Source organism: Schistocerca americana, chromosome 2 (genome assembly GCF_021461395.2).
Source record: "Schistocerca americana isolate TAMUIC-IGC-003095 chromosome 2, iqSchAmer2.1, whole genome shotgun sequence".
NCBI lineage: Eukaryota > Metazoa > Arthropoda > Insecta > Orthoptera > Acrididae > Schistocerca > Schistocerca americana.
In genome coordinates this window covers 750,710,989-750,783,077 of record NC_060120.1, presented here as the reverse complement: position 1 = coordinate 750,783,077, position 72,089 = coordinate 750,710,989, and the positions used below count along the sequence as shown (strand labels likewise).

The following is a 72,089-nucleotide window of genomic DNA, read 5'->3' as shown; positions in this document are numbered from 1 at the left end:
TCTGTGCTACAAAACGTCGGCATCATCATCATAATGTGAAGGGGTGCCAAACGGTACCAGGTAAGTGTCCAGTAAGCCAGTTCAGCTGATTATGGTTGGATAATTATTCGATATGTTAGTGAGTTCACTGGACAAAATATAACTCAACCCCCTTAAAATGGCATACAGGTACCAACAATCAAGTGATCCTTCAGCGCTTCGCAGTCAATCATTGTGTCTGCGCCATTCGGTTGCATGAAATCCGTGCAGTATAATGACAGAATGGTAGAAAGTAGCTATCGTATCGGGATGTGCCCATGACCACACCGTGAATGAAGATGCCGGATGTGTTGGTATTTCAACGCGAACTGTCCATCGTATCTACAAGTAATGTTGTACCACTCGCAGGCTTTTATCAAGGAGTAAAAATAGCGGTCGTAAAAAGATTCAACTAGAGTTGCACTGTACCAAAATTACAGTTCTGTAGTTTTCGTACCACTCGCAAGTGACGTAATAAATAGTAGGATTACCGGCAGTATTGCTAGCATTGTAGGGAAAGAAACATAAATTAAAGGATGAGGGAGAATCTTGGAGCTGACGACTACTCTTTGTTTTTTGTTTGTTTTGCAAATAATTAGAACGGCACATCGTTTAGTGTTAGTCCATTATGTATTTCGTATCCTTGCAAAATATAAGTTGCATTTTATAAGTAATAAAATTGGCTGATCGTCTAACGTCTGCACTTTTATGCAACCAAAGCAGTTACTTTTGATGCAAGTAAAGTTTATATGCACAAACATAAAAAATCTGTATAATTGCTGTTGTTATTTTGTACTCAGGAGAACGTTCTTCGTCGTGATCAAAGGCAAGTGTTATCTGCTATCATTGAAAAGTGCGACAGTTATTCAGGAATAACAGAAACGTGTTTCGTATAAGCTCGACGAAGTACTGAAGCGAAGTCTGACTCTTTCTTTCTTTCTTTTTTTTTTTTTTTTTTTTTGAGAAAATTGCGTTTTCTACCGCTGTATTATAAGTCGGCACTTTATTAATTTTTACTACAACGTGCCTCTGTTTCAGGTTACAAACCATCAGTTTTAGAGTAAAACCTGAATTAAGCACTGACAATTTCAAATTTGCTATTAATACTATTATTTTTAGGTAAAAGCATGAGGATAACTATGTAGAACAAAAATTTACAGTAGATTACATGACCCTTTATGTAAAGGGATACTGAAGAGCCAAAGAAAATGGTACACCTGCCTAATATCGTGTAGGGCCCCCGCGAGCACGCAGAAGTGCCGCAACACGACGTGGCAAGGACTCGACTCATGTCTGAAAAGGTGTTGGAGGGAACTGACACCATAAATCCTGTAGGACTGACCATAGTAGGGGTGGAGATCTCTTCCAGACAACACGTTACAGGGCACCCCAGATATGCTCAATAATGTTCATGTCTGTGGAGTTTGGTGGCCAGCGGAAGTATTTAAACTCAGAAGAGTGTTCCTGCAGCCACTCTGTAGCAATTTGGACGTGTGGGGTACCGCACTGTTGTGCTGGAATTGCCCAAGTCCGTTGGAGTGCACAATGGACATGAATGGATGCAGGTGATCAGACAGGATGCTTACGTACGTGTCACCTGTCAGAGTCGTATCTAGACATATTAGGGGTTCCACGTCACTCCAACTGCACACGCCCCACACCATTACAGGGCCTCCACCAGCTTGAACAGTCGCCTGCTGACATGCAGGATCCATGGATTCATCAGGTTGTCTCCGTAGCCGTACACGTCCATCCACTCGATACAATTTGAAACGAGATTCGTCCGACCAGGCAACATTTTTCCAGTCATCAACAGTCCAATGTCGGTGCTGACGGGCCGAGGCGAGGTGTAAGGCTTTGTGTCGTGCTGTCATCAAGGGTACACGAGTGAGGCTTCAGCTCCAAATGCCCATATCGATGATGTTTCGTTGAATGGTTCGCACGCTGACACTTGTTGATGGCCCAGCATTGAAATCTGCAGCAATTTGCGGGAGGGTTGCACTTCTGTCAAGCTGAACGATTCTCTTCATTCGTCATTGGTCCCGTTCTTGCAGGATCTCTTTCCGGCCACAGTGACGTCGGAGATTTTATGTTTTACCAGATTCCTGATATTCACAGTACACTAATGAATTGATCGGACATGGATATCCCAACTTCTCTGCTACCTCGGGGATGCTGTGTCCAATTGCTCGTGCGCCGACTGTAATACAACGTTCAAACTCACTTAAATCTTGATAACCTGCATTGTAGCAGCAGTAACCAATCTAAGAACTGCGCCACACACTTGTCTTATGTAGGCGGAGCCGACTGGAGCGGCGTCTTCTACCCGTTTACATATTTCTGTATTTGAATACGCATGCCTATAAGACTGATTTTCTTTGCAAGATGTGGCAACCCTGCAGGCTTGCGTAGGGCCAATATCTTTGACCTTGCTCCATAAACTGCTTCTAGTCCAAGCAGCACCTCGATGCAACTGTTCAGTCGTGAATTGTGCTGCAATAAGTTAACACGTGTTTGTGTCTCTCGTCACCGAAATGAAACCGCATAATATTGCGCAACAGCATGCCATCAATCCAGAATTGTTGAGCCGTGTTATCACTGGTGATGAGAGTTGGTTTTTTCAGTACTATCCAGAGACAAAACGCCAAAGTTCGCAATGGTGCTCAAAAGGATCACCCGGACCAAAAAAAGCTCGCATGTCAAAGTCAAAAGTGAAATGCATGCTTGTGTGCTTCTTTGATTCCAAGGGAATTGTTCATAAAGAGTGAGTGCCTCCTGGACAAACAGTTAACTAATAGTCTATTACTACAAAAAAATTTTAGAAAGACTTCGTAAAAGAGTTCTTTGTGTCCGTGCCAGCAATTTCCAAGATACAAAACGGTGATCAAGAGACACCATTTTCAAACAGCACAAGATGTCAAAATCTGTAACGGGGGTATTGGAGGATATTACAGAAGAAGAGTTCCAGAAATGTTACCATCAATGGCAGAAGCGCTGGAAAAGTGTGTGCAATCAGAAGGGAACTATTTTGAAGCAGACAATACTAAACTTGACTAAAACGCTAAGCAACATTTTTTTCACATCAGTCTCATTACTTTATTGTCGCACCTTGTATGTAGTCGCTGAGGTCGGCAACGTGTATATAAGACACAAGTGTCTGGTGCAGCTGTTAGATCGGTTACTGCTGTTACAATGGCAGATTATCAAGATTTAATATATATATAATTCCGGTTACTAGGGGCTAGGGGAATCTAGTGCTACACTGATGGCATACGCAAACAAAGTGATAGAAATGAGTTAACGCCCGATAGGTATGCAACACATCTCGTGCACTGGTAATGTTGTTAGGATCTTAAGTGACCAAGACTACTAGGAAGTATACGCTGACTTACGGTAGCCTACTCTAATCCTAACCGGCAGGGAATGCAGACGATCGTCACGCCGTAACAGCGACAATCGATTGTAAACTGGACGGGAATTGCTGCAGCTAGTGAAAGCACCATCTCACACAGTGCTACTTTAACACACATATCCTTTCAGTCCCGTTTTGTAAGGAAATACACCGTTACTCAACACGCCGTTAAGTCTGTGACTTAATATAAAAATAAATCAACTGTGTCCTTTAAAACGTATGTTTCTTTTACTCAGCCAGACGTTCTAAGTGGTTTTTTTTTTTTTTGAAGTTGCATTCCCTTTGGTTAGCTGCAGCTGTTGGTGGGTAGTCCTCACTGATTGTAGAACGTTAAACCCTGCCGAGATAGTGGCTTCTCAGCTGTGCCATCAATGTTTACACCTAATGTCAGGGGCCACTTACGGAAAGATATGTTATGAAGATACAGCACGTTCTTTACAAGACCTACGTGATAAAATGTCTGACAGTTATCGTGGAGTTACACGAACAATAGCGAACGAAGCCCAAACTGCGGTTAAGAACTCATGATGGAATATTACTACTCCTCGAACTGTCGCATACCTTTCCTGCTTCTAATAGCTACGGTAGCTACAACAGGAACGCTGTCCATGTTCCTTATTACATTGGTAAGAACGAAGCGTTAAGATCTGCCCAGCTAGCATGAATAATTCTCACTGCTTTTTGCTGCGCTTCTGACCGTAATGCCAAAAAAATGGGCCAACGTAAAAATTTTTTTGTACACAATATTCGTTTCTTCTTTTCACATTTATGCTTTCCGAACTTAGCTACAACAAACATTAGTTAGGTAGCACTTATAATAACATTTGTGTTCCCGGTTGGCGCAAAGTAAAATACGATAATAACACTGGGCAACAATGAAAATGTTTCGGGCTTAAATATAGTAAATTTACATGTATTCCCATCTGCTGAATTCAAAAATCACCATAAAAATTACAGATTAGCGCTTGTTTTGGAGATAAAGTGACATTTCATTTTTTACAGTGAAGATTTTAAATTTGGGGATTTTTTTTTGGGGGGGGGGGGGGGGGGAGTTGGCGCACCTGTCAAATAACAAAACACAGATGCTCTTCAGCTGTTTGTAAGTCATAAACATAGATACTCTTGCCGTGACTGTGAATTACATGTAGTTTCTACTCAAATTAATGCAAAATTTCTGGTTTGCGAGTGCTTTTTTAGTGTAAAATTTGTAAAAATGCCACGAAAATGTGTAAATATGATGAATAACTTTTGTTATATTTGTGGTGAAATAACATTTTCCTCACAGAAACGCAATCTGACGCCTCTTGTAAAGACTGTCTATCAGTATTATTTCGGTATGAAAGTAGGGGACCAGGATAAGTCTTGGGATCCACATATATGTTGGAACGTATGTTCAGTTACACTGCGAGAATGGCTGAAAAAGAAGAAACGATCTATGGCTTTCACTGTGCCTATGATTTGGCGGGAGCCTACAAAGCATAAAGATGACTGCTATTTCTGCCTGACTCCACCTATAATGGCAGGATTGTCTATGAAGAAAAGAAGAACAGTTCAGTACCCGAATCTACCATCTGCTATTCGACCCATTCCACATTCAGATAGTTTACCAGTTCCTACTCCACCGCCGGCCGAAGTGGCCGTGCGGTTAAAGGCGCTGCAGTCTGGAACCGCAAGACCGCTACGGTCGCAGGTTCGAATCCTGCCTCGGGCATGGATGTTTGTGATGTCCTTAGGTTAGTTAGGTTTAACTAGTTCTAAGTTCTAGGGGACTAATGACCTCAGCAGTTGAGTCCCATAGTGCTCAGAGCCATTTGAACCATTTTGAACCTACTCCACCCGAAAATTGTGTGTTTGAAGTAGAAAATGAAGACAGTGTGGAACAAGAAGAACCAAACAAGCTTTCCACATCCCATGACCCTAATTTTGAGGGAAAGATGTTAAACCGTACAGACTGAGTCAAGCGGAATTGACTGATCTCATTAGAGACCTTGGCCTGTCAAAGGAGAATGCAGAAATTCTTGGGTCTCGACTACAGCAATGGAATCTTCTCCAAAGTGATGTGAGAATATCACAGTACAGAAAAAGGCACATGGAACTGCTCCCCTTTACTGAGAAGAAAAATAATAATGTTGTTTGCTGCGACATTAATGGCTTGATGAAATCTTTGAATTTGAACCATGATCCAACTGAATGGAGGCTATTCATAGACTCCTCCAAGCTTAGTTTGAAAGCTGTGTTACTTCACAACGGGAACCTTCTAACATCTATTCCTGTTGGTCATGCTGTTCACATGAAGGAGACATACGCAAATATGACAGCTCTCTTGGACTCAAGTATCATGAACACAAATGGAAAATCTGTGGTTCAAGAATCATAAAAAAAGGTTGTATACATGGAAGAATCCTGGAGATACTAGAAGGTATCAGATAGATTATATAATGGTTAGATAGAGATTTAGTAAACAGGTTTTAAATTGTAAGACATTTCCAGGGGCAGATGTGGACTCTGACCATAATTATTGGTTATGAACTGTAGATTAGAAATGAAGAAACTGCAGAAAGGTGGGAATTTAAGGAGATGGGACCTGGATAAACTGACTAAACCAGTCTCGGGGACTGCCCGGCGATTTGCCTTTACACAAACAACCTGTTTCTCAGAACTGTTCATGCCGTCGTCTAATGCTCTGTGATGTAGGAGGATCCACACCATATCTAGTGCGAAAGTCACACTGAACAGTTATTACTGAACCGCACTGCGTGAAACGTAGAACACAAAATGCTTTCTGTTGTCCCGATACCATTTTTACTAGAGGTGAAGTGGGCGGACACTGCTGCCACCTAGCGGGAACCATGTAAAACTCGTGAGTTTGCTCTTTCCAACAGTATGTTGTTCACGTATATACACTCCTGGAAATTGAAATAAGAACACCGTGAATTCATTGTCCCAGGAAGGGGAAACTTTATTGACACATTCCTGGGGTCAGATACATCACATGATCACACTGACAGAACCACAGGCACATAGACACAGGCAACAGAGCATGCACAATGTCGGCACTAGTACAGTGTATATCCACCTTTCGCAGCAATGCAGGCTGCTATTCTCCCATGGAGACGATCGTAGAGATGCTGGATGTAGTCCTGTGGAACGGCTTGCCATGCCATTTCCACCTGGCGCCTCAGTTGGACCAGCGTTCGTGCTGGACGTGCAGACCGCGTGAGACGACGCTTCATCCAGTCCCAAATATGCTCAATGGGGAACAGATCCGGAGATCTTGCTGGCCAGGGTAGTTGACTCACACCTTCTAGAGCACGTTGGGTGGCACGGGATACATGCGGACGTGCATTGTCCTGTTGGAACAGCAAGTTCCCTTGCCGGTCTAGGAATGGTAGAACGATGGGTTCGATGACGGTTTGGATGTACCGTGCACTATTCAGTGTCCCCTCGACGATCACCAGTGGTGTACGGCCAGTGTAGGAGATCGCTCCCCACACCATGATGCCGGGTGTTGGCCCTGTGTGCCTCGGTCGTATGCCGTCCTGATTGTGGCGCTCACCTGCACGGCGCCAAACACGCATACGACCATCATTGGCACCAAGGCAGAAGCGACTCTCATCTCTGAAGACGACACGTCTCCATTCGTCCCTCCATTCACGCCTGTCGCGACACCACTGGAGGCGGGCTGCACGATGTTGGGGCGTGAGCGGAAGACGGCCTAACGGTGTGCGGGACCGTAGCCCAGCTTCATGGAGACGGTTGCGAATGGTCCTCGCCGATACCCCAGGAGCAACAGTGTCCCTAATTTGCTGGGAAGTGGCGGTGCGGTCCCCTACGGCACTGCGTAGGATCCTACGGTCTTGGCGTGCATCCGTGCGTCGCTGCGGTCCGGTCCCAGGTCGACGGGCACGTGCACCTTCCGCCGACCACTGGCGACAACATCGATGTACTGTGGAGACCTCACGCCCCACGTGTTGAGCAATTCGGCGGTACGTCCACCCGGCCTCCCGCATGCCCACTATACGCCCTCGCTCGAAGTCCGTCAACTGCACATACGGTTCACGTCCACGCTGTCGCGGCATGCTACCAGTGTTAAAGACTGCGATGGAGCTCCGTTTGCCACGGCAAACTGGCTGACACTGACGGCGGCGGTGCACAAATGCTGCGCAGCTAGCGCTATTCGACGGCCAACACCGCGGTTCCTGGTGTGTCCGCTGTGCCGTGCGTGTGATCATTGCTTGTACTGCCCTCTCGCAGTGTCCGGAGCAAGTATGGTGGGTCTGACACACCGGTGTCAATGTGTTCTTTTTTCCATTTCCAGGAGTGTATCTCCAATAACATAATAGTTTTGATTTTTAAAATCGGATGATTGTTTTGATACACTCTGCACATCACGGACATCTTGCATCCTCAAGTGTTGGCCTCTCATGCGACAGTATCGTTGTGCCTTTTTGCAACAGGTCAGTGCTCGTCCACACATGGCACATGTCTCTATGAACAGTCTCCGTGATGATGATATTCTCCACTGACCGTCAAGATCATCAGATCTGCCCTTGAAGGAACGTGTGTGAGACTAGCTCGGACGTCAACTCCATCCCAGGGCCAGTTTCCAGGATGTCAAGGACCAGTAAAAACAGCTGTGGGCCAGACTGCCTCAGGAGAGGATACAACTGCTTTACGACACCCTGCCAAACCGAAGCAGTGTGTGCATGCAGACCAAACGGGGTGCAACATAATACTGATTACTGGGCTCATGCTGCCAAGTTCTTTGTAAATTTAACTTGATTTTTTAATCACAGACATAACATCACAGAGCCTATCAGCCGGTGAAGTTCCATTTTTTTCCTGCTTCTTTTCGAATTGATTCATTTATTTTGTCAGGCAGTACATTTCCCATCTCCTAGTACGCCACATACAGATTTCAGCCACTCTAGATGTCGTTTTCATTACTGCTTTCTTTCCAGGTACATCCTGAGCCACAAAACTCACCTACAAGTTTCATTGCTGACGACTGCAAATAGCCGATCCTTTTATTATTTGTATTTGAAGGATCCGTTTTGACCCTCTGGGTACTCAAAGAAACGACGCGTCTCTGGGAAGAACATCACTTGTCTGGATAAGAATAACAAAAATGAAGTTTGCCGATATCCCTTAAGTTACGCCCTGCCAATCTTACCCGTAAACACCGATTTGCCTCCTTGATTCGTTGCCCGCCCTAATGATAATGTCGTGTCGCTACCAGCCAAGCGCAAACAACATCGGCGGCTTGTGAATCATAGTCGCTATTCGTTTGGTGTGACAAGGCTGTGTGTACCCCACTGTATAACTCCGAAATGAACGCGAATGGGACCCAGGCTCTCGGCACCAGTAGCCAGCAACGGTCTACAAGGATTCAGCCGCTCACCCCACTGATCACTATTTTTTGACTTCAGGGTTAATCCATAGAGTGATACAAGTAACGACGAAAAATCCCCACACACTAATACGGTGGTATTCCGTCGCATCCAACAACAATCGATATACTGAGAGCAAAAATTGCTCAAAAGTGTTTTGCACCATCTGCATAAGAGGCACCAGGATGAGAAAATAAACTAGAAAAGTAACTTTACTGCAAAATAAAAACAAAACAATAGCAAAAATAAAGGCACGCTGTTCGAAAGTGCACACCTTATGCACATCAGTGAAATAAAAATCTTCTGCTGGGTAGCATTCAGTGACACTCTGTGTGTTACGCCAACCTTAGATCCTCCTTGGAATGCTGTTCACAATGTGATCGAGACATTGCATTCCCAAGGGTAACGAGAACTTTCATGTAGGTGAAAAGAATCATGGTATTAGTGTGATTTCGTGATGATGTTTTTATATTAGGCGTTTCATCTCTGCTAAAAACGATTTCGACAAAACGTTTTTGTGGACGTAGAAGTTTGACTTTGTAGTAGTTCCAAAGTTTTATTTAATAAGCGGACCTCTTCGTAAAAACTATCTTTATCACTGTCGTCTTCAGTGCCCAGCACCTTTGATGTTTTCTACGTATTTTTCATATGTACGAATTATCAAATGTATATTGATTTGATTTTGCAAATCAATAAATAAATTAGTGACGTGAATGGAATTCTGAAAACACCGAACCACACATACTTCGGTTCCGAACACCGAACACGGGGCTGCAACACCTATCAGTTCGGTAAAATGCTGAACACCTGACTACCCAGCCTGGGTCAGACATTCTCTGAAGAGTGGGCTGGCAGAAGGGGGGAGGGGGGGGGCTGTTTCGTGGCCAGCAAGTTCACCTGATCTCAGCCCACTTGATTTCTTCTTACGGAGCCACGTGAAAAGTCTTGTGTATGAGACGCATGTCGAAACTGAAGAGGGTCTCCTGGCCAGAATTCTCGCTGGCTGCAATACTGTTCAAAAGACACCGGGGATATCAAAACTGGTAACACAGGTCTTTGTGCAACGGTGCCTTGCCTGCATTGGCGCTGGGAGACGCCATTTCGAACACATGTCGTAAATGTAGTAACTTGAGAAACTTACATAGGTAAATGGAATTGATTGTTACTGTACCGCAGACTTGCGATTTTCTGTCTGCCTGACATCACATTACATGCGCCGTTGCTAGTCCATCAACAGCGGAAGTTATCTGAAGGTTTCCAGCGGGAATTCTGCACGTCATGACTAAGGTTCGGAAGTTGGGGCCCTTAGTTTGAGCGATACACAAGGCTAAGGCGGAACTTGAGTAGATTTTCGCTTATACTTTTCGACTCGGTCGTTTACGGCCTAGGATCCCTTGCCTCACACTGATAAATTCACCCTTCTCCATCATCCCTGAATGCTTGTTACATCATTTCGGAATCAGCCTCCGTAATACCCATATATTGAATTAACAATAAACTACCGCTATAATGCTTTACCTCTATTCACACTAATCCCAGCTAAGTTTAATGAAGTAAATTATAAGGAAAGTTGCTACTCTGAAGCTGTTCAGTCTGCTGTTTGTAGAATACACTACTGGCCATTAAAATCGCTACACCAAGAACAAATGCAGATGATAAATGGGTATTCATTGGACAAATATATTATACATGAACTGACATGTGATTACATTTTCACGCAATTTGGGTGCATAGATCCTGAGAAATCAGTACCCAGAACAACCACCTCTGGCCGTAATAACGGCCTTGATACGCCTGGGCATTGAGTCAAACAGAGCTTGGATGGCGTGTACAGGTACAGCTGCCCATGCAGCTTCAACACGATACCACAGTTCATCAAGAGTAGTGACTGGCGTATTGTGACGAGCCAGTTGCTCGGCCACCATTGACCAGACGTTTTCACTTGGTGAGAGATCTGGAGAATGTGCTGGCCAGGGCAGCAGTCGAACATTTTCTGTATCCAGAAAGGCCCGTACCGGACCTGCAACATGCGGTCGTGCATTATCCTGCCGAAATGTAGGGTTTCGCAGGGATCTAATGAGGAGTAGAGCCACGGGTTGGAACACATCTGAAATGTTACGTCCACTGTTCAAATTGCCATCAATGCCGACAAGAGGTGGCCGAGACGTGTAACCAATGGCACTCCATACCATCACGTCGGGTGATACGCCAGTATGGCGATGACAAATACACGCTTCCAATGTGCGTTCACCGCGATGTCGCCAAACACGGATGCGACCATCATGATGCTGTAAACAGAACCTGGATTCATCCGAAAACATGACGTTTTGCCATTCGTGCAAACAGGTTCGTCGTTCAGTACGCCATCGCAGGCGCTCCTCTCTGTGATGCAACGTCAAGGGTAACCGCAGCCATGGTCTCCGAGCTGATAGTCCATGCTGCTGCAAACGTCGTCGAACTGTTCGTGCAGATGGTTGTTGTCTTGCAAACGTCCCCATCTGTTGACTCAGGGATCGAGACGAGGCTGCACGATCCGTTGCAGCTATGCGGCTAAGATGACTGTCATCTCGACTGCTAGTGATACGAGGCCGTTGGGATCCAGCACGGCGTTCTGTATTACCCTCCTGAACCCATCGATTCCATATTCTGCTAATAGTCATTGGATCTCGATCAACGCGAGCAGCAGTGTCGCGATACGATAAACCGCAATCGCAATAGGCTACAATCCGACCTTTATCAAAGTCGGAAACGTGATGGGTACAGACGACGATCTCAGTGATGACCAGGAGGATTCATGACTTCCATTGCGCCCTCGGTACGCACACACCAAGAGCTGGCAACTGTTTAGGAAGTGTTGCCTCAAACATTTTACTTCTTAATCCATCATCCTTCTCCAGCCCCTGTAGATAAGGCGAGTTTTGATAGGAGAAGCCAACAATGACGCCGAGCGCTGAAGTTGGAGATTAGTGGAGGGAATTGTTGGTGGTAGTGGGTGGGGGCCGGGGCCATTGGTTAGCGCCGCAGCCCTCCCCCCTCCTTCCCTCCCTCCAGGGCCACACTTTCGCTTTCAAAAGGCGGCCGCGACCAGCGCAGTCTGCAGCACAGATCTTCGCGGACAACACTCAGGTGAGGGCCAACCACTGCGCTGCAGCGAGAACGCCTGTGGGTGGCAGCCTATAGTAGAACGCTCAACGGCAGCGTTTCTCAACCGCCCTGTCTGGCCGCTTTGGTGTGTTGCGAGATTTTTAATGTCTTAGGGGCTTTCGCAGATAAAATATCTACAACATAAAAAATTTATCGTCAAATGGTTTTTTGGAATAACCCAATTTACAAGGAATCGTCCATCGTTATACGCGACTAACACAGCGCTCGCTGCTTCGCTCATGTTTGCTTAGTAATCACAACAAAGTAATTTTAAAAACATATTTTACACCTACTGAAAAATTATGTATTAAAGAGCTGCTACTTTTTCCAACGCGATTCTAGCTAAGTCGATTTACAGTAATAACTTTTAAATAGTTTTCCATGATTTAGTCCATAAATTACAACACCTTATAAACTTTTCACACTAATTAAAGCCATTGAAGATTGATCTTCTCCTAATGTACTTCTGACCAAAAACCGAAAAAAAGACAAATCGGATAAGTGCTTTATAGTTATTAGCGCCAGTGTTACACCTAGAACTGAATTGCCTTATCTTAAACAGGTATTCTTGTGCACAGTATCTCCCTTAAACGTACTTTCATACTGAAATATTTTCATGTAACTTTTCTTCCCCTGTTTCAATCCCTTCGGGGTTGCAAGTTCCAAAAGCGCTGCAATACGTACCTTTTTATTTCTGACCGAGAAGTCAAATGCTAATTTTCATAGATGCAGCTTTAAAAAATGCTTTAGCGGTTTTTTTAATAACACTTTATTTTAAAAATAAACTTCTGCCTACTACTTAACCAGATTCAAATTTTCGTAGTCCTAGCTCAAGATCGTCTTAATAGCGATATATTTTCAAAAAACCTTCAGTCCTCTATTTCACCCACTAGGGGTGGAATTTCGAAAAATCTCTTCTTAAACGACGCCTGCAGTAAAAGATTAAGCCAAATTCCAAGTTTCTGTTCTTAGCGTTTTGGGCTGGGCGATAATGAGTCAAACAGTCAAGACATTCCTTTTTATATATAGAGTTTATACACATATTAATAAAAAATCTATGTTATGTACTTTACGTGTTTGCTCTTTTGCATTTAGGCAGCTCTGGGCAGATTCTAGGCAACGAGACATCTGGGAGCAGCCACGCGAGATAGAAATCGAAAAACGTCGATTCTGAATGCTTTTTGGTTACTACTTAAAGCGGGCAGACAACTCAATGTTCAATGCTTATAAAGAGAGACAGCTTATCGATATATCTCATGTAGCACAACTAAGGACCCAGCAGCTGTAGTGGCCATTTTTGTTGGGGGAGAGGCAGGGGGGAGAAATTACCCATTGAACTGAAAATAACAACACTGTTTAAGGTTATGTGCGTATGATTGAGCAGTTCTACAAATAAGAGATTAATCAGATAATGTTGCGTGTATTTTTAACGCTTGAAGAATATATTCCACATAACTGTACATTACTAAATTGCTTCTTACTTATTACTAGTTGGCACAAGAACTTTATTGACAAGTTGTGTTTTACTATGTTTGGCGGTGCATTATTACGAACCTGCACCATGACATATGACTAACAGACTGTCTGCCTCACATTGTCAAAGTAGCTCGCCTAAAAATCGATTGCTAACATATTCTCGCGCCAAACGATGTATGCCACTCGGCGAAATATTCGGACAATCGCAATATATCCCGAAGTCTTGACAGCTGTTCATTCGAAACTGTCCACAGCCCGGGGTCTACAATATATTAGTTATAGCAAAGGTTTGTGTTGCTACCTGTTTGCGGGGTACCGGGCTCGATCCCCGGCCGGATCGGAGATTGTGTTCGCTTGGGGACCTGGCGTTTGTGTTGGCCTAATCATTTCATCTCACCTTCTTCACAAAGACGTGCAAGTCACTGAAGTAGCCTCAAACTGAAAGTATTGCACCAGACAGCCTTACAACCCCAGACGGGATCTCCTGACCGATAATCCCATACCATCATCTCATCTGAAATAAGGTTAGCCGCAATGTAGCTCAATTATTGCTGTTTTTGCAGTCATGGCCTACGCTGCTTTCGCTGATTGTGAGTTCAGCCACAGTTGAGTTTTTACTGTATAGCATGTGTATTTACTATTTTTCAAAGCTTCTGTGTAAAGCTATCACGAACGTTAGAAGTTAAAAATTTTAGTTACAGTATGTATAATTATTCCACAATTACCTCAAAATCATCAGATGGAGCCTATTGTATCGCGACTGTTGCTATTACTTTCCCATCAATTCTACTTCTATAAAACAAGCTTCAAAATACTAATCACTACAGAATCAGAGGGTGTATTTTGTATTATTCCTTAATTCAAATGGCGAGTCCAACCTCCACATTATTTGTCAGAGTAGTTCGTGGTTCCGTAATAACTAAAAATTCTAGCGCAAAGTTCTTACTCAACTAGGGCCGAAACAAAACTCACGACAACACTTAATAACTAGAGAAACGAGTCGCAACCATATTGTCTCACATCGCTGATAACCAGCCAGTTAAACATTGCAACCACGAATGGCAGGTGATCCATCATCAGACTGCATGGGATTTTCATGTGATCAGTACTGATCGCTGTGATTTGCCAACACAAGTGCGATCTACGAAGTGATCGGTTGCCGATGTGGCGGATCGCTACATACGTCGCTCGCATGTGGAGTGAGCGAATAGTACTATCACTTGACTAAACAGTGGGAAGTTAGTGTTCATTAGCAAGCAAGCAATCTTGAGAACAATATTTCAATAGGCGGAAGGTCCAACGTGAAGAGCAAAGGAAAGTGATGAAAAGTTGAAAGACTTGGTGATATTTAGGCAGTCTTCAACCAGCTAAAAAGCTATATTTGTGATCCGCCCTACTGAAGCTTTAATTTTAAATTCTGTATTTTTTTATAAGGTAGTGTAGTTTCTCTTCTAATGGGAAGAACGCAAGTACTTCATTATAATCGCCCTGAACAGTTTTCTCAGTTTATAGGTCCTCTCCGCGGTCTCGGCGTATTGCTGCTGCCTGGTACGCTAGAAGTCGCGGGTTCGAATTCAGCCTCGTACATTGGTGGGGATTTCAAATACACCATTACTTTGTGTACATAGAGAGTCAGAATTAAAATAGACAGAAATGGGCAAAAGATTGTGTGTGACTGCGTACGAATGAATAACGAGTCTAAATATTAATGTTCTTGTTGTTGGTATTGTCTTTAGGCTGAACAGTGGTTTGATACAGCTCTCCGCGTCGTCCCATCTCTACAAAACTAGTACAACCTACATCGACTTGAACTACTTACTGGAGTCAAGACGTGGTCTCTCTCTACTGTTTTTAAACCCCACACTTCCCCCATTACCAAATTAACATTCTTCTTTTATGTCTCAGGATGTTTCCTATTAATCTGCTCCTTCTTTCAGTCAAGTTGAGCCACAAATTTATTCATTCTTCATTAGTTATGCGTTGAACCCATCTAATCTTCAACATTCTTTGTTGCACTACATTTCAAATGCTTCGATTCTCGTCTTGTCTGTACTGTTTATCTACCTATTTCGTTCTCAAGTAAGGCTGCAATTCAAGAAAGACTTCCTTCTACCTCTATATTTATTAGATGCTAACGTGCCTCCCTCGTTTTCAGTGAAGTTTTACTTACTCTTGTCATTTTGCATGGTATATATTCTTTAGTTCTGCTATCGTCAATCCAGATATCAAAACTCGTCTACTATTTGTAGTGTGGAGACAACAAGAACTAATGCACTGTAAGAACCAGATGACCTAGTTGAATGGCTACTTAGCCGAAAGCTAGTTTTGATAATAATAAAAAAGTGGTTAAAGAGTCACATGATGAATGATGGGAAAATTTCAGCAGTTCTGACAGGTTATACGACCCATGGGTATCTAGACTTGCTGCTTTATCGGATAGTGAGTGATTACGTGAATAGCTCTCAAACCGAATAGGCTGGCGCAATTGTGCACTGAACTCGCACCAGGAATTCGGATCCCCGTGGTTTTCTTACATCGATAAGTCAAATACCGAGACGTTTATTTTCAAATCGTCATGGCCTAATTCTTCCCCATGTTTGTCCTGTATTGATTATCTCTCCGTCTACTAACTGTTAAATCTTGATCTTTCTTTCTTTCTTCGTCCATTCCGTAATACCGCCAAATTAAGTAGCAAAACATCATCTCGTATTCTTGCAGTGTCAGGTAATAACTGGAGTTACCGGATAAGAAATCGTATTTTATCACACTTATTACGTTATATATTACGTATTGTAAGGATAGAACGGATAAGGTTAAAAGACGCCCGAATCGAGGAGTGTGTTATAACTGTGCCGTTGTTAACACAATATGCATTTGCTATCTGAAAGGACTCCATTGGAAATAAGTCTGCATTGTCAGGTCGTTAGCCTCAGATGATCTTTTTTTAGAATATCTGTGCAGTTGAGGGAAATGTTACTCGTTTTATCGTTTTACACGGAAGTCTCGGTACCAGAAGAAAACGTTTGATGAAACTGGATGCATGAAGGTTTTGCCCGTATCCGTCTTCAAGTGTCCACCTTGCTTTCCTTGTCAGGGCAGCAGACAATTACATGACTCTAAGCCTCACTATTCCTTCTGAGTCGCCAAGGCCTGTAGTACAGGCATGACCAGAATATTGCCCTCTTCCACGGCCGGGGTCACTAATGTACACATGAGATGGCGCTCGCTTCAGATGTTACCGATTCTAGTTCTCGGTAGTAAAAACATTTTCAGCATTAGCTTTAGGGCGGTACGGAGAGGACAGGTGATAGCGAACGGCTCTGGCCACCATACTCTGTGCGAAATCTTGGGTTAAATTCCGTATCTCCTGCAGTCTGTCATGGACTGAGGAAAAGTGACAGCGATAATGGTAATGATCTCGGCGGCCGCCTTGATGTTATTCGAGAGGGGTACGTTGTGTGCAAGCACCGTGTTTCACCCTCTCCATTCTTTCATCATCACGCGACATTACACTATACATATACCCCTTGCATTCACCTGCGCTCAACAAGTAACTTAAGACAATGCTTTAACACTTCGAGAAGGAAAAGAGGCATTGTGTGTGAAGGAAGAAAAACCTTTCCAGTTAGGTGGTTTAACTTACCCCTCGGGGGTCTACCAGCCCATCATTCCATAAGACATTGATTTCCAAACTTTCTGAGACCGTTACCTACGAGTGCAATCTGATATTAGCTAATAACCTTGCACAAGCATTATCAATATTAGCGCCTAACTAAACTTTAAAATGAAAAAGCATTTTCTTTGAACACTTTAAAATGACGAAAGATAAATGATATTTATGTAGTTTTATGGTTGTTTTATTAAACCACGAACTGATGAGTCAATGAGACAACTGATACTCCTTATTTCTAACTATCTTTTTTTTATATAGACTGACTAGATGACAAATCTGACATTACCCAGGTATACATTTTGCTAAATTTCTATGACAAACGAAAAATTTTCATTTCCATGTATTCGTGTAAACACCTTGAAATTATGAAACGGTAGTATAAAGAAATATGCATAATGTACAAATGTGTAAGTACAGTATCTAAATTAAGACACACTGTATGCAAAATACAAATCCACTATAATGTTTACATTACTTAGAACTTTATTATAAACAATATTTCTAGTACGCACGGTGCAGCTGCTTCGAGGGTCTACAACGCGATTTTGTAAACATCTGTGTGGCAACACCTCCTCATAGCTCTATAGGCAACTATTGTTTTCGCCTACAGCCGTTGGCGTTTCGCAGCTGAAAGCTGTTAAAAGTACTGCCAGCTGTCAGGGATTTCCTTAAGTTGACTCGATGTAGAAGTGTCTTAGTAGTGAAGAATAAATGTGTTAAAACGCATAATGACGCATTTTTTCACGCGTCTCAATGTTTATGACGTCTTATCTCTTGAACTATATGTCGTACAATGACATGTTTGTGTAGCTGCATTCAGCAGCATATGTGGATACTGTCTTCAAAATTTGTTGCTAATAGAGTCAGTAATAACGAAGTAATAAACGTAAACGTTATGCACAATGCGGCAGATTTTCACGCAGCTCAGTGTTTATGACGTTATATCTCCTGAACCATGTGTGATACCATGATATAATTGTGTAGGAGCCTTTAGCGACATAAGTACACTACTGGCCATTAAAATTGCTACACCAAGAAGAAATGCAGATGATAAACAGGTATTCATTGGACAAATATATTATACTAGAACTGATATGTGATTACATTTTCCCGCAATTTGGGTGCATAGATCCTGAGAAATCAGTACCCAGAACAACCACCTCTGGCCGTAATAACGGCCTTGATACGCCTGGGCATTGAGTCAAACAGAGCCTGGATGGCATGTACAGATACAGCTGCCCATGCAGCTTCAACACGATACCACAGTTCATCAAGAGTAGTGACTGGCCTATTGTAACAAGCCAGTTGCTCGGCCACCGTTGACCAGACGATTTCAGTTGGTGAGAGATCTTGAGAATATGCTGGCTTATGTATCCAGAAAGGGCCGTCCAGGACCTGCAACATGCGGTCGTGTATTATCCTGCCGAAATGTAGGCTTTCGAAGGGATCGAATGAAGGGTAGAGCCACGAGTCGTAACATATCTGAAATGTAACGTCCACTGTTCAAAGTGCCATCAATGCGAACAAGAGGTGACCGAGACGTGTAAACAATGGCACTCCATACCATCACACCGAGTGATACGCCAGTATGGCGACGACGAATACGCCCTTCCAATGTGCATTCATCGCGATGTCGCCAAACACAGATGCGACCATCATGACGCTGTAAACAGAACCTGGATTCATCCGAAAAAATGACGTTTTGCCATTCGTGCACCCAGGTTAGTCGTTGAGTTCACCATCGCAGGCGCTCCTGTCTGTGATGCAGCGTCAAGGGTAACCGCAGCCATGGTCTCCGAGCTGATAGTCCATGCTGCTGCAAACGTCGTCGAACTGTTCGTGCAGATGGTTGTTGTCTTGCAAACGTCCCCATCTGTTGACTCAGGAATCGGGACGTGGCAGCACGATCTGTTACAGCTATGCGGATAAGATGCCTGTCATCTCGACTGCTAGTGATACGAGGCCGTTGGGATCCAGCACGGCGTACCGTATTACCCTCCTGAACCCACCGATTCCATATTCTGCTAACAGTCATTGGATCTCGACCAACGCGAGCAGCAATGTCGCGATTCGATAAACCGCAATCGCGATAGGCTACAATCTGACCTTTATCAAAGTCGGAAACGTGATGGGTACACATTTCTCCTCCTTACACGAGGCATCGCAATAACGTTTCACCAGGCAACGCCGGTCAACTGCTGTTTGTGTATGAGAAATCGGTTGGAAACTTTCCTCATGTCAGCACGTTGTAGGTTTCGCCACCGGCTCCAACCTTGTGTGATTGCTCTGAAAAGCTAATCATTCGCATATCACAGCATCTTCTTCCTGTCGGTTAAATTTCGCGTCTGTAGCACGTCATCTTCGTGGTGTAGTCATTTTAATGGCCAGTAGTGTAATATGTATCAACGTGGGCCATGATGCGGCAGTTTGTCGCTCATCTCATTGTCTGTGGTGTTATATTTCCTTTACTGTGATAGGTAGGCATAGCGATTGTTGCCCGACAGTAAGGCGTGTGTGAACCACGTCCGGTTGAAATCGGTCCGGTGGTTTAGGGGGGGGGGGGGGGGGGGGGGTTATGAATCACGCACACATATGTACGTCAATTTTTGTAATATTTGTGGAGGATATAGCAGTTCTCGGCCCATCGCTAGTGCTACCTTTAACTTCTTCTCAGAAAAGAATGCCAACTATCCACCTTGAGGGTAGACAGTTGTTACAAAGCATGCTTCCTCTGCACCACTCCTCTCTATAGCGACATTTGCTTCACCCACATCCTACAAGCCCATTTGTAATCGACCAAATTAAAATGTATGCACTATACTTCGGCCTACCGTTTGTAAATCATTTGATTGTTGGACTCCTTACTAGTATAAACCGAGAGACTCCAGACTGTCAATGCGTTGTGTCTGACCGCAGCAAATAATAGTAATCATAATAATACAGCGTAGGCCCTACTGCACAGTAGTTGTGTTGTGCTGTCAATTAGAAGGCATTATCATGAGATATTTAAGCATATGTGGTGCATATATCTCAATTTTACTGTCATAGGTACATGGTACAAACTTCAAAGTGTTTGTATTGTGGGTAGACTGGGTGAGGAGGTTGATGTCCATACATTCGTTTCGCTAACTTTAGTCTGCGCCACATTGCATCAGGCATTAATGTTTGTATTTGAAACAAATTGTAACTGTTGGTAACTTGCATAATCACTGTTACATACAGTCTTAGGAAATACTGGTAGTAGTAATCGTCTTTCAAATGTAATTTAATTTCGCGACCGAAAAATAATTGAACCCTTTTCTTTTTACCCTCATAAAATTAAATTTTACCCCTCACGGGCTAATTATCGCTAGGTTGGGATCCACTGCCGTAAGACTTAATTTTTACCGCTACGCTGTCACGTATATCCCATGTTCTGTACAGTGACGTGACGTTTATTAGTCGAAACAATTTTGCACACTGACAGAGTAACGACAACAGAAAGAGGTCTGCTCTCTGCTTTAGTACACTACGCACATTTCACTACACTTTCGACGCACGCAAAGGAAAGCTTGAAGAATTGTTTATGAATGCGGACTGAGTTATTTTAGTAACGTAGTACACGTAACTTCGAATACTTTCACCAACAGCGACTGGGATACAGCGTTGTCACGCGGTTATTGCGCTAGCGATGCGGAACCGCTACCAATTCTTCCGCGAAAGTGAACTGCACTTACCGAAACGCTTCAGGCTTGACATAGCGGCTACTTATGCCTTTTATGCTAACGTATTATGACCTCTTTCGAAAAAATCTGGAGTATAGGAATCAACAAGGTTCTTGTGAAACTTTGCTCGCTCTGTTTGCCCCGTCAGAGAGCCGCAGCCATCCAAGCTGATGCCATGTTACTGACTTCCGAAAAGTATGCGATACAGTTATGCACTATCATTTAGAGAGCGAAACACAAACTAACCGAGTACAGAACCAAGTTTGTGACTGGATTCAACGACTCCCTAGCAGATAGAACTCGACACTATCTTAACGGAACCAAGTCGACAGATATAACGATAATTTTTCGAAAATCCTTGGGGAGTGTTATAAGATCATTCGTGTTTACTGCATATATAAATGTTCAGTCGGAAGCCCCAAGTAGCTTTTTGCTTTCGATGCTGTTTATACGAAGAATGCAACGCCAGAGGACTGTAACGAAGTACAGGATGACCTGCAAAAGATCTACTTTTGGTGCTGGGACTGACATTGACCCTGAACGTAAATATATATTGCACAGATTGCGCATATTGCACATAAATACCCGTAGAGATCCACTAGTTTTGGACTATACTGATGGCGGTGTATTGCTGGAAACAGTAACAACAGTAACATACCTAGGAATAACCATTTGCAGCGCCCTAAAGTGGAATGACCACACTTTATAAACCATGTAGCGTATCCGGCGTTTCCCGGGTATGCGTTTATTCCATTCTTCTATTAGTCCATCTCCTCCTTCCATGTCTCTCACTCCATCTCCACCCCCGCTCCCCACTCTCTGCCCATCTCCTTCCCCCCTTCCTCAATCTCCTTCTCCCCCTGTATCCATCTGCCTCTACCCCCTCTGTCCATTTTCTCCTCCCCTCTCTAATTCCATCTCCTCCTCCCCCTCTCTCTGTCCGTTTCCTCCTCTTCCCTTTCTCTGTCCATTTCCTCCTCCTCCATCTCTCTGCCTATTTCCTCCTCTTTCCTCTCTATGCCCATTTCCTTCTCACTCCTCTCTTTGTCTATTTCCCCCACCCCTATCTCTGTTCATCTCCTCCTCCTTCTATCTGTGCCTATTTCCTTCTTCCCCCTCATTGTCCTTCCCTGTGCAAGTTATCTTACTCACCCCGATAGAGGCGCTGGAGCTACTTACCCCTACAGTATTTTTTTTCCAGTAGTGACTAATATGTGTACCAAATTTGGCTGAAATCGTTCCATTGATTTAGGATGAGCTTTTTATCATGAAGAAGTAATAAATTAAAATGTCTTGTGTGATGCGTCAGTTTCTCACGTTGGTCATTCTTTATGACGTTATATCTCCTGTATCATGAGTCATACAATGATACACAATGAACTGACAAAAGTCATCGGATAGAGACATGCACATTATGCCACATGACGAGAATTAACAGACTTAGAACATGGAGTGTTAGTTACAGCTTGATGCATGGGACATTCCAATTTGGAAATAGTTAGGGAATTCAGTATTCTGAGATCTACAGTGTCACGAGTGTGCCGTCAGAATCAAATTTCAGGCATTACCTCTCACCGCAGACAACGCAGTGGTCGTTGGCCTTCACTTAACGACCGAGAATAGCTGCATTTGCTAGAGCTGTTAGTGGTATCAGACAAGCAACACTGCATGAAATAACCACAGAAATCAATGTGGGATGTACGATGTCCGTTAGGACAGTGCAGCAAAATTTGGCGTTAACAGACTATGACAACAGACAACCGACACGAGTGCCTTTGCTAATAGCGCAACATCGCCTGCAGAGACTTTCCTGGGCTCATGACCATACTGGTTGGACCCTAGACTACTGTAAAACTGTGGCACAGTCCAATGACACCTGATTTCAGTTGGTAAGAGCTGCTGGTATGGTTCAAATGTAGCACAGACCCCACGAAGCCATGAACACAGGTTGTCAACAAGGTACTGTGCAAGCTGGTAATGGTACTATATTGTTGTGGGCTGTGTTCAACGTAGAATGGACTGGGTCCTCAGTTATGTTCAGCTACTTGGAGACCATTTGCAGCCATTCATGGTCTTCATGTACCCAAACAACGTGGAATTTTCATGGATGATAATGTGCCATGTCACCGGGTCATGATGGCTCGTGATTGGTTTGAAGAACATTTCGAACAGTTCGAGCGAATGATCTGGCCACCCACATCACCCAACATGAATCCCATTGTACCATATTGAGTTTCTGCACTATGCCAGGCAAAACCAGGTCCAACATTACATTAGGAGGTATCCCATGACCATTCTCATCTGAGTGTATTTTTCTACAATCATTCAGGGGCATATGTGGATACCATCTGGAAAATGTGTTGCGAATAGAGTTAGTAGTAAAGAAGTAATAAATTGAAACATGCAATATGTCACAGTTTCTCATGCAACTCAGTGTGTCATACTATGATAAATTTGTGTATGCACAAGCAGCAGCAGATACGGTTACTGCCTGAAAAAACGTTGAGAAAATAATAGCTATGAAGTAATAAATTAAAACGTTTGCATGATGCAGTAGTTTTTCACTCATTTCAGTGTTTATGATGTCTTATCTCGTAAACCAAATGCCATATAATGATGTAATTTTTCTGGTACATTTAGTGGTATATGTGAATACTGTATGCAAAAAGTGACATGAATATGGTTAGTAGCAAAAAGGCAATAAATTAAAATGTGGTGCTTCACGTACAATGAAAATATAGCAAGTGACAAAATTTTGTCCTTTCATTATTTTGTGGCGGTTGTCAGAGAGAAAAAGTGTCACATAGGTTCTAAATTATGTGTAAAGTTTTGTGCAGGTTTCTAAGTGCTCTTATTCTCAAATACTGGATGACTAAAGTAGCTATTCTCACTTCATGTGCTACACTGCTTTTTCACCTGCACCCCCAACTCTTTGATAGGTGGGTGATTTTTACCCCGACAGTGAGTCTTTCCGGACAGTAAATAATATGAGTACCAAGTTTGATTGAAACTGATCTAATGGTTTAAGAGGAAATATGGAACATACTTACTTACATTCATACAAATGTACATCCATTATTATACACACAACAGAAAAAGTTTTGCTTCACTCCGGTTCCCAGAACCCCTGGAGATAAAAACGCTGACTAGGATATTGTATCACAGACACAGTCCCTTCAACTGTTCAGAGATTTCACTAAACCCACTCAAAGAAGTAAACAACCATGCATGAGCGAACCAAAGCGATGTTGTTCTGACATGGAGGAGATACAAAGAAGCAGGAACTGTTGATGACATGCCTCCCTTTTTTTGTTGTGTGTATAATAATGGATGCACATTTGTATGAATGTAAGTAAGTATGTTCCAAAGGCTACTACTGCAGTGGATGACTGATACCTACGGGTTATGGCTTCGAGGAACCCTGACAGCAATGCCACCAACGTGAATAATACTTGTCGTGCGGCCACAAGACATCATGTTATGACTCAAACTGTGTGCAATAGGCTACATGATGCACAACATCACTCCTGATATCCATGGCGAGGTCCATCTTTGCAGCCATGATATCATGCAGCACAGTACAGATGGGCCCAACAACATGCCGAATGGACCACTCAGGATTATCATCACGTTCTCTTCACCAATGAGTGTTGCATATGCCTTCAACCAGACAATTGTCAGAGGCATCGTGTTTGGAGGCACCCTGGTCAGGCTGAATGCCTAAGGCACACTGCCCAGTGAGTGCAGCAAGGTGGAGGTTCCCCACTGTTTTGGGGTGGTATTATGTGGGGCTAACGTATTCCCCTGGTGGCCATGTAAGGCGTCATAATGACTGTACAATACATTAATGCCATCCTCTGACCGATAGTGCAACAATATCGGAAGCATACTGGCACTGCATTCGTCTTCATGGGCAACAATTTGCGTCCCCATCATGCACATCTTGTGAATGACTACCTTCCGGACAATGATGTTGCTCGACTAGAGTGGCCAGCATGTTCTCCAGATACGAACCCTATTAAACATGCCTGAGACAGATTGAAAAGGGCTGCTTATGGATGATGTGACCCACCAACCACTCCAAGGGATCTATACCAAATTGCCATTGAAGTGTGGGATAATATGGACCAACTTGTGGATAGCATGCCATGATGAATACAGCCATGCATCAATGCAAGAGAACATATTACTGTGTATTAGAGGTACCAGTGTGTACACCAATCTGGACCACTGCCTCTGAAGGTCTCGCAGTTTAGTGGTACAATGCAATGTGTAGTTTTCATAGGCAATAAAAAGGGTAGATATGTTGATCTCTCTTCCAATTTTCTGTGTAGGCTCCAGAACTCTCGGCACTGAGGTGATGCAAAACTTTTTTTGATTTGCGTAAATTGTATGGACATACAGGAAGGTATAGTATTCACTGTAGTACCTAAATCACAACTCTGCAAGACTAATAGTAGTATTTCTATTACTCCTCTGACAAGCAAATGCAGAAGATACATGTTGACAGAAGTTGTGGTATTTGGAAGGAAAGAAGATTAGAGTTAATGTCTCATCAGCATCAAGCTCATTAGAGAAGGAACACAATGTCTGGTTATGAAAGGATGGAGAAGAATATTGGCCATGTGCTTTTCAAAGGAACCATTGGGGCATTTTCCTGGGGCAATGTAGGAATATCATGGAGAACTTAAATCTGGATGGTCGGATGGGGATTTGAACCATATCCTACTGACTGTGGGTCCAGTGTGCTAACCTGTATGCCATCTCGCTCGGTCATGTGATTTCGGAAGAATGAGTTACAAATCATGTTCTGACCATCTTAACTTAGATTTCTCACTATTTCCTTAAATTATTCCAAGGTGAGGCCTAGGTTTCCAGAATGAGATTTTCACTCTGCAGCGGAGTGTGCACTGATATGAAACTTCCTGGCAGATTAAAACTGTATGACGGACTGAGACTCGAACTCAGGACCTTTGCCTTTCACGGGCAAGTTCTCTACCAACTGAGCTACCCAAGCACGACTCACGCCCTGTCCTCACAGCTTTACTTCTGCCAGTACCTCATCTCCTACCTTCCAAACTTTACAAAAGCTCTCCTGCAAACCTTCGCAGAGCTAGCACTCCTGAAAGAAAGGATATTGTGGAGACATGGCTTAGCCACAGCCTGGAGGATGTTTCCAGAATGAGATTTTCACTCTGCAGTGGAGTGTGCACTGATATGAAGCTTCCTGGCAGATTAAAACTGTGTACTGGACCGAGACTCGAACTTGGGACCTTTGCCTTTCGCGGGCAAGTGCTCTACCACCTGAGCTACCCAAGCATGACTTACACCCCAGCACACAGTTATAATCTGCCAAGAAGTTTCATATCAGCGCACACTCCACTGCAGAGTGAAAATCTTATTCTGGAAACATCCCCCAGGCTGTGGCTAAGCCATGTCTTCGCAATATCCTTTCTTTCAGGAGTGCTAGTTCTCCAAGGTTCGCAGGAGAGCTTCTGCAAAGTTTGGAAGGTAGGAGACAAGGTGCTGGCAGAAGTAAAGCTGTAAGGATGGGGTGTGAGTCATGCTAGGATAGCTCAGTTGGTAGAGCACTTTCTCGTGAAAGGCAAAGGTCCTGAGTTTGAGTCTCGGTCCGGCACACAGTTTTAATCCTTGGGGGATGCTAGATATTACTACTGTAGTGCTCAATGACTTTCTGTCAAATACTATGGACTGTGACCTTTCTGATCACAAATCTAGCTGCAACACCTGTCAATCGCACTCATTTCTACATGAGAATAAAGAGCTATTTGTGTTTCACCAGAACAATATTTTCTGAATCTGTGTTGGCTGTTTGTCAATAATTCATTTCCCATGTGTTATTCATAATGTTCAAGCACAGTACATGCTCCAAAATCCTAATGCATATTGATGTTAACAACCTAATTATCTCCTAAATGCCCACTTTCCACGTAGGCAAATGGCCTGAAGTTCACCAAATGCATGGCCCCCACATTCACTGGATCTGATGCTTTTTGATTTTTGTTTTTGGGATATCTTGAAGGGTACCTTGTTTGTTCCAACCTTATCAGCCTCTCTACCAGAGCTCAGAGCTAGAATCTGCCTCACAATTGAACAAGTCACAGCTGACATGCTGCAGCAAGTTTGGCAAGAAATTGGCCTCAGATGGCATATGTGTCACACACTCAGTGGATCTCACTTTTAACCTGTTTAGGTATATGGTAAAAAAAAATTGATATGTTTTGCTATAATATGACATTAAAACCATGTCTGTAAGTTAAATTAATAAATCAATATGAGTTTTCAAAGTTGTAAAGTCCTTTTTGATATCAGAATGAGATTTTCACTCTGCAGCACAGTGTGCTGACGTGGAACTTCCTTGTCGATTAAAACTGTGTGCCAGATCAAGACTCGAACTCGGCACCATTGCCTTTCCTGGGCAAATGCTCTACTGAATGAGCTATCCAAGCATGACTCATGACCCATCCTCAAAGCTTTACATCTGCCAGTATCTCTTTTCCTACCTTCTAAACTCCACCGAAGCTCCCCTGTGAAACTAGCAAAACTAGATCTCACAGAAGAAAGGATATTGCAGAGACATGGCTTAGCCATAGCCAGGAGGATGTTTCCAGAATGAGATTTTCACTCTGCAGCAGAGTGTGCAGAGATATGAAAGTTCCTGATAGATTAAAAATGTGTGCCAGACCAAGATTCATACTTTGAACTGTTGCCTTTTGTGGGCAAGTTCTCTATCGACTGAGCTATGCAAGCGTGACTCACAATGTGTCCTCACAACTTTACTTCCACATGTATCTCATCTCCTACCTTTCTAACTTCACCAAAGCTAATTTGCAAGACTAGCACTCCTGAAAGAAAGGATATTGCTGAGGCAGGGTTTAGCCACAGCCTAAGGGATATATCCTGGATAAGATTTTCACTCTGCAGCTGAGTATGCATGATATGAAACTTCCTGGCAGATTAGAAAGAGTTGTTTTTCAGAAGAGGTAAATGCTTTTTTGACCTTAGTAGCAGTTCCCCAGGGCATTATGCTAGATGACAGTACTGAGTAAAAGTATGTAAAATATGTAAGAAAAATGGTCTTCTTAAACTAAACTTGCATCCTGTCCAGTCAAACAGACAGATATATCAACTCAGTGTCAGTTTCACAATAATCAGAATATGTAATGGGCATTTACTAGTAGCATGTGTTCCCAGAGCCATTTGTTGTGAAATCTAACAACTATTTCACTATTCAACACAACACTAACATGAGTAATACCTCCCCCCTCCATGATGCTCATTCCCAGTCCAACTCTTGCACGCCCCCAAACCCCTAGACCAGATCTTGGTATGCTACCGAGTGAGATGGCACAGTAGTTAGCAAACTGGACTCGCATTCTGGAGGACTACAGTGCAAATCCACATCCAGCCATCCTGATTTAGGTTTCCCGTGATTTCTCTAATTCACTTCAGGCAAACGGCGGGATGATTACCTTTAAAAGTCATGGCTGGCTTCCTTCCCAATTCTTCCCTAATCTGATGGGACCAATGACCTCACTGTTTGGTCCCTTCTCCCACATTAATCAGCCAACCAACCAATATGGGTACACTCTTGCTTTGTAAGATTAAGGTTTAACTGTTTGTTATGAACCAGTCACAAGCTTGTTCCCTTGTTCTTCTGGCTGTGTCTGTTATGAATGTGTTTTGACCTGATATTGATGTATTAGTGTCATCAGAAAACATCAGAGTTTTTGAAGAACCTTCTGATGTTGCAGAAGAATCATTTATTTAGTTAAAAATGACAGTGGGCCAAGTGTCAGATCTTGTGGGACACCTTAATATTTTCCCCATTTCACATTTATTCATATTTATGTTGTACCATTTGTTACTGTGACCTTGTGTCTTCTGTTGTTGAGACACAATTCCATCCATTAAAGGGGAATGGTACTGACAACATACAATTTTAGTTGCCCTGGTAGAATTTCATGATCTACGCAATCAAAGGACTTGGCAAGAACACACAAATTGCCAAAACAGTAGTTTTTCTTATTTATTTCTACTAGAAATACATTTGTGAGACCATATTGCTTTCTCTATAGAATGCTTTTATGCAAGTTAAACTAAGTTGTGACTAAGATGTACTCAGAGAAGCAGTTTAATACTTCTTTTAAAGTCAGCTTCTGAAAAATTTTTGAGAACATGAGAAGAGAAAGATTTTATAAGTAGAGGATCACTTATTTGTCTCCAGTTTTACAAAGAAGGTTCCCCTCTATGCTTCAGTCTTTCAGGATATACACCTAGATTAATTAACTGACTACAAAAATGGGTACTACCAAATCAGCACAATATTTGAGTAATTTTGTTTTTAAGTTGCAACAAAATGCTGTTGAAAACTAGTTTTGAACTTTTTTTGACATTCTTGACCTGCCTCATATGCATTTTTAAAGTAACCTTTGTCTAATGCCTTTGCCCATCTTCATGTAAAAGAAAGGCAATGGACTTGCCGCAGTGGATACACCGGTTCCCGTCAGATCACCGAAGTTAAGCGCTGTCGGGTGTGGCCGCCACTTGGATCGGTGACCATCCGGGCTGCCATGTGCTGTTGCCATTTTTCGGGGTGCAGTCAGCCTCGTGATGCCAACTGAGGAGCTACTCGACTGAATAGTAGCAGCTCTAGTCAAAGAAAACCATCATAACAACTGGGAGAGCGGCGTGCTGACCACATGCCCCTCCTATCCACATCCTCAGCTGAGGATGACATGGCAGTCTGATGTTCCCAATGGGCCACTTGTGGCCTGAAGATGGAGTGCTTATGTAAAAGAAAGCTGTGTCTTTATGTTGAGTCATATTGAGTGTTTAAAACTTAGTCAACAATGAAGATCTTCCCATCAATTAAAGAATTCACTGGTGTCCATACATAAATAAGATTCCATGCCTGCAGATATGTGATAACAGCATGACAAGTAGCAATTGTTGCTCTTGAAATATCTCTGTCTTGAGCAACTAGATAACTGCTATTCTTCAGAAGCTATTAGTACCACTATCATTTGCCAGAAGGGAATAGGAAGAATATGTGGTGCATTGGGAAGTACCTTCTGTCATGCACTTTACAATGGTTTGTAAAGTATAGATGTAGACATATAAAATGAATAACAGAACATTATTCATCCATGGTGACTATTGCAATTGGAAAGCCATCATTACACTGTATCTTTTATAGTGTTTGTTCATCTGCATGATACTGTCTCCTTCTGACTGTGTGTCACACTATTAGGAAAACGCCTGGCATTTTACAGGCTGCAGGTGCAATTTTAGGGTTATTTTATGAAACATCTAAAGTTTTCATTTGACCTACCATCACATCTGATGTATCCAATGAAGGTGGCACATGAGAAACACCCAGGTATAAAATGAATATGAAGTTTATTGTAACACACAAAAACATTATTCTCTAATGGGAATCAGTTTGGAACACAATAATTGGAATGAAGTCGCTTCTTGAATACTGAAAGTACAATAACAATCTCTGAAAGGTAAAGGCCTGAAAATGCCACAGTAAATTGAAAGTTACAGAATCTAAGCACACCACAATCAAAGTCTGGAAGGGACATGCAAAAGTTAAATTCCTAAAGTTAAAGTCCAGCATATTGCTAATGAGAAACAAAGATAAACATTACAAAGTCCAATTGCTGATCATGGCACTTTAGTGCAGTGGCCATGAATGGTGCAGGTCCATAGCTGGCTGCTCTGGAAGATGAAGATTGGTGTGGATGGAGGCATTGCCATGGAGTGAGATCCCATTTGTGGCAATACTTTTGCAATTGGCATCTGCCCCAGGAAACTCACTCAGAGCTTACTGGTGAAGTGTAGGGCAGAGTGCCAGCCTCAATACTGCCTAGGCAACAGGATACTTCAGATACTACTTTCAATCACATGGCTCGTGGAGGAGATAAGGTTCACAGGTCCAGTAACCCCTCATAGCACTTGGGTTTGTCATGCCTGGTGGTTCAGCAGAGTGTAGCCATCCTTTGTCTGTCATCTGAAGAGCTGTTCCCTGTGAAGTCTGTGTTGTTGGTTTCTGGATGAGTAGGCACAAAGACTTGCCACAGTATTCCCCCCTTCCCCCTCCATCCTGCCCCCCCCCCCCCCCCATATGGGAGGAAATGTGGTAGCACATCTCCATGTCTCTGAAATGGGCTGAGTTCCCATTGGTGGCTGGGGCAGCTGAGGTCTACCTCCATCAGCGTTGGCACTGGTATGGCATGTGGGGCAGCTAAGTGCCCATTCAGGGACTGGCCACAGACTGGAACTGAGATAGGCCAGCAGTGTCTGGGATGGGTACTGTGGACAATTCCGCCTCTGAAACAGAAGATGATGACAGATTAACAGACCCAGGAAAAGGACCACAAAGAGGCCACAATTGCTTAATGTGTTTACAACATACTGTGTCATCTTGAATGTCTCTTTGGCCATGGCCTGATCAAGAAGATTGGAAATGACTGCAAGAAACCAATGCTGACATTCTTTGTTTTGAAGAGAAGTACCCACACAAGTTGTTAGAGACAGAAACAGTGGTGGCTGGACCACTGAGAGGAGGGGTGGGTGCAGGTGGGATGTATGACAGATAACTGCAACCAATGTAGTTGGCTGTGGAGTTTTTCTCTGGTGTTGACCTGTCCTGGGGAATAGAACAATAAGGATCCAGAAAGAGCATAAGGACCTCATGAGGTGCAGTATGTATCAACACTATACCACTTGCTTCACAGAAAGCAAAGATTCCATGAAAGCAAATTGAGGGCCATTATTTGTGACAATAGTTTCTGGGAGCACTCCAATTGAAAAGAAATTGAGATAGGGTTTGAGTGGTGTGCCCTGCATATATGGTAGACATGTGAGAGACACAGCAAGCATCTATGGCAATTAACCTGGGTTATCTCAGAAAGGAATCCACAAAATCCATGTGTACAGTAGCCCCGACCAGGTGGCAGAAGGGCCTGGCCAAGGGAAAAAAAATCTTGGAGGGGTAGCCTGCTTGCACTGCCTGCAGGAGGCAACCATGTGGGTGATCACTGTGTCCATACTCTGCCAGTAGACACAATGGCAGGCCAGGCACTTTGTCAGCACAACTTCCCATTGCCAGATTTGCACGAGAGACAAGATACACTGCTGAAGGGCCACTCGGATCATAACCCTGGTCCATCCATTTTCCCCCTGGAGCTGGAGCATATCATTGAAGATGGAGAGCTCAATCAAACAATACAAGTAGGCCTGGACCTCTGGATGTTGCAGCTGCTTGCAGTCTGGTGGCCAACCATGTAGCACCAGGCAGAATACCTCATTAAGCACTGGGTCCTTGGCAGTGTGGCATGCGACAAGGTTGGCGTCAAACTTCAGCAACCTCAGCAGTGACTTCCATGTGGAAGCAGACTGTGGGATTGATGTGAAAGGCCGGGTCCTGGCCCAAAGGCATGAGGAGATCAGCATTAGCACACTTGAAAGAAATAGAGCCTGGCATTGAAGGCAGCATTCCATATTGGCTGGAATATTTGCTGACACCTTGAAATGAGGGAGTAAGTACTTGTGGTCTGTGAACAGCATGAAATGGCGGCCATAGACATAGTCATGGAACCTTTTTTGAGCCAAATTTGAGCCCTAGAGCTTCTTTTTCTATCCAACTGGAGTTATCCTCTGCAGCAGAGAGACTCTTAGACACAAATGCAATTGGCCACTCCCATCAGTCACATATGAAAGGACCACCCCAACCCATTGTCTGATGCTTCTGCTTCCAATATTGGAGGCTTGGAAGGGTCTTTTTCTGTCAGGCATGTGGGGGTGGAGGAGGGCACATATCAAGTTCTGGAAGGCTTTATCACATGCCAGTGTCTCATGACAGTGAACATTTTTGCATAAGAGGTGGTGTAATGGTTCTGCAACTGCTCATTGGAGCATTGTGACCTCTGCCTTGGGAACAGGAAAAGTGTCTATGACTCACTGGGCATTAATGGTTGTCTTGAAGTCCCTGCAAATGCAAAACGTGCTGTTTGATTTCTCTGCAAAGTCGATGGGGATGGCCCTTCAGCTGTTGGAAACAGGAGAGAGAATACCCTCATCCTGAAACAACTGTATCTGCAGTCGAAGATTGGCTCTGAGTGCAAAGGGAACATTTCTGATTTTGAAGAACTTTTGTGCTGCTGATTGTAGAAGAGCCACATGTGCCTCAAAATCTTTGACAACTGAGGAGGGTTGCATGAACACTGAACTTAACTTAGAAAAGAACTGTTCTAGGTGGGGTTTGGCAACCAGCAGCTTGACAGTATTGTGTATTTCTAAGCCAAGAAAATTGAACAGATCCAGGCCCAAGAGACTGATTGCTCCCAGAGTGTCAACAACCAAACCCTGGCGGTGAGGGCAGTTGAATGGTACTGAACTTGGGCTGTAAATTGGGCATTGACTTCAATGATGTAACTGCTATAAATACACAGCGGAGTGTTAAAATGTTGAAGGGGAGAGGACATCACACGATAATAATATTGCCAATTTATGATGGTCGCAGAGGACCCTGTATCTATCTGCAGATTGATGAGTGCATTTTTGATGGCTACCATTAGCAATGGAGATTCCTCTGAGTGTAGGAGCACAGACTGAGAGTACGATACATCTGTGAACAGATCCACCCCGTGATCCATCTTTGCATCCACTCACAAGAGGTGCATTAGCATGCTGGTAGGAGCACAGGTGTCTCTAATGACTAATAAAATGCTAGCTACAGAAATAGACCTGTTGATGGTGGCATCTGGCTGCTGAGTTTTTGCCTGAATTGTGTGAATCTGACCCAGGTGGGAGAGGGGGGGGGGGGAGTATGACTGGGGCTGAGGGCAACATGTTTGTTGGGTGGTGAACACTTGTGATGGGGCATGCAGGGTGGATGATGATCTGAGAGACTGTTCAAAAGCTCTGACAATGTGGAGTCTTGTTTGTAAAGAAGGGTCTTTCAGTTTAAAGAGATCCATGTGCAGTCCCACATAAGGAGCATGCATGAAAATCACGTTCCAGACCAAGAAAGCCACATTCGATTACTGACACTGAGGATTACTACACTGGAAATGGCAGTCATGAGATAAACCATAGAAACGGGTGTTCCATTCCCAGTAAGACAGTTCATTAAATTTATGGTAGCTGGAAAACTTGGGGCAAGCTGCTGCCACATGCACGTGGGAGTCAAAGTATTCTAACAAACTTGATTTCAGCCTGCCTTAGGGCAGAGTGTGGGGTTCCACTTCTGGGTTAAGTTGTTGCAGGAGGTGGTAAATGTCTGGGCTCTTGTATGCCAGAAAGAAGGCACACTGCTGCAGATCACCTGTGATGCTGTGGGCTAGGAAGTGCTGTTCCATGTGTGCAACATAGTGTGCCCACAGACTGACCTTCCTGGTGAACTGCTAGAACAGGGGGGGGGGGGGGGGGGCGGCACCATCCAGAAGCTTTGACCATGGAGTTGATGTGTGGGGGGGGGGGGGGGGGGGGCGTTAGAGAGCTCTGTAGGTGACATGGAAAAGGCAGGTTGCAGGTCATGAGAGTGCTGCTTCTACTAGAACATTAACATCACACAGTCAGAGACATCTACTGGTTCCATCATGAGAGTAAGTCTACTACTGGAAAGTGGAAGAAGACACACAAAAACAATGTCTACATGGGTCAGAGGAAATATGAGAGACACTGGCTTGGGGCAGGAAGAAGAAGGAGAAGAGAAGGAACCTCATCGCAGACAATGTGTCCACTGAAGGCAGCATAGATGAAACCAAGTCACTTCTTTAATACTGGGAGAACAATAATAATCTCTGAAGCCTGAAGATCTGAAAATGTCACAGTAAACTGAAAGTTCCAAAATCTAGCGAGTATACACAAAGAGTGCCACAATCAAAGCCCCAGGAGGACAAACAATAATTAAAGTTCCTAGGGACATGAAAGTTTAAGATCAGCATATTGCCAATGAAAATAAAGACAAATATAACAGAGTCCAACTGCTGTCATGGCACTGGAGGCCATGTCTCTTTGGTGTAGAGGTTAGGAATGGTGTAGGTCCATAGCTGGCAGCTCTGGGAGGCAAAGGCTAACATGGACAGTGTTGGTGTCATAGCAGTGGCTCCAGAGTGAGATCCTGTTTCTGTGAAAGCTTTTGCAATCAGTGCCTGGCCCATGAAACTCAACTACTGGTAGAGAGTAGCCCAGGCACTGACCTAAATACTGCCTGGGTGCCAGTACACTGCAGGCACTACTTTCAGGCATGCAGCCCATGGAGGAAAAAAGGTTTGTGGGGTGAGTGACCTCTGGTGGTGCTTGAGTTGCCACTTGGTGGTCACATGATATGCAGTCATTCCTTGTCTGTCATCTGAGGAGCTGTCCCCTATGAAGTCTGTGCCTGCATAATCCATCTGGGTTGTTGGTTGCTGGCTGAGTGGGTGCAAGACCTCGATACAGCAGTATCTATGTGCACAACAATTTCTGTTGTCATTATTTACTGCAAAAGTTTGTAATAATTACATAATTATAACATTACCAATGTATGCATAACACAGTCATGAACATATTCTCTCAATATTCATTCTCATCACAAATGGACTTCTCAATATCCTCCTGCACCCTTGTACAGAAATAAATAAATGGGCCAACAAATAGATCAAATCAAATCACTTACTTTGTTTTGCCTCGCACCTGTGGAATTACTTGCTAAAGTGATTGAAAAAAATTGTCTTTCTTGCAGATTATATATATGTATGTTACATACTCTATCATTGCATTACTAACCATTCCCCATAACTGTGCTATTGTACATGTAACCATTTTGATATGAAACTGACAGTGAGCAAACACCTTGTTTCAGAATGAAGGCATTTATTTTGCTGGGAGTAATATGCTTGGTTGCACTGATGCACCATGCGGCTGGCTACAGCAGTGGTGCACCCACCGATGCTTGTGAAGATCTTGTGCCACAACACAGAGTACCAGCTCAGAAAGACCCCTGTCCCTATGTTATCACTGTCAGTAAGAGGGAAATTAAAGTAGGTGAGCCGATTAAGGTCACCATCACTGGTAAAAAAGGTGAAAAGTTCAAAGGATTTATGTGTCAGGCACATGAGAAAGGCCGAGTGGGTGACTTCCAAGAAGCTGATGGAGTCCAGATTGTTAACTGTAGCTCAGGAAAGCAGGTAAGGACTTTACTCAAGAAATAATTTATTGTACAATGAGCACTATAAATAATTCTGAAATTTGATAATATCATTGCTCTTAGGTGTGGGAATGGGGGTGATGGCTGCTGTGTTTTAATGGACCTCACTGATAAATGACATATTAATGTACACCTGGAGCTGCACTTTGAAAGTATTTATTTTCAAGTTCAGTATTCAGGCACATCATCTGTGAAATGGTTTTTATTGTTTCACAGTAACAACATGTACACATGACAATCTGTGTACCACAAAGATTCACATGATGTTTAATGGACATAAAGATTGTATACTTGACAGACATGTCAGATGATGTAGATGCACACAGTATGTGTCAATGATGAAAAGCTATATACCCAAATACCAGTCTGGCATATAAATACTTCTGAACTGCACCTCATGATGCACATCAAGATGTCATTTATCAAGCTACAAAGTACTTAACATGCAAGTTCTGGGCCTCATTGATGGACAACAAGGCCTTTTCAGATCTGCATGAAGAGCTGACTTTCAGAGATGGGGGTGGCATTTGAAAGTTATACACCAAGGTTGTAGCAGATCTCCACCTTTGCCCAGAATTATGTTGGAGTTGACAAACTTTAAGAAGTAATGCAGTCCTGATATAACTTTTAAGTTCGTATTTTATTAATATTAAAAAGGAAAACACTTCTGAAAGTCCTGCAAAATTATATTTCTTTGTTCATGAACTGGTTTTCATCTCCTCAGGCCATCTTCAGAGAAACAACTGCACATTGCAAACATAGATAAACATGTTGTGCGTCTTACACAGACATTATTTGAACAGAAGACACAAAAATGACAAAATGTTTACACAGGAAAACATTGCAGCAATTACTTCAACTAAAAAAAGGGGTTAAACAAAGTTTTTATAAGGAGATACATTCAATAAATAATGAGAAATAAGATGAATGCACAGTTTGACTCTAGTATTTGTAACAAAAACTTAATTTAACAAAGGGGAAATGGAAAATGAGTCTGTTCATTTAATACTAGGCTGGCATTCTTTGTCATGTGTTTCTTGATTTCCAGTATTTACAGTAGAATCACCTTTCTGCTTTTCTTGACAGAATATAAAATTTCACATTTGACATCATATTAATTATTTCTACTAAAAGATGAGCAGAAAAGGTCAAATCTTTCTTCCTTAACCACCAGCTTCTCTCGTGTTCATGTAGCCTAACTGCCACAGTTTTTCCTGACTGACCAATATACCCTTTTTCACACTGTTTGCAAGTGATTTTATATACACCACTCCTTGCCAAGGATTGCAATTTGTCATTACTTCTGATTAAAATTATGATGTGTTATTAGTATTACAAAATGCAGGTCTGTAGTTGTGAAACTTTAACTTTTCTCGCAAGATTGTCTGGAATGTTGCCAATAAATTGATTTCTGCACCAGACCTTGTAAATGCTGAATGACTGCTGTTGATCAGAATATAGAAGTCATGTAAATTTATTTTTATTCATCTTCATTTTTTCATAGAATACTATCAATCAAGGCAGTGCTTTAGCCACTGCTGGAAGCAATTTGTTTGATGGTTTGTAGTTCTGTTTGAAAGGCTGATTTGGATAGTGGAATAGATTGAGACAATGCACTGTTGAATGGAAAGCTGCATGTTTGTGATTGTGAGGATGCTGGGAACTTGCAGGAATCACCATATCAGCAGCTATGCTAAATGCATGCTTTCTTGTGGTAACATTTATCTTAATATCCATGAAATTTATAGAAGAGCTCCCAGATCTATTATAAACTGAATTTTGTTATGTTGTGGCTTTAAATGCAGTAGTAATGTATCTAATTGTCTAATGTTACTACTCCACAAACACAGCCCTCATCAACATATCTGAACCAATACTTGATTTTACAATTCAATGGCTCTTTTGGTGAGAAAATTTTTTCAGAACTCTTCATGAAAATTTCAGATAGTACAGGACTAAGAGGTGAACACATGCTTAGACCATTATACTGACCATAATACTTGTTTTGAAAGTAGAAGTAGTTCTGTTCTACACTCATTTGAATAGCATCAATTATGTCATGTAATTCTGAGATTTAGTTTGGATTAGTGGAAATATCAACTGATATGTTTACAGATTCATCAGTAGGAACATTTGAAAATAAGCTAGCGCCATTGAATGATGCTACTTTAGAACTGGGTGTGATTTGCATATCTTCCATTTTTGTCAACAAGAGTCATAGAATTTTTGATACCAAACTTAGGTTTAAAACTGGTTTTCATTTTAATAGTATAATCAAGCTCTTTCAATAGTAGGTAACATGGGAGCAAACAAGGATACCACTAGTGGACATACTAGAACACCATCTTTATGTAATTTGGGTAAGCCATATAATTTAGGAGCCAAGGGATTCATATTAGCTAGCATACAACTGTCGGTTTCAGATATAATACTTTTGCATGAACTGATGGCAGTTTTCATTTGTTCACTGAAAGGAGCAATGTGATCTTTTTGTAGATGTTGGAAATTGAAACTATTAAGGTGCTGGTTCACTTTTGTAATGTAATCACCTTTGTTCAAAAGAACTAAACTGTTGATTAATCTGCTTTGGTAGCAATGACATTACTGGAGATTATTTTCTTCTTGACATACTGAACTCATTGCATGAGAGTTCGTCACTAAGAGCAGCAGCAATTTTTAAATCTTGGGCTACCAAATGTTTTGTAGAAACATCATCACCTTTGTTAAATGTATGAGAGTTCATCACTAAGAGCGGCAGCAATTTTTAAATCATGGGCTACCAAATGTTTTGTAGAAACATCATCACCTTTGTTAAATGTATCCCCACATAAAAATTTGTTTACCTTATTTTCCAATTAATGTAATTATAGTAATGTTTTCTTATGTAAACACTTTGTCATTTTTGTGTCTTCTGTATAAATAATGCCTGTGTAAGTTACACATAATGAACATCTGTGTTTGCAACTTTCAATTGTCACCTGAAGATGGCCTGAGAAGCTGAAAGCCAGTTTGTGACCAAATAAGTATAATTTTGTAGAACATCAGTAAGGGTTTTCCTTTGAATATTATAATCATGTTCTGCCAACCACCGACAAAAATTCAATCAATGTTTCCTATTTTCTTATTTTATAAAATGTTAAATAGTCACCACTATTTTAATATAACATACTGTACACTGATGTTCAAACCAAGGATTGACTACCAGTCACATATTCAGGATTCACCTTACTAATGTGTACACTCTATTTAGTGCAGAACAGCACACAGTTCTCAGAGACACTGGAGAAAATGACATGTCATCAAAGTTTCTCATATGATAAAATATCCCAAGTGCCCTCATACACTTTAGGAAATGTATCCACATGAAATATACAGGATTCATTCATCCTTCTTCAACAGCAGCGTAGTCGCTATCATTCCGCTGGGTTGCAGGGAACCTCAGGAAATGAGCAAGCAAATTTAGCAATCAAAGTGACCTACAGGGAACAAAATGTGACATATTGAATGATTCACCTGCTGACCATCATCTTTGTGCATCACTGTGTTATGCAACTGTGGGTGGAGGAGTCACTGGTAGTCGGGGACTATTAACTGTATTGGAGAAACTATCCAATGATGTGCTCACATCAGACTCCAATGGGATGAAGTAATCCTGATCCACCTCTGAATTGAACACTAACTATTAATGCATGACTTCACACTTTCAAAAGAGGTCCCTTGCGTCTGTGCTGTAAAAATTGCTGCATTCCATATTTTAACTGAGTTACTTTCATCTTTTCCTGAAGGGCAGAAGTTAATTTAAGTGGGGGCCTGCCACCCATTTTACCTATTGGCAGCATAAGTGTGGTACAATTGGACAGTAGTCTAAGATTTTAGCAGTTAACTGTGATTCTGGATGAGAAGAGTGTAGCAGATAATATAACTGTAAAATGTCTCTGACATATGTGCTGTGTGAGTATTTTCTGTGCATCCGCAAGTAAGAGTCACAGTCATATATTGTGCAGAACATCACTGTCAATTGCATTGACTACCAGCACGTGAAGAAGACAAAATAGTTGGGATGGTGTGCAGGCACTGAGTTCTTCACTGCAGAGCAATTTTTCAGGTCACTTGGCTTCTGACTACAGCAAGCACATGTTTGATAGAGATGGATTCTTCAGTGCATGATGGTGAAGATAGATGTCTTGTACTTCCATACCTATCTGCTTCTTAAGTGCATCCACCACATAACTATATTCAGTTTCATGTGAGGTGATGTGAGCCAAGAGAAACTGGCTTTCCAGTTGTGCAAACCACAATAATGAATTATAATGATAGGAAGGTGGGGGTTTCATCATAGTTGGACTAAGGATCATGTTTGCTGAATTCTGTATGCTTATCATTTGTTTGAAGTTCACAGACAACATGAATAACCAAAGAGTTTACGTAAGTGTCAACAATATTTAGGTTGAAGTGTACACAGTACCTGAAATGAGTTGTGACTGGATGTTTACCAAAAGCACAGGCATCTGGTGTCCTTGTGGAATCACTCATAGACAGCATTTCATTGTTAGCTGCTATCCCTAAACAGATGAGAGTCTCAGCTGGGGAAAGGGCTGACTTAAGCCTGTCAATGGATATCATGAAGGAAGAGTCATTGATGTCAACATTGAGTATTCTGTCTGTATATGGATGATTGTATGGTGCTTGGAGAATTTTTATAATGTTGTGATGTCAGATAAAACCTGTTTATAGGACTGTAAGTGATAGAAAATGAATTGTCACTTGATAAAATTTCCTTCTGAATCAGCTGGATGCAGCTAGTGAACTTGTGAGTGTAGATGTTGTACAAAGTCTGATGCTTCAATAACATTGTTTGACATGTCAATGAAGAATTCTCTAGGTAGTCAAAGTCTTTGTCCACACATCAATTCAGCTGTTGTTGCAATGAAATCTTCTTGTAAAGCTGTTTGGTGGCCTAGTGGGACAACAGGGAAGCTGTCAGTTCAATACTCTGTGAAGCATCTGAATGAGACCTTGAACTGTTTATGGAGCTCTTCCACGAGACCATTAGCAGAAATGTGGTAGACACAGGTTCGAATTCAGTTCGTCGCGAGAAATGCTGAAAGTGATTTGAAACTCAGATGCTTTAAAGAAGTAAGACTCAAATTGTTTGTCCTGATTGGTAGTGATGTGGAGAGAGATGCTAAAATGTGGAATTCACTCGCAAAAGAAGGTGTGGCTGCAGTTGCTGCTGTTGTATCTTTCATTTGATAGGTTTCAGGCCAGCAAGAGAAATCGTTAAACTGTCAGGCAGTACTGATATTCTTTGGCCAATGATAAATATACAGTAATGTCAAAGTGGGCATTGTCACACTGTTGATTCAGTGGGATGAAAGTATTGAGCAGAACAGTAATGTGCCAATTTAGCTCATTTTTCTGAGAAGCATTGCACTGGCAGAGAAATGCCTTGAAATCATTCTTGATATTTGGCCAAGAAAATGACTTCTTCACTAGTCATACAATAGTCCTTACTATAGATGAGAGAGGCTGTGAAGAGAGCAAAATGTTTGCTTGCAGAAATCTGCTGTAACAAACAGTCGTGCTTGTGACATTGATAGATCACATTGTAGCGATTAGTCTGGGAATGGTATTTGAATGCATTGGAACTGTAAGCCTGACAATGTTTCAGGAAATGCCTTCAGTTCATTGTCTCTTTCCAGGTCATTGGTAAGCACTATGAAGTCAAGCTCCTTTGCAGTGGCATCAGTATGAAATAGTGCATCCGCTGGTCCATTCTAGTCACCAGCAATATGTCAAATATCCACAGTAAATTGCACAATGAAGTCCAAATACTGTAACTGGTATGGTGATTTACTGTCTGGCTTCTGACAGAATGCAAACACGGATGGCTTATGCTCTGTAACAATAGCGAAATGTCTACCTTCAAGCATTTGCCTACGCTTTTTGATTGAGACATATGCCTCATAAGAGCTTGCAATCATACGCTGACCCATTTGCTTGTGAAACTGATAATTTTTTACTAACCGAAGCTAGGGGTTGCAAGTCACATTGTACATGTTAATGTAATACAGCTTCAGTGGTAGTTGACGATTCATCCACCATAACTTGAGAGATGTGCCAGGAAGAGAATAGGCATAAGTCCACTGCAGCACATGTCTAGATCTAGGCAAACCTTTTAGTATTTCATTGAGGTGTGCTACCAACAATGCATGATTGTGCATAAAAGTCAATAAAAACTTGTAAAGCCCAAGAAATGGCATAGTTCTGATATAGCAGTGGGAAATGGGAATTGAGAGATAGCTTCAACTGTGTCTTGAGGTGACAGGATTCCTTGAGCATCCTAAGAGTTTTATTTGCACTACTTCAAAGACACATTTTGATGGATTAATAACCCAGCTATATTCTTATAGACTAGTAAACAGTTGCTGTATATGTGCTAGATGCTCTGCCTTATTGGACAACATTACAAGCACATCATCAGCATACACATAACAGAACTCTAATTTATTTCATTCATTAGGTGCTGCAAGGTACAGGAGGCATTGTATAGTCGAAATGGCATTTGCAGAAATTCATAAATGATTTTCAGTATATCTTCTGGTGTAATGGGTATATGACAAAAAACGTGGATGAGGTGTATCATGGAGAAAACTGTCTTGCTGTGGATGTGCATAGCAAAAGTTTCGACATATGGCACTGAGTAATGATCAGGTATTGTTATGGTATTAAGCTGTTGACAGCTGCCTCAAAGGTGCACCCATTACTGTTCTTAGGAACAATATGTAGTGGTGAGACCCAGATACTATTTGAAGAGTGACAAATTCCTTGTGATAACTTGATGAGAACTCTTGCTCTGCAATCTTCAGTTTATCTTGAGGTAGATGACGAGGCTGTGGGTGGACTGATGATCCTGCCATGCTGAAATTGTGATGATCTTTCGAGTATTTTTCCAATACTAGAGTTGGCAATGGATGGGTGACTTCAGAGTACTAGCAAAGCAGGTTGTAATATGGTGAATTTCCAGCTATAAATTTGGCTCCAGCATGGTTGGCATGGTGTAGGTGTCCATGATGAGACAACTGTGTTGTAGACTCAAGCAGGCATTGATTGTGAAGATCTGGGAGGAGGCCGTAAACAATAAGGAAACTGCTTCAACAATTCAGCATTGCACAGTGGCAACAATGGATATTCATAGGAGCTCACATCAAAAATTTAAATTTAAGAGTAGTGTGAGACAGCCGCAAATCTTGATGGAATATCCATTCGCAGCATGCACGTAGTTGCCATCAGTACTTTGCCATGGAGGATGAGAAGAAGGGTGAACTGAGAGATCAACCCCTGTGTCAATGAGGAATTGTAGTTTGGTAGAGTGCCCTGTTACGAACAGTTGACGACTGAGTCTGCTTTGAAATCAACCACCATTGCTGCTGATTTGCAGCAGCATTTCCATTATTGCAAGGTGATGCCTTAATGTAAGTAAATTTTTATAACAAAAAATGGTATTTTATGGATAGTCTATGACTTCACATGTCTGTGATATTATTGTTCCATTTTAAGTTTTCAATATTGATATTACTTAGAAAGTGTTCCTGCACATAAAACTTAAATTTACAATCAGTTTCAATCATTTGCAGGATGCTGTAACTCACATCAATGCCGACGAGAAATCAAAAGTAGAATTCACCTGGGTAGCATCTGAGAAGCTTGATAAACCTCTGACATTTGTGTAAGTTGAAATATTTCCTTTATTTTGAAGTTATTATATTTAATAAACATAATAGATAATATGGATTTCTTTAGTATAAGTCTGAATATGTGTCAAATTTCTGAGAAAACAGCATCTGAAAATGCACAAGAAAAAATTAATAAATGAGAAACTGTGCAAATGCAATGACACTAAACTGGTGATTACAATTTAATGGCAACATACATAGAATCAATAATAACAGGTTCACAAAGAAAATTCTAAACATTGCTCTACTGATAAAGAACCAAAACAACTGAATAACAGAAATTCATGAATATGTATAGGAAACTGAAGTATATAAAGATATCTGTCAGGATTGAACAAAATTTTGAACCATAATTAACACTCACAAATTTGCTCTGAATCCTCCCCCCCCCCCCCCCCCCCCAAACAAACTATATTATTGACAGAAGAATAGAGAAGGAACACAATGAGTGAATGAAGATATCTTGGAAGGAGAGGAGAAAAGAAGTGCTACACAAATTCAAATGCACACAGCAGTTGGGAAAAACAAAATAAAAAACAAAACAAAAAAGATACTAAACTGATAAAATGTGAGATAATGGTTGCCAGTATCCTTAGACCTTCACAACAACTACAGATGTTTTAAATAACCAAGACCCATGCAGCAGACACTTTTCATTTAGGTGAAGTATTGTTTGAACAACATTTGTCAAAGTGTCCGCTGTGATAACCGTGCATGCTGTTTCAATTTTAAAACAGCTCATTGTGTGTAGCTTGAGTTGGTGTATAAAATTCCTTGCCATACTCCTCTCAGTTACAACTGGCTCCTTTAAGTGACTTTAGACACTTAAGTGATTGCTTGATAAAGATCATAAATGATTATCTCTCCATCCCCCTTAAGCCATCTGAGTTTTTTCTTCACATTCAGTGTCCTTAACAATATTAATGAGATCTTCACCTTTCCCAAACATGAATATAGAGTCTTAACTGCTGCAAAATTTCGTTTATAGTGTGCATCATATTGGAAATATATTAAACAGAAAGAAAAGGTGGTAGGGTACTAGGGAAGCGTGGATGAATAAGAGATTTCTTACTTGCTTACACATGGTGGCAGGAGGGGCTGAGCTGGAGGGAGAGAAAGACACCCACAATATTGACAGATCTTATAGTGTGTCATTGTAGGCAATTGACATGTTTCACCACTGAAGAGTGGCCAGAGCACATTTTGGAAAAAAATAGTTACTGCTGTTCATGACAAAGTGCCCAGAAGGACATTAAATAGCTCTGCAGCAAACGAATAACAAAAACAAAACTAGGTCCAACTTAGAATGCTTGTAACTGCCATCTGAAGATGGATTTTTAAAGAAAAATCCGAAACCGGTCATGTTCTGAAGATAATAAACCTTTTTAAACCATACATGTGGCTGGTAGCTGTTTTTTTTATAAATTATAAACATTAAATATCATATTTATCCCCCAACATTGGGGAAGTGACTTTTAAGTAAAATGGCTTCCCTTTATGGGAATATACATAATTAATGTATGAGCACAGGTTGTAGACACATGATTGGCAACATGTGGAAGTTTGGGTCATGCTCGGATAGCCAAATCATAAGGCAACAGCTCACAATAAGCAGGAAATCCCAGTTCAAGTCATGGTCCAGTCCATCTACAGCCGATGGTAGTCCATATTCACAGCTGTGAATACAGTTCATGTCCTGTGGACACACACAGTACTGGTGGTTTTTTCCCAGTTTGAGGGAAGAATTAAAATGTGTGGCAGAGACTGCTTTACACAATACCAAAAGCCATTTTTCTAAGATCTGAAGCATTTGGTGTGTTTGTTCATTGCAAAACCACTATAATAAATCAATCAAAATGTTTTGTTGATTATTTTGATGCAATAGGCCATGTGACTTTTCCCCCTTGTTTCCACAAATGCTAATAAGCTGAAATAACATAATTATTTCAGACAAATAACTCTCTAACCTTGAGTGTATGAACTGATTCACTCAATCATAGTGAGCCCATCCAGAAGGGAACCTTTAGGGATGTGGAATGAACCAAGGTATACTTTATCAAAAAGAAACAAAAAATAGAAACTTAGGCTGTATATTGTATTAACAATAAACTGTGACTACACTACTTAACACTGTTCATTTTTATGCCATCTAAATTTAATACAACATAGTAGAAAGAAAGGTTTTACTTTGAAGAAATAACTCTCTAACCTTGAGTGTATGAACTGATTCACTCAATCATAGTGAGCCCATCCAGAAGGGAACCTTTAGGGATGTGGAATGAACCAAGGTATACTTTATCAAAAAGAAACAAAAAATAGAAACTTAGGCTGTATATTGTATTAACAATAAACTGTGACTACACTACTTAACACTGTTCATTTTTATGCCATCTAAATTTAATACAACATAGTAGAAAGAAAGGTTTTACTTTGAAGAAATATACTGCTTCTTCAATTTTTATATATTTCCTTTTGGTAGCTTGATATTTATTTGATTACAATAATATTTTTCAAAGAAAATATTTACCTATATCTGTAAGTACTGAATCTTATTTACAGTGGGCTGCATTACTACTCATCATACTGCTTTATAACAAACCATGCTACTTGCCATGTAGCTAACAGCACTTTTCAGTGCTTGACTCTAGATATTCTGGTAATTTGTAGGGAAAATGGCAAATGAAGTACATTTTTAACTTTATTTATAAATAGTGTGGATTCCAATTGCCCACCTCCATAGCTGAATGCTCTGTGAGGCTGACTGCCATCTGGAAGACATGAGTTTGATTTTTGGCACTGCCAGGAATTGTTCCTAAGTGGGAGGACTGAAACAGGGTGCACTCAGCTTCATGAGGAGCTACTTGACTGAGCAGTAGCACCTCAAGGTCACAAAAACTGACAATGGCCGGGAGAGCAGTGTGGTGACCTCACACCCCTGCATACTACATCCAATGACACCATTGGTAGACAATAACACAGAGGTCAGTTGCTACAGATGGACACGCCAGGGCCTATGGACAGAATTTATGTTTTTCCAGGATTCCCATGACTCAGTACAGACCCTAAAACATATTTTGAAGATGGATTGAAGAAAGGCAAGCCTACATTTATAGCTTTTGTAGATTTAGAGCTTCTGACAATGTTGACTGGAGTACAATCTTTGAAATTCTAAAGCTAGCAGAGACAAAATACAGAGAGCAAAAGGATATTTACAATGTGTACAGCAAACAGGCTGCAGTTATAAGAGCTACAGGAGATGGAAGGAGGTGCAACGGTTGCAAAGTGAAAGAGATGGGGATGTAGCATACATCTGACTATCATCTGTACATTGGCAATGCAGTAAAGAAAAACCAAGGACAGTTGAAATCTGGTTATAAGATGAGCTCAACAAAAGGGAAGCAAGGGTTGTGGAATTTAGTCAATTTAAATCAGGCAATACTGAAGGAGTTAGATTAGAAAATTGTGTACTTAAAGTAGTAGGTAAGTTTTGTTGCTTGTGCAACAAAATAACTGAAGCTGGGCACAGGAGAGAAAACATACACTATGTGATCAAATGTATCCAGACATCTGGCTGAAAATGACTTACAACTTTGTGGCACCCTCCATTGGTAATGCTGGAATTCAGTATTGTGTTGGCCCACCCTTAGCCTTGATGCCAGCTTCCACTCTCGCAGGCATATGTCCAATCAGGTGCTGGAAGGTTTGTTGGGCAATGGCAGCCCATTCTTCACAGAGAGCTGCACTGAGGAGAGATACTGATGTCAGTCAGTGAGGCCCGGCATGAAGTCGGTGTTCCAAACCATTCCAAAGGTGTTCTGTAGGATTCAGGTCAGGACTCTGTGCAGGCCAGTCCATTACAGGGATGTTATTGTCATGTAATCACTCCACCACAGGCCATGAATTATGAACAGGTGCTCGATCGTGTTGAAAGATCCAATCACCATCCTCGAATTGCTCCTCGACAGTGGAAAGTAAGAATGTGCTTAAAACATCAATGTAGGCCTGTGCTGTGATAATACAATGCAAAACAACAAGGGGTGCAAGCCCCCTTCATGCAAAACACAACCACACCATAACACCATCGCCTTTGAATTTTACTGTTGACACTACACGGATTGGCAGATGATGTTCACCAGGCATTTGCCATACCCACACCCTGCCAAAGGATTGCCACATTGTGTACCATGATTTGTCACTCCACACAACATTTTTCCACTGTTCAATCATCCAATGTTTAAGCTCCTTACACCAAGCAAGGCATCGTTTGGCATTGACCAGCAAGATGTGTGGCTTTGAGCAGTCGCTCAACCATGAAATCTAAGTTTTCTCACCTCCCGCCTAACGATCACAGTACTTTCAGTGGATCCTGATGCAGTTTGGTATTCCTGTGTGATGGTCTGGATAGATGTCTGCCTATTACACATTACAACACTCTTCAACTTTCGGCGGTCTCTGTCAGTCAACAGATGAGGTCGGCCTGTACGCTTTTGTACTGTGTGTGTCCCTTTATGTTTCCACTTCACTATCACATCAGAAACAGTGGACCTAGGGATATTTAGAAGTGTCAAAATCTTGCATACAGACATTTGACACAAGTGACACCCAATCACGTGACCATGTTCAAAGTCCGTGAGTTCTGCAGAGCAACCCATTCTGCTCTCTCATGATGTCTAATGACTAGGTACTGAGGTCGCTGATATGGAGTACCTGGCAGTAGGTGGCAGCACAATGCACCTAATATGAAAAACATATGTTTTAGGGGTTTTTCAGATACTTTTGATCACATAGTGTATTCTTTACTACTAAGGCACTTCAGTAATCAAGTCAGTTTAAGGATATCCCTGTTTTTGAGGGCATCCGGATACTTTTAATCACGTAGTGTAAAATGCAGACTGGCAACAGCAAGAGAAACATTACTGACAAAGAAGAATTTGTTAACATCTAATTTAAATCTAAGTGATAGGAAGTCTATTGTGAAGGTATTTGTCTGGATTGTACTCTTTTATAGGTGTGAAATGCAGATGCTAAGCAGTTCAGCCACGAAGAGAATAGTTTTTGAAATGTGGTAGTACTGAAGTATGCTGGACATTAGATATGTAGATAGAATAGCTAATGAGGAGGCACTGAAACAGACTGGAAAATGAAATTTATGGCACAACTTGACTAAAAGAAGAGATTGGTTGGTAGGCCATATCGTGAGGCGTCAAAGAATAGTTGCTTGGGAATGGAGGGAAGTTTTTGAGGGGTGGGGGTTAAAATTTTTAGAGTGAAACAAAGGCATGAATTGCAGTAGTATTCGAAGATAAAGAGACTAGCACAAGACAGATGAGTGTGGAGAGGTACATGAAACCAGTCTTCTGACTGAAAACTGCTACAGCTATAGTAATCTCCAATTTTGAGCTTTATGTTAGATTCGAGTTTGTTGAATAACTTCCCCCTGGGCACATAACTTCATTCAGTGTAAATCATGGTTCAGCTTTAACTGATTTTTATTGTCAGCAAAACAAAACAAAACAAAATTAATAGAGAATATGATGGGAAGCCATTGCCAGAATTCCAAGATCTGAAAAAGGCTTCTTCAAGGCATATGGTTACAGTATCTACTCTACACCATGTTCATACTACTCACTTTTGCTAAATAAACCCCCTATTAAATTTAAGTGCACTGATCCAGAAGATACATTTCATAAGACACTAAGGAACAAAATTATCCAAAATAAGCAAACGCTCTTGGTTTTCATCCAACACAGTGAATTATGCTTCTCAGGGCAACACTGAACTGAGCGTCTCAATTGCTTATCTATGTGTTGGCTCCATTTTAAATTATTATCCAACTGGAGTCAAGGAATGTTACACAGGATGTTTCATTTAGTATGTGATTATTAATGTCTACTTCTGGTGATAACATGCCATTATTGCTTTTTAGAAATTACATATTATTAGTCTTTGTTAGATTCAGGCTTAAACTGTTAGCTTTAATCGCTTTTAGGTTTGTTTGAGCTGTGTCTGATAAGACTGAGTCTGGTTTCTTAATTAATATGCTTGTGGATTTGCCAAGGAAACAAAATATATTAATGTCATAATTTTTCTTGTTAGCTTTCCCACCACTTCATTTATGAAGTCCTGTATTGTTTTCCCTTTGTAAAATTCCTTTTTAAGGAACAAAACTCAGGAGCAGTTATAATGTTCTGCCCTGTTATATGAATCAGTATTCTGTCATAGATCACTTTTTCAAACACTTTTGGAAAGGCTGGAGTGAAATTTGACTGTAATTAGAGGTGGTTTGGTTATCTGCAGTTTTATAGTTGGATTTTACTGCAGAAGGTTCAAGTCTTTCAGTTGATTTTTTCCCATGAATCACTGACTGGTTACAAAGATAGCATATGGATAATCCTATCATGTCAGTGAAAGAGTTTAATAATCAGCAGAATTACTACTTTTTGGTGATCCAGTGAATTCTTTATTTTCCTTGTTGGCTATATTTATAACACTAATGCTTACTGCTGGTCTATGTAGTGTTTGCCCAACTAAAATCTAATGCATCTGTTTTGATTGTTTATTAGTGGATGCACAATTCTCAGCCACTGTGAGAAAGTAATCTTTGAACTTGCTGACCAATGATTTGAAAGTGTCACCATTTTTACTGCAGCTGGTTTTGACAGTGTAATTTCATTTAGATACTAATTTTTATTTGTTTTTTATTTAATAATTTCCAAACTATTTTTGCTCTATTCTTGGATTACTTTATATTTTGAACATCAGCACAAGAACTCATGTAATAGCCAAAGTCCCTTGTTGAAATCTTACAGTCAATGACACAACTTGACAAAGATGACTGCACAGTCAAGAAGTTGACAAACATGCTCTAGATATCTATAGCTAACAATATTATGTAAAGAAAAGTTGCTACTCACCATGTAGCGGAGATGCTGAGTTGCAGATAGGCAGAACTACAAGACTAGCACAAAAAAAGCTTTTGGCCAGTAAGGCCTTCATCAAAAATGATTGGTGGGATTGGCAACTGGGTGGGATAAGAAGGAGCTGTTGCCACTCCCATCACCCACTAGGGCTACACCTCACAAATATTTACAACTGAAACAAATAAGGTAATGTACCTTCCATAGGTCCCAAGTGGAATGATTGTCATTTTTTTATGAACACTAAATGAAAGAATTATTTTACAAACACTAATGCACTGAATTTAAAATAAAAAAGTTTTATTTATTTATAAGGTAATAAACATGTAATAGAACTACTATAATACTTATTTACAATGAACACATTACTGCACTGAAATTGTGCAGAAGTTATATTGGACTTATATACAGATATACACACAAATCAGTTGGTTCTACTGAGAAATTCATCAATGGAGTAGGAGTTGACCGCCAATAAATCCTTTGGGCTTCTCTTAAACTGAATTTCATTGGCCGTTAAGCTTTTTATGGCTGCTGGCAAGTTATTGAAAATGTGTGTTCCTAAATAATCACACCTTTTTGTACAAGAGTAAGTGACTAAATCCTTGTGAAGATTATTCTTATTTCTAGTATTTATTCCATGAATTGAGCTGTTGGTTTGAAAAAGTGATACATTTTTAATGACAAATTTCGTTAAGGAATAAATATATTGGGAAGCAGTACTTAGTATCCCTAGTTCCCTAAACAGGCTTCTGCAGGATATTCTTGAGTTCACACCACATATAACTCTTACTGCACGTTTTTGTGCCCAGAAAACTTCAGCTTGGCTTGATGAATTACCCCAAAAAATAATCCCATATGACATTATGGAATGAAAGTAAGCATAGTACGACAGCTTTTTCGTTTTTGTATCCCCTATGCCTGACACATTTCACATTGTGAATACAGATTTGTTAAGATGCTTCAGCAGTTCTGTGGTGTGCCCCTTGCAGTTGAATTTATTATCAAGCTGTAATCCCAAGAATGCTTCTATCTGCTTGTCATCATATGTTAGGCATATACTCGTGGGACACCCCTTACAAGTTCTGAACTGCGTGTAGTGTGTTTTTTCAAAGTTTAGTGACAAAGAATTGGCTTGGAACCAGTGATTAATATCCACAAATATTTTATTAGCCAGTCTTTTTAAGGCTACGCTTGATTTGCTATTTATTGCAATGTCTGTGTCGTCGGCAAATAAAATGAACTTAGCATTTGGTAATGTTACTGATGAAAGGTCATTGATATAAACAAGAAAAAGTAAGGGGCCTAAAATGGAACCTTGTGGGACCCCACATGTAATTAGTTCCCAGTTGGATGATGCCTGATAGCTTAATACATGTCTCTTTCCTAATAACATCCTTTGTTTCCTGCCAGAGATGTAAGATTTGAACCATTAAGCAGCATTTCCTGTTACACCATAATATTCTAATTTACTTAAAAGGATATTGTGATTTACACAGTCAGATGCCTTTGACAGATCACAAAATATACCAGTTGCCTGCAATTTTTTGTCTAATGAATTAAGAACATTTTCACTGTAAGTGTAGATAGCCTTCTCAATATCAGAACCCTTTAGAAATCCGAACTGCAAATGTTATTTGAGATAAGATGGTTATAAAGCCAATTGTACATTACTTTTTCTAAATTTCTGAGAATGCTGGCAAAAGTGAAATTGGACAGAAATTTGATGCTATTTCTTTATCTCCCTTCTTAAACAGTGGCTTAACTTAACCATATTTTAACCATTCAGGGAATATTCCACTCATAAATGACTGGTTACACAGATAGCTTAATATGTTACTTAACTCAGAATCACATTCTTTAATTAACTTTGTTGATATTTCATCATACCCACTATATGTTTTTGATTTTAAAGATTTTATGATGGAAATTATTTCTGCTGGGGTCGTGAGGGTCAAATTCATATTATGGAAGTTACTTGAAATGTCTAGTCTGAGGTATTCCATAGGAGCATCTACAGAATCTGACAACCACATCTTTTCAGTAACAGTTATAAAATGTTTGTTAAAAAGTTCTGCAACACTATACACACCTGTCACCGATGTATCATTTATTCTTAATGCTATTTGTTCCTCTTCATGTCTGGTTCTACCAGTCTCCTACTTCACTATATCACATATTGTCTTTATTTTGTCATCTGATATGACTATCTTTTCCTTGTAATATATTTGCTTTGATGTCCGTATTACTTGTCTTTAATATTTTGCAGTATTTCTTGTAATCTGCTGTAGCATCAACATCAGAACTGTTTCGGATTGACAGAAACAGTTTTCTTTTTGTTTTACAAGATACCCCTATTCCTTGAGTAATCCATGGCTTCTTTGTAGACTTTGCTCTAACCTTGGTTAGTTTTGGAGAAAAATAACGTAAGCAGTTTATCAGCAAAAGTGTTGTATTTTTCACTCATGCCATGAGCACTGTAAACATTGTTCCAGTGAATGTCTCTGAGGTGTGTCCTAAAGTAATCAATTTTTAGCTTATTGATTACCCTCTTCAGCTCAGATTTAACAGATTTTATATCCTGTTCAGTATAAACATTTAACAGAAGGAACTGCATGTCATGGTCTGTGAGGTCATTAACTATTGGTTTTGTAACATAATTTTGTTCATTGGACTTTTCTGTAAAGATATTATCAATGGCTGTTTGTGAGCAATTGGCTACCCTAGTGGGAAACTTTACAGTGGGAATTAAGTTGAATGATAGTGTTTCTAACTCAAATAAGTTATTGGGAGAGTCTTTAAGGAAATCTACATTGAAATCACCAGCAACCACTATTTCTTTGTTTTTGGTTGTTAAATGGGCCAGTACAGCTTCAAGGTGGTTTATGAACAGATTAAAGTTACCTGCAGGTGCTCAATGTACACTTAATATTATGAAGGACTTTTTGTGAAATTCTACTTCTGTTGCACATGCTTCCATATGTTGTTCTAGGCAAAATTTATGAATGTCTATGTTCTTAAATTTATGACAGTTCCTAATGAATGTGGCAACTCCTCCTTTCTCCAGTACTGCTCTACAAAAGTGAGATGCTAACCTAAACCCTGTAACACTTAAAAGTTCTATACCGGTGGTCACATGATCTTCAGAGAGGCAGATTATGTCAGATAGGTTTGAAGACTCTAATTCATCTATGCAGACAATTAATTCATTAATTTTATTTCTCAGTCCTCGAATATTTTGACACAATAAAGATAGCTGACATTTCACATTGACTGAGTTAAAATTGAGTAAAGTTGAAATATCTGCTGACTGTTGAAAATTTTTAACCAATAGCTGTTTATGCTGATGTAAAAAGCTAGAATTATGTGTTTTGGTTTCTTTCTCAAACTGAAGGTTTGTCTCAGTCCTAACCTCTCTTAAAATTTGGTTTCTTTCTATCCTCCCTACCCTAAAAAAGGGTCTTTTCTGAACCCTATAACCACTGGTATTTTATCACTCATGACAGTGCCTCCCCCCTTTAACTTTCCTACTGATTTCCCAGCCAGTTTACCCTCCCCTTTCCTGTTGAGGTGAAGGTCATGCCTAGTGTAATCCCACCTATTGAGAGAATCAACAGTAACCACACCAATGTGTGACCCTGCACCCGACATAAGCAGCCGTTCCAACTCCAAATTAACTCTTTTGACAGAAGAATTCAAATGAGGTCAGTCATGGCGCCCAAGAACAGATACAAACTCAACACTAGTATGCTTCGATGCTGATGCAATCTTTGCCAGGTCACACTGTGTACTGTACCCAGGATCTCTGTCAATACTATTACCTGCCTCACCCACTATAACCACAGTGTCTTCCTTTGTGAAATCTTTGCAAAGTGATCCGAAATCCTCTGTCACCTGCTCAAGACCAGCACAAGATTCAAAAAAATTGGTGATGGTATTCTGATCCTAGTTCATCCTGCAAAAGTTGGTCAACACCTCTTGCATGGGAACTACCTAACAACAACACTTTCTTTCTCTTTACTGATTTCCCTACATTCTTACTTTTCAATTTGCTGCTGAAAATTTGTTGTGCCCTGTCTACACCTGCAACTGCTTGAGGCTCACCAGCTTCTACCTGAAGCAATGGATCAAATCGATTTTCTACATTCACCACGAAGCTGTCAGACAAAGTTCTAGACCTGTTCCTCCTGTTGCCTGTTGCCACTTCCCACCTCTCTTTACCCTTCTCCCTTCTTAACCTGTCAAGATCTCCCCTGGCCTTGTCTAACTCAGCCTGAAGGGTGGCAATTTTCCCCTCCTGTTCTAGTATCTTCCTGTCTATACTACATATCCTACAAAACCACTGATGAATCTCATTTACTTCCCCTATTCCCACACCACTACAGTCACCCACATGGAAAAAACTACAGCACCCGTCACACCAAAGCCCCGACCTAACAATTCTACGACAAGTCAAGCACTTTTCACTCATGATAAACGTCAGTTAAATTACAAATAAACACAAAGATATGGTTCCACAAATTTGGCCTACATGCGACTGTGTGTAAACAAAAACAACAGTGCAAAGTTTCTGAAACAACAACTTAAACTTTACCCTACTTCCTGGAAATGTGAGTTAAATAATGAAGAGGTACACTGCAGTTAAACTGGCTGGAGAGAACAAAGAGGAACTAAACGAAATTCTATTGACTTGCTGTGGCAAAACGTAAACGTAAAATACGACTGTACAATCTTTTTGCATTTTCTGCTATATTACGTAAAGAAAAATGAAACCTTTAATGGTACGCTTAAAAAGCACACTAATACACCTATTTACCATTTAATCAGTACTAAACTATTTATTTTTATAATCTAAAATGACTTAACTTTACGAGAACACCAAAACTCGCGCTAATCGCCTGGCTGCAGGCTACCGTATACTCTATAGAAGTAGCCTGCTGTGGGTGCTTGACATATAATTTGTCTCAGTTCATATCCTCAAAGGCTGCCCTTCATGATGGAGTTCAGAGAACGTGATGTGTGTATGAATAAATGAAAGGTTTTGCAATCTTCAGACAATTAGAACTAATTTAGAGAGACAATCTAGTAATCTATAAAATTGACAAAAACGAAGTAGTAGATAGTGTCGGAAGTTCCATGCGGCTTTTCGCGGATGATGCTGTAGTATACAGAGAAGTTGCAGCATTAGAAAATTGTAGCGAAATGCAGGAAGATCTGCAGCGGATAGGCACTTGGTGCAGGGAGTGGCAACTGACCCTTAACATAGACAAATGTAATGTATTGCGAATACATAGAAAGAAGGATCCTTTATTGTATGATTATATGATAGCGGAACAAACACTGGTAGCAGTTACTTCTGTAATATATCTGGGAGTATGCATGCGGAACGATTTGAAGTGGAATGATCATATAAAATTAATTGTTGGTAAGGCGGGTACCAGGTTGAGATTCATTGGGAGAGTGCTTAGAAAATGTAGTCCATCAACAAAGGAGGTGGCTTACAAAACACTCGTTCGACCTATACTTGAGTATTGCTCATCAGTGTGAGATCCGTACCAGATCGGTCTGACGGAGGAGATAGAGAAGATCCAAAGAAGAGCGGCGCGTTTCGTCACAGGGTCATTTGGTAACCGTGATAGCGTTACGGAGATGTTTAATAAACTCAAGTGGCATACTCTGCAAGAGAGGCGCTCTGCATCGCGGTGTAGCTTGCTCGCCAGGTTTCGAGAGGGTGCGTTTCTGGATGAGGTATCGAATATATTGCTTCCCCCTACTTATACCTCCCGAGGAGATCACGAATGTAAAATTAGAGAGATTAGAGCGCGCACAGAGGCTTTCAGACAGTCGTTCTTCCCACGAACCATACGCGACTGGAACAGGAAAGGGAGGTAATGACAGTGGCACGTAAAGTGCCCTCCGCCACACACCGTTGGGTGGCTTGCGGAGTATCAATGTAGATGTAGATGTAGATGTAGGAGAAAAAAAGTGAAGTTTGAGAAAGTAAACTCATGTTAAGTAGTGTGGAAGGGAGGATTGCTGTGTACCAGCACTGCTGTTTAAATTGTACACCAAAGAAGCAATGAAGGAGGTAAAGTGAAAATTTGGAAGTGAAGTGAAAGTGCTCAGCAAAAATATATGATAATATTCAAGATAACATGGGCCATCTGGCTGAAAGTAAGGAACACCTGCTGAATGGAGCAGACAACATACTTAGTAGGTAATATGGCTTAAGGATAAACAAAACTAAAGCAGAGGTTAAGAAAAGTAATAGAAAGACAGAAAGTTCCATCCTAACATACTTAACATCAAAATTAGGAATGACGTAATGGGGTTTGTTTGGAATTAGGTAACCACACAAGACACTGGTGTTCTTCAGCACATTAAATACGAAAATTAATGGGCTGCCTAAATCTTTGAGTAGCCTTTTTAAGGAATTCTTACACTCGCTACCCAACACATTAACTCCTCAATGGCTTTTGCTGCTGATACAAGAAATTAATTTCAGCTGAATTATGACCTACACAAAACACAAAAAAAAATGTATATAAACTTGGCCTCCATGTCTAGGGTTCATAAAGAAAATATTTAACAGGTCTCCATCAAAGACAAAACAAGAAATTGAGGATCCCAACCACTCCAAAAGAAAATTAAATGTGTACCTCATGAGCTATTTTATCGACAAATTATCTGAATATTTAAAGATTGAAAATTTCTGTTAGCTGTATCTCAAGTAGCAGGGTTCATTGTAAAGGTGTATGACAAGTAGTTATGTACTGTAAACAGGGTTCCTTACTTAAAGATATAGTTGAATATTTTCTTTTGAAACACACCATTGTAATCAAGTAAATATTAAGCTTCCTATTGGACAGAAGCACTATCAGACAACAGGTGTTTTCAAATTAGCAACTTTTTTTCTACCTAACTTAGTGACTAATTTAGTGACTGGGAAGAAATCACAAAGGAAGGCCCCTGGGTTCAATTTTGGGCCCGCTCCTATGCTTTATATATGTGAATGACCTTCCACTTATCATTCAACAAACAGAATTGGAGCTTCTTGGAGACAATACTAGTGTTATAATAAATCCCATTAGAGAGACAGCAACAGAAGAGATGGTAAATGATATTTTCCAAAGAATTATAAAGTGGTTCTCAGAAAATGGACTCTCCCTCAGTTTTGAAAACCATACACTATATTCAGTTCTGTACATCTAATGGTCATACCAACAATTGATGTAGCACATGAACATGAATCAGTAAATAGGGTAGAATGCTCCAAATTTTTGGGTGTACATAATGATGAAAATTAGAAGAAGCTTATTACTGAGTTTCTTGAAGAGTTAAGTTCAGGTATGTTTGCCCTTCATATAATTCCTAGTCTTGGAAACAAACAAATCAATCTCCTGACATAATTTGTGTATTTACACTCAGTAATAGCCTATGGAATACTTTTCTGGGGTAAATCATCACTTAAAAAGAAAGTATTGACTGCACAAAACCAAGCATTTTTCAAGGAGCTAGGCATTTTAACTGTGCTTTCACAAAGCAATAATAAAGTCCATACCTGCAACACTAGAAGGAAAAATTACCGGTATGACCAACTATTAAAGCTGCCAATAGCTTGTAAAGGAAATCAATATGTAGCAACAAAAGCCTTTGATCATTTAACCAATAACATATTAAGTTTTAAATCTAACTTCAGATCAATTGTCCTGGACAGCTACTTCTAGTCCATTGACAAATTTCTACTTAAAAACTGGTAGCCTGTAAACAAAACACCATGTTTTTAATTGTAGGACTAAAATAATAATGTGTTCATTAATGTTAACCCTAATCATGTATATATATCCTCTAAACTGACTCATTCCACATCATTTCGAAAAAAAAAAAAAAAAAAAAAAAAAAAAAAAAAAAAATCATTCAATGTTATATGGAACATGTAACTAACTTAACATGAACAGCATTAAATAGTATAGTGATAGTTTATTGTTATTGCAGTATACAGATTTCTGTTGTTTGTCTTTTGTTAATGTGTACCTTGACTTGTTTCACATCCGTAGAAGTTCTCCTTTTTGATGGGATCTGCTGAAAATTAGTGAATGGATGAGTGATTCAAAAATAGAAAAAGTGAAAGACTTCTCCTATCTAGGAAGCAAGGTTATACAGGATGACTGAAACAATGAGGATAATATAAGAATTATCTGCACAGACAAAGAATACTTTCTCAAATATAACAGCTCTCATAGTGTGAAATACTGATACATTACTGAGGAGATAATTTCTCTAAATCTACATCTAGATGTAGACTGATTGTATGGATGTGAAAAACAGATCATGGGAAATCCAGAGAAAAATAAAATAAAACCACTTGAAATTTGGCATTATTGAATAATGTTAAAAGTAAGTGAACATCTTAAATATGAAATACGGAGGTTCCAAAGAGAACGGGAAAAAAAAAAGATTGGAAAAGGTAATTATTGGCTTCAAAATAGTTGTCAATTGGCTTTAAAAAATTATATGCATATGTGTTTCATGAAGAGTGAACATGGTTTCACAAAATAAGTGCTTGCATAATTCATATTGATCTTATAGAGTTCTTTAATCATGACACATATGGAAAAATTGCCTCCAAAATTCAGGTGTGTCTTATACCACACCCAAAATTAATATAAACATGTCCACTGTTTGATTTAAAATTTCCACCAGTCTTAAAAATGTCTGCAGGAGACCTATCTCTATCCAGCAGCATTAGATTCAACTAGGGCAGCAACAGTGTACCAATGCAATGAACATGAGTTGCGGGGATTCACAAGCTTGATAACACTGTCTCCCTCCCACCCCAACATCACAAACCCAGAACACTGTCTAGTCTATGATGCATTATTGCAGTCTATGGTCCCAGTGAACTTGAATTGAAAGTGATTTGTGTTATCAGTAATAGTACAATATATTTGTTAGTAGCTAGTTTGATAATGGAAAAAAATAAAAGATATTCATATAATGTGGGCCACAAATTAAAACCAATAGCCTATGCAGAATAACATGGAAACAGACCAGCTGCGTGGCATTTCAGCATTCCACCAATACAAAAAACTGTTCACAATTGGTGGGCTAGTACATCTACATCTATCTGGATACTCCCCAAATCACACATAAGCACCTGGCAGAGAGTTCATCAAACCACAATGAAGAACTGAAAGAAATGAAGAAGACTAAATGTGCAAATGGAGAACTGACTGCAAAATGGCCAAACTAGAAGAAGACATATTGAAATGGATTCAAGGACACCATCAAAATGGCACTGGAACTAATACAAGAATGATTCAAATACACACTCAGAAGCTGGTACTACAGTGGAACTTAACAGACTTTAAGGGTGGAGATGGTTGGTGCTAAAGGTTTATGAAGTGTCGTGGACTTAGCATGCAAATCAAAACGAAAGTATCTCAGGAAATGCCACAAGAGTATGAAGAGAAAATATTATCTTTCATTGCATTATTATTCAACATTGAAAGGAAACCAGTGTGGAATTATCCATATAGTGAAAATCAATGAAACTTCTCTAAAATTTTACATGCTGATTAACAGAAAGGTGCTGAAATTGTAACTATGAAAACAAGTTGACACGAAAAAGTGCACTACACTGTGGTCCTTTCACGTTGTGCTGATGGTGCTAAACTTAATCCAATGATAATTTTCAATGGCAAAACAATGCAAAAAACCTTCTGAAACACCGCCAGATGTTGTTGTTCACTATGTGACAAGAGTTGAATGGATCAGGCTGGTATGAAATTTTGGATTAACAGAGTGTGGGAGAGAAGGAAAGATGCTTTATTGAAGAAGAATTCTCTTCTTGTGTTAGATCAATTTAGTAATCATTTGAAAAATTATGTGACAGAGATTTTGGGAGGACTTACTTCACAATTGCAAACTCTTGATGTCTTGATAAATAAATCATGTAAAGAGTATATGAAAGAGGAATGGAACAAATGCATGAAATATGAAATCCAACATGAATTCACACTGCAGGGAGCTTTAAAACGACCTTCAATCAAACAAGTGTGTCAGTGGATAAAACAGTCATGGTCTAGAGAGAGAGGAGACATTATTGCTAAATCTTTCAAGAACTGCAACATAAGCGGTGCTCTTGATGCCAGTGAAGACCATCTTACATATGAAGAGGACAACAGTGATGTTGAAGATAAGAAGAAGAAGAAGAAAGTTCAGATAATAATTTTCAGGCATTTTAAAGATCAGTTCAGTTTTATAAACTAAGAATTTTTTTTTAGTCTGGCTTTGCAATCTATTGATAAGAATGGTAAATTTTTTTTAAAAAAAGTGCTTAAAAATTGACGTGAGTTTTGCAGCCCATAGGGACTTACAGTCCATAAAAGACAGTAACTGACCTCTCTGCTTTTCCCAGCCATACAGGATACTGGTGCTCTTCAGTGGATTAAGAAAATTAATGGGATGCTTATTTTAATTAAGTAATCTGCATGTTTACAAAATATCAGCTCAGATCATCTCAATAGTTCTGAAGTTATTGATTGTAAATTAGTCTTTAATGATATTATAAACCAAAGTGTATCAATGTTAACCTGTTTGTATCCTTTGTCTTATTGATAATTTTTTTTTCACAGATGTACAGTTGCTAAAGATGGAGGTACCTTCTGGGTTGCTGAGAAATCTGAGCCCATTTCAGTGAAGTAGATGCAAGCAGTGAGTGCTTTCTATACAGTACTGAAACTGTGGGAAACACTTTAATACCACATGAACAAGAAATGAAAACTCTTAAAGTTCAATGAGACTGTCAGTCCATGGCTGATGGAACTTTTCTCATGAAACAATCTTTGTGAAATCACAAGGAACATGTTAGGCAAAATGATGATATCTAACACTAAAATATTAAATGCAACTTTCCACAATGTGACACATTGTTTATTTACAAAAGCTAAAGGACTGAAAGTGTATTTATAGGTAAATAAGTGTGAAATAGACAGACACTAGTCGAAAATAAAAATCAGTACAATGAGTACACCATATGTTCAAACTAAAATGACTAAGAACTGTTCAGGTGTAATAAATGGAGGACATCAGTGAAGCTGTGTATGTCATCAAGAAATGTTTCACAAATACAGAATTCCCAAAACAAACTAGAATTTTCTATTTTCAACAACACAGTTGCAAATAATTCCAGAAAATATAATTTTCAATGACATGAAAAGAATTAGAGTATGATATTCTTAGGTAATTGCAGATCAAAAGTTTAACAACAATTTGGCCTAAATGTAAAGACCCTTCATGAGACAAATATATCTGGAAACCTCATTCTACATATATTACTGTATTACTTACTTCCATGCTGTTTAAAATTAATTTTTTAAACATAATCTTACATTTCTTTCAGTGGAACACATTTAATCACCTATAAAACATAAAACAACAAATATTTGCCTTTATTTTTTGATATGAAACTAACTACTTTAAGTTAATAACAGCAACAGTGGTAAACAATACTAAGAGATGTGGTGGAGAATAAGGAAAAAAATAGAATGAGAAAAATTATGTAAATATGGGAAGAAAACATTGGCTAAGTCAAGAGCACCAAGTAAATTCTAATGGAAGATGAACCAGAAAATATTTGTAATAGAATTTTATTATTTATGATAAATGCTATAGGGAAGTCACCCTGCAAGTTACTATGACACATTATCTGTCACTTCTCTTGAAGGTAAGTACTGAGCAGCAACTATGTCTCACAATTTTATAGCTTACTTGAGAGAATTTTCCTTTTGGTATGAGACCATGTTAAATATCAAATGTCATATTTATTACTCAGAATGTCAGTCTTACTGCAGCTGGTAGTGCAACAAACACAGACACAGGTAGTAAACAGGGGACATGTAGCAAACAATGCAATGCACAATGAACCCTCTATACATTTTCTTTCCATTGCATCACATACACAGCTGCACACTGTGCGCTGCCTTCTGGAGTGCTGTTTCATTTCTGTAGGTTCCATAAGCTTCCTGAGACACTCAGTAATGTCATACATTTCTGACATTTCCTGGCTGTCCAGCTTTTAGAAAATGTGAAAACCACATAACCATTTGATTGGTTGGTTTGGGGTGTAAAGAGACCAAACTACAGGGTCATCCATCTCTTTTTCCTCATGCAAACAAGACTCAAGTTAAAACAATTCCCAAAAGGACTCAGGGAAAGGAAAAGGGTGAAAAAGTAATGGGGAACCGCTCGGAAAGAGAAAACGAAAGAAGCTAACCAAAAGAGGAAAATGTACACTAACTGGAAAAGTAGTAGAAGGTATTAAAATAATATATCTACTAGGTGATGTACAAAAATTATAAGTTGTCAGACAATATCTTGTGTTAAAAATGGTTTTATCAGTATCATTATAACTTGTACAGACATGTGAAGATCTTTGAATTAAGCACTGAAGTGACTAAAGTAAAATATTTAACAAAATCTTATTATTTATTTAAACATTTTTTGTTACAGCTTGATTAGAGTTTATTTAAAGTTTAGTTTATTAATTAAGTGTTTCTTTATATTTATAAACTGCTTTTGTTGAAGCTAACAGATATCAAAAGTTGCTAGAAATCACTGTGCTAGGTTCTGAGGGTCTTGTAGACCTGCAGCAACTCAGCCAAAATTTTCTCAGTTACCTGTAACCTAGAAATATCCTTTAACTGTCCTCATAGAATCAGCAGAGTTTGTATAGGTCCAAGTACAGTTCTGTGATGAGATTTGGATTACCTTTATGGCACCATAGGATTTCATAAATCAGAAAATGGGAAAATAATATTCCCAAAAGAGTAAATCACCATGTAAGCAGATTTTATGGGTGTACTCCATAGCCACAATTTTAAATCAATCACTTTTTAAAGAAATAAACTGCTTTATGACATTTTCAGTAAGAAAATATATCCTTCACACCATTTGCATCACTGAAACTGAATTAACTTAAGACAACCTTTAATGGCTGCTGGAAACAATACCCTTATTAAAAACATTGAGACTAACATCAATATGCATACTTTTTCATCAGATTTCAAGACAAAAATGTGAGTCTCTTCACCAGATTAACATAGCAGGGAAATTTTCTTTCCACAATGTAGCTCTAGAGTTCAAAGTGTCTAAACCTCTTTCACAGTTGATTTATATTTCTTGCCTTACAACAAGTACAAACTGTTCGAAAATACAGAAGGTCACTGATTCTGTGTACATGTCACAGAAATCAGAATTTCCTTTTTCATAGTAGTAGTAGTAGTAGTAGTAGTTTATTCATCCAGAGACAATTTACATTGCATGGATTTCGTCAAAAAAATACATAGTATATATATATACACACATATAGGGTGAACAATACTATACAAAATACAGATGTGCATAGTAGACTACGTATTATGAGACCACATTGAAATAGCATGTACAACTTTGATTATTTACATTCATGTATGAGAAAGACTTTTTACATGGAATACACAGTTGATATTTAGATATAACATACAATTCTAGCACTTTTGTACATATTATTTATTTAGATCACAGCAACAGTCAGATAAAAATTACTATTGGCACAGAGTACATAAATATAATTGTTTAGTATGGAGCTATTCCAGGTATTCTTTTACACTATAATAGCAGTTGGTCATTAAAAATTTGAATACTGCGTCTTTAAATGAAGATAATTTTTTTATTTTTATCTTTACCGGTAGTTTGTTATACAATCTACTTCCTTGTATGTTTGTTTGTTTCTGCGCCAAAGCCTTGTTAACTCTTTTTATATGAATGTCATTGCACTTTCTTGTGTTGTAAGTATGTAGATCCGAGTTGGATTGGAAATTGTTAATATTTCATTTTACATTAATTACGCTTTTCTGTATATAGAGGCACGGTAGGGGTAGAGTATTCAGCTGTTTAAATAATTGCTTTGAAAGAGTTAGCCTTGAACTGTTGGTAATTATTCTAACAGCTTGTTTTTGTAGAGTGAAGATGGTTTTGAGATTTTTCTTACTATGACCCCAGAAGATGAGGCCATAGGTAATAGCAGAATGTATATAAGCAAAGTAAACAGCTCTGCTACATTCCCTACTACATACAAAGCTAATAACGCGTAAAGCAAAGCAAGCAGAGCTTAACTTATGTGAGAGATACAGGATATGGGATTTCCAGTCTAAATTTTCATCTATATGTACACCTAAGAATTTTGTGGTAGCAACTCTCACAATTTCTTTATTTTGTATTCTGAGATCTAGATCAGAGTGTGACTTTGCTTTCCTGTAATGGATATAATTAGTTTTAGAGATATTTATGGTTAATTTGTTCACTTCAAACCAATTTTGTAAATATTCTATAACTCTGGTTGCAGATGTTGGCAATACCCAGTTTATGTCAGTTACTACAATGTTTGTGTCATCCGCAAACAGGGTTATATGAGTACCATTTACTGGAATCTTGATATCATTTATGTAAAGAAGAAATAGGAGAGGTCCTAGAACACACCCCTGCGGTACCCCTATTGGCACAGTCTGAATATCCGATCTGTAAACAATATTTTGGTTTTTACTGTTTGTTGTTGCAATTTCTACTACCTGTTTCCTATTATGGAGATATGACTGAAACCACTTTTTAGCTACTCCTCGTATACCGACATATTCTAATTTGTCTAGCAGGATATCATGTTGGACAGTATCGAATGCCTTTGAGAGGTCCAAATTTATTCCTACTGTACTGTTGTTCTTATCTAGCCACGTTACAATATTTTCAATGAATTGGGTGATGGCTGACTCTGTACTCATTCCTTTGCGGAAGCCGTGTTGGTTTACAGACAATAGATTGAATTTCTCAAGGTAATTTGTAATTCTGTTTTTCATGACTGTCTCTATTACTTTTGAAAATACCGATAATAAAGCTATTGGTCTTTAGTTTCCCACTTCATGTATATTGCCCTTTTTATACAATGGTTTTACTTTTGCAATTTTTAATCGTTGTGGAAAGACACCTTCTGAAAATGATATGTTTATGATGTGTGAGAGTGGGTCTGATATGACACTATCACATCTCATCATGACTGAGCAAGGTATCTCGTCAATCCCTGAGGACATTTTATTCTTCATTGTTTTTATTATTTGATTAACTTCCAATTTGTTTGTGGGAGGTAGCAATAATGAATTAACACTTTGTTCTTCTGGGATTGATGTTCTACTAATCTTAGGACAATTTTTATGCAGATTGATTGGACTATTTATGAAGTAGTCATTAACATAATTTGCTAAAGTACGATTTCTGACTAGCTCATCTTGATCATCTTTTAAAACAAAGTCATCTGGATTTCTAACATTTTTGCTTGGGCCTATTTCTTTTTTTACTACATTCCGCATAGCTTTTGATTTGTTTGCTGACCCAGCAATTACACTGTCATTGTGCATTGTCTTGGCTTTTTTTATCACCTTCCTGTAAATTTTCTTGTATGTCTTAACATAATCGGTGAAGTGTTCATCTTTGTTATCTTTTTTGAGTTGACTGATATGTTTTAGTGTTTGACTAGATAATCTAATAGCAGGCGTTATCCACTGGCTTGTGTTCCTAGGCATGACATTGATCTTTGTGAGCTTTTTTGGGAAACACATCTCAAATAGGGACATGAATGTACTAGAAAAAGCATTGCAAGATTCCTCGGTTGTAGTTTGTGCAAAGACATCATCCCAGGTTTCATTAGCTAACAACTGGATGAAAGTATTTACTTTTTCTGTATAGAAGTGCCTTTTGTATCCCCACTTATATTTTACTGACTTGGGGATAGAGTAATTTATGTATGTTAATAGTGTATTGTGATCCAAAAGACCTAAGTTTACGTTTAGTGGCTCAGTGATACCATTCTCCATATTTGAGAAAATATTGTCTAAAAGAGAAGATGACAGTTCTGTTATTTTATTCTGGTGGCATCTGTAAAGAGTGGTTTCATGTGGAAGCTGCTGAGTATACTCAAAAGCTGTCTTTTTTCATCACTTTCAATTAACAGGTTAATATTAAAATCTCCACATAAAAATAATTTCACTTCATTACTATAAAAAGTGTTTAATGCTGCTTCTAATTTTTTGAAGAATATGTTTTTGTCACCCAGTGGAGATCTATTTACTGTAATGACAACTAGTTTTTCACTCTTCTCCTCAGTTTTTATCTCTATGGCACATGATTCAAAATGTTTTTCTATATTTAGATGGTCCAATTTTGTTTTCACTTTGAACTGCAGTCCTACTCTAGAGTAAATGCATACCCCACCATTTTTAAAAACACTTTGGCAATAATGTGTTGCTAAATTAAACTTGCTTATATTTATGAGACTTAATTCACTAGCCTTGCACCAGTGTTCAGATAAACAAATACAAGAGACATCAGCAAGATTATTTAAAGCTACTTCTAGATCTAGTACTTTGTTTCTGAGGCATTGAATATTCTGACACATTATCCTGACTGTTTTGCAAGTATTTTTTTCTTTTGTCATTACCTGGTAATGTGCTGCTTTTTCCATAGTAGTTGTGACTTATCTGCAAATTTTCTTGCTGATTTGTCACAATCTTTTCCATTTCTTTGTCTGAAGCCATAAAAAATCTTTATTTAATGATGTAGATGTACCTTGTCTTTGACTCCTCCTTAGACAGTGTTGTGTTGCTGCAGCTGTTGTTGATGGTTTTATTGCTGCTGCTACTGTTGTTGTTGGTTCAGTTGCTGCTGCTGTTGTTGCTGCTGGTGCTTCTGTGGCCGGAGGTGGTGGTGGTGGTAATGGTAGTGGATGTGGTGGTGGTGCTGACAGGATTCTTCGTGCTGTTGGTTCAGTAGTAGGTTTCTCTGTTGCTACTGTTTTTTGGATGGTCCATTTGCGTGCTGCTCCTGTTTTTGCTGGTGTTTCTGCTATTGGAGATTTATACCATCCCAGTTCAGTGGCTGTCACTTCATAATTGCATTTAGTTGCTTCCCTTATTAAGTTTCCTAACCTGGCCTTTCCATTTCTGTTAAGGTGAAGCCCATGTTTCGTAAAACATTCTCTGTCAAGTGTGCTTGAGTCAATTAATTTCACATTGCTGAATAGCCTACAACTACTTTTAAGTTTCGCATTAATTCTGTGAATTTCCTTATTCACACATGACCATTCAGGTAAATCGTGCCTGTGGGTAAAGTTCATCAGTAAAATGTTTGTATTTGACAGTACTAGCAAAACACTCAAGAGCTGTTTATACATTTTCATAGCATAGTTTTCGTAAATGTCTTTAGCTCCTGTGCAGATTACAACACTGTCCTGCTTGTCATAGTTATATTTTACGATGTTTTCCGTCACTTCTTTGAAACCAGCACCTGGTTTAACCATGCCTGTGACTGTCATTGATTTACTATTTTCTTGCAGTTCTTGAGAAATGCAAATGACACCAACACAATTATGATATACTATATGGTCCCTCGTGGCAGTGAAATTTTGTTTTAGGAACATTTTGCATCCACTAAGGACTGTGTCATGTTCAAAAGCATGTTTTATTTGTAATGATTTCTAAAGGGCACGATTACAGAAATCAGAATTTCCTTTTTCATATATGCAAATGACAGCAACACAGTTATGATATACTGTATGGTCCCTCGTGGCAGTGAAATTTTGTTTTAGGAACATTTTGCATGCTCTAAGGACTGTGTCATGTTCAAAAACATGTTTTGTTTGTAATGATTTCTAAAGGGCACGATTGACTGCTTACGACAATATTTGCAGCTTACTAGGTAGCTAGTAATAAAGTGCTACCATTTTATAAACAAGGTTGAAAATTATGTTTACTAATTGCTTTCATAGCATATTAAGTGATTAGTATGGCCATTGCCATTTATTTACAAAGAATGTGCCATTCAGGCAAGAGTTCCAAGTAAAACCTGGAACAAAGCTCACTCAACAATGTTTCCCATTCAGTAATTTACAAAGGTGTTAATCAGGAATGACATTCATGCACAGTCATATAAAGTTGTTTCAGGTTCTTTGCAGCAAATAGATAATAATATGTTGTTGTATGTTGAGAGGAAATCATTTTGTACATTTGGTTGCAACAAAGTGTGTTAATTTTGCATTAAGTTTTGTGAATATTCTTGGTGGAGCCAAATGGGTCAACACTGGCACACGAAAATAAAGCATCTGGTTTAGTAATACACTGAAGGGGGCATTGGCACAACATCATGTGGTCCATTTGATTCATTTGATTTATTACATACTTAAACAGTACATTGAAGTTTGGCTGAAGACCTAAATGGGGAGATGAAGAAAGTCCTTGACATCAGACCAAGGATGATTCTCAGACAGGAAGATACTGGGATCAGAGCTCATAGCACCACACTTACAATGTGATGTGAGAACATGGAAGAGTTCATGCATATATAAGTACTTTTTAAAGGTTAATTTCCTATAAAAGAATGGGATAAGCACTTATGATTTGACCATTTTGTATCTGATCTGAATGGTTAGATTAGGAAGTAGCGTGTTATAAAAAGTGTAGCTCTGCTTTCATATCTGGTAACCTTTTAAAAGAACACCAATGTTCCATGATTTATCACTTGTAAACCGGAGATAACCTGATCAACAATCTCTTGTTGTCCTTGGAACACTGACAATGTCATACCTCTGTCATATAGCTACACCCATGTAGTTATCGGTGACTATCACAATTATTGCACGAGCTGAAGTTTTGTTTCCACACACCTGTATTTACTCATGGCACTGCAAATGCATAATTTCATTAACTGGATAGTGTTTATCATAATGCCTCACAGCACTCCATCATAAGTTCATTGTTGGTAATTATAATTTGTGATGACTTCACACTTGTAAGTTGGTTGGTTGGATAGTTTGTAGATTAAAGGGATTAAACTGCAAGGTTATCAGTCCCTTTTCCCTTAGTCACACAGGTCTCAGATTAAAACCATACCCTAAAAGAATCCTATTGCCTGAAATTAAATAGAATGATAAAAACCTCATTCACAGTTAAAACTTTTACGTTAGCTGTTAAGGCATTGACACCAAAAATCAAAGGAAGCGCATCTGGGAAATTAAAAGTCCACCTCAGGGCTGCTAAATTTGGACAGTCCAACAAGATGTGGACCACTGTCAAATGTGAACCACACCGACACTGAGGTAGGTCCTCACAATGTAGGTGTCACCTCCTTTATCACTCATAATTTATTTGCAAAGTCAAGGAACATCATTCTGTATTCCAGAGCACTAAAAATTTGAGGCATAATACTGATAGAAAATCAAATTCTGGTTTGCCAGTTTCCAGACTCAGTTTGAGAGAAGCCTCCATGGCTAGCCTGTCAGCAAGTTCATTTCCCAGGATTCCAACATGTCCAGAGGTCCACACGAACACCACTGACCACCCATGTTGTTTGATAAACAGACTCTTGGATGGCCATTACCAAAGGATGGTGAGGATAGCACTGGTTGAGAGCATGTAAGGTGCTCAAGGAGTTGCTACAAATGAGGAAGGACTCCCCAGCATGGGAATGGATACGCTGAAGAGTGCGAGAGAAAGCCACCAGCTCTGGTGTGAAAATACTGTACGCATCTGGCAAAGAGAACAAGTCAGTATGTGCTGCATGAGCGTAAGTCAACCCAGCGTGACCATCAACCATCGAGCCATCCATGTAAACTACCTCTGAAACCTGGGACATGTCAAGAAGAGTGAGAAAGAGGCAGTGGAGAGCCACAGGATGAACAGAGTCTTTTGGGACTTGTGATAGGCCCAGACGAAGCTGTGGTTGAGGTAGGCACCATGGAGGTGTATGTGAGTGGACCTGGAAGAGATGTTGTAGAGGAAAAACTTGAGTTCAGTGAGAAGGGCCCGGATATGGACTGCAATTGTAATCCCAGACCTGGGCCACTATTGCAGGAGATCGATCATCATGGTAGGAGGAAAGTAGATGGTGATTTGGATGTTGAGGTAAGCTGTGAATGTGTGCAGTATAATTGGTAAGCAGTTGTTGTCACTGGATCTGCAATGGATGAACCCCACCATCCATGAGTAGGCTGTTCATAGGGCTCATTTCGAAAGCTCCCATCGCAAGTTGAACCCCACAGCAGTGTATAGGGTCCAGCATCTGCAATGCTGAGGGTGATGCTGAACCTTCCTCCAGACTCCCCTAGTCAAGAAGGGGCTGTACAAGGGCTTTGATATGCATCCCATTCAGTGTGACTCAGGCAGAAAAGAATGTTAAGATGCTGCCAGCACTTTGAAGATGAGGAAGCCAAGTTAAGTGGGCATCAAAAACCAGTCCTAAAATGTGATAAGAGTCCACTACAATAAAGAGATGGTCATCAAGAAAAAGCTGTGGGTGTAGGTGAACTGTACAACTGTGACAGAAGTGCATGCCGTAAGTCTTGGCGGCCTGAAAACTAAAAGCCATGGGTAAGGGCCCATGGCTGTGTCTTTCATATGGCACCCTGCAGCTGACATTCAGTCACACCAATAATAGATGAGCAAATAGAAAAGCAAAAATCGTCAGCATATAAGAAGGGTGATACTGAGGACTCCACAGCTGCTGCAAGAACATTAATGGCCATTATAAAGAGAGGGACGCTCAGTACAAAGCCCTACAGGACCACATTCTCTTGGATGTGGGGGGGGGGGGGGGACTGTGCGAAGCACTGACTTGAACTCTGAAATTGCAGAGTGACAAAAAGTTCTGTATAAAAAGGCGGAGCAGGTCGCAGAACCCCAACTCATGTAATGCAGCGAGGATGTGGTGTTGCCAAGTGGTGTCATAGGGTCTCAACAGGTCAAAAAAGATGGCAGTAAGGTGATGATGCAGGCAAAAGGCCATTTACCACTGGCTCACCATACATTTGAGCAGCTTGCACAGTGTGTTGGTGAGGCTAATGGGACGATAGCTATCCATATCTAGCGGGTCTTACCAGTTTTTAGCACTGGAACGATGACACTTTATTGCCCCTGTGACAGGAATTCGCCATCGTTCCAGAGATGGCTGAAGACATCAAGGATGTGGTCTGGCCCAGGGATTGTGTCAGGACAATATGCCAGGGCACTAAGAAATTCCCACTCACTGAATGGAGCATTATATGGCTCAGGGTGGCATGTAGTAAAAGATAGGTGTTGCTGTTCCACCCGCAGATTTGGGGGTACAAAAGGCAGCTGGATGGTAATTCTAAGATGCAGAGGTTCAAGCACAATGCTCAGCAAAATGCTCTGCAATTGTGTATGGGTCGGTATATACAGCTCCATATTTGGAAATGCCAGGTTTTTATACCTGCAGGGGTCTGATATCTGTAAACGCATATCATCTTAGTCCAAATCTGGGAAGGAGAGGTTCATGCTCCAATGGTGGAGACATACCATT

At 40.1% G+C, this 72,089-nt stretch overlaps 1 protein-coding gene across 1 annotated transcript; it reads left to right on the top strand.

The window, feature by feature from the left end:
• The first annotated feature begins 11,899 nt into the window (after positions 1–11,899).
• LOC124595612 (putative defense protein Hdd11) lies at positions 11,900–61,843 on the top strand. The gene is made up of 4 exons (XM_047134430.1): positions 11,900–11,946; positions 35,696–36,020; positions 43,678–43,769; positions 61,331–61,843. Exons 2-4 carry the CDS (start codon positions 35,697–35,699, stop codon positions 61,398–61,400), a joined length of 486 nt encoding a protein of 161 aa, XP_046990386.1. The 5' UTR covers positions 11,900–11,946; position 35,696; the 3' UTR covers positions 61,401–61,843.
• Positions 61,844–72,089: the final 10,246 nt, after the last annotated feature.

Excerpts from the sequence above, each read along its gene's own strand:
- LOC124595612 (XM_047134430.1), top strand. The coding sequence starts at position 35,697 with ATGAAGGCATTTATTTTGCTGGGAGTAATATGCTTGGTTGCACTGATG. Across the intron at positions 36,021-43,677 it reads ACTGTAGCTCAGGAAAGCAG|GATGCTGTAACTCACATCAA; the intron begins GTAAGGACTTTA and ends AATCATTTGCAG. Across the intron at positions 43,770-61,330 it reads GATAAACCTCTGACATTTGT|ATGTACAGTTGCTAAAGATG; the intron begins GTAAGTTGAAAT and ends TTTTTTTCACAG.